We start from the raw sequence: 72,089 nt of genomic DNA, 5'->3' as shown, positions 1-72,089 counted from the left end.
CGCACGCTAGGCCGACGCTCTACCGCTGAGCCAACCGGCCAGGGCCTAAATAAAACTTTTAAAAGAAGATTTTTGTCTTTTTTGTAGGTTTTCTGAAAATAAGTTAATATCTGTTGTAAATGTAGTCTACATATTGATGATATCTAAAACAATACAATATATACAATACAATAAATATATACAGTGAATTATACGCATATATAATAATATTGATATACAATATATCTAAGAACAATTTGATGATTTTTACAAGAAAGTTTCAATTCTTTTGTGTTACATGTTGATATACATGAAAAAATGATGCTAAATAATTGATTAAATATACTGTTTGAGAGCCATACAACGACCCATGTATGTTATGCATTATCCAGTAAAAATTTGGTGTTGTCCTGGAGGACAGCTGTGATTGGCTCTAGCCACCCACAACCATGAAAAGGAGCGGTAGGAAATGAATAGATTGCAATACACGAGAATGTTTTATATTTTTAATGTTATTATTTTTTTATTAAAGATTTGTCTGCAAGCCAAATGCAGCCATCAAAAGAGCCACATCTGGCTTGCAAGCCATCGGTTCCCGACCCCTGCCTTAGTTGTTCATTGATTACTTTCTCATCTGTGCCTTGACCGTGAGCCTTCAGCAGAGCGAGTAACCCCTTGCTCAAGCCAACAACCTTGGGTTCAAGCTGGTGAGCTTTGTTCACACCAGATGAGCCCACGCTCAAGCTGCTGACCTCAGGGTCTCGAACCTGGGTCTTCCACATCCCAGTCCGACACTTGATCCACTGAGGCACTGTCTGGTCAGGCTCCCAGTAAGTTTTAATATCAAGCAAAGTGTTTTTTTTTTCCTTTGCTTATTCTTGGGATTAAAATATTACAAGAAACAACAAAACTTAGAGAGTTTGTTATAACTACTGTTCGGACACCACATTTCAGCTATCACAAGCCACACTTTATGACTCTCAGAATCAGCCCCAAAATGTTCTTGGTGTTTAAAACTGTGTGAGATCCCTCAGGTGTCTGCTCCTTCTCTTATTTAAGTCATTTTCAAACTGGATCACAGTGATTTCAATTTTTAGTTAAGGAGAACAGACGGAGAAGAAGTGCTCAGACTTTATAAAACCAGAATGAAGATGAATAAAAGCTCAAGTAGACGCTCACTTGACGTAAAGGGTTGATCAGGGAATCTCTTCAGGATATTTCTCTACTAGCCTTGGCACTCAAGAGACTGATTTGGAGTCTATTAAAAAGAACCCTCGAGAAAGCCTAGAATTTACCTAGAAAATAACTAAATGAAACTCAAATGCCCTTAAGCCATACTATTCTGTAATTGCGAGTAAGTTCACATTAACTGTAATGAACAAAATTCTTGGAGTTAGGACTTTTTTTTTAGAACAATATTATACCCAGAAACTTTAGTGGGAAGAATACAAAATTAATCTATTTTATAAATTTTTAAAATTTCTGTATAACCAAAGGCAATAGTAACAGGGTTGAGAGAAAGATGACAAAATGCTTAAATATAATTTGAATTTATAACAAAAGCTACCACCTTAATATAAAAGGCTACTATCTTAATATATAAAATTTCAAAGCAATGCAAAATGAAATAATTAATTAATGTGCTTTGCCTTTCATAAAAACAAATTGTTAGTAATCTGAACTGAGCAAGACATGTGGGGAATGATGAACCCTCTTAGATGAGAAATGAGATTATAAAATGGAATGTTTTTGGAGGAAACTTAGTAAGATAAATAAGAAATTGAAATGTTTACATTTTGCCTTACCAATTTTACTCCTGGGAATATATTCCAATGAAATAATGGGACAAGTACACAAAGATTGTATATAAAATTTCTACATATAAATAATAAATAAAATAGTACAGAAATACAGAGTGGGGCGAATGTGGTTTTACAGTTGTTCATGTGGAAAATAAAATAGTAATTAATAAATAATAATACAAGAATAAACTCTGTTTCATGTACTTACAACTGTAAACATACTGTTGCCCCACCCTGTATTGAAAATAAATGTAATGTTGATTAGTGATGGTTGGTTAAATAAAGTATGGTAAACTTATAAGATGTATTATAAAGACTTTAAAAGGATAAAATAATTATTATGTAGAGATTTTCCTGAATAAAAAAAATGATTGAACATTAGGAAATTGAACCTCAAAGAGGCCATGTAAATTTCTCAAGGTCATATAGCTAATAAGTGACAGAACTTGGATTACAATCAGGTGAATTACAATTACATTCTGACTTCAGAATGTCATTGTTCATTGTTCAGCTGTAGGATACTATGAGTTCAAGGTTCAACTGATTGTGTTACACACCAAGCAAGGCCTTCCCTTGAAAGAGACCAAAATTTCTTGAATGTACCCTATTTTTCGCTCCATAAGACGCACTTTTTTCCCCCTAAAAGTGGAGGGGGAAATGCTCGTGTGTCTTATGGAGCAAAAAAATATAGTATTTTATTAAATATTTTAACACACCATTTGGTTCAGAATATTTTTTTTCTTAATTTCCTCCTTAAAACTTTAGGTGTGTCTTATGGTCAGGTGTATCTTATGTAGTGAAAAATACAGTATGTACTTGGTAAATATTTTAAAAATATATTTAAAAAGGAAATAGCTTTCCTTTTTGTTTACTCCATAAGCATTTACTGAGGACTTACTTGTGCCAGATGTTATGTTAGATGCTGGGATGTGGCAATGAACAAGACATGGGAAACCTCAGTGCTCCTGGAGTTCAGAGGAAGAGACATAGTGAATCCCTAAGTATCACAACTGTAATTAGTTGTGTGCATGCTTCCAAGGAGAATGGCAGGGCTCTCTGGGAACAAGTAATGGAGATCTATCCTAGCATGGGGTTAGGGGAGTGAGTTGAGGAAAAGAGTCTCTGAGGAACAAACATCTGAACTGAGACCTGAGAGATGAGTTGACCTCAGCTGAGCAAAGCGATGGGACAAGAAGCTGTCAGGTAGCAGTAACAGCATGACGTTAGGCAGGAAATATGTACATTTACCCAGCAGATCCCTGCAGATCACACAGTTCCCTCCTTAAAGAGGAAACAAATAGAGAAATCATTGAGTCCCCACAGGATTTGACAAAAATGCCACAAGTTATATCCCATTTTAGTGATTAGCTTCATGAGGTCAATCTCTTAAATCAGATGACTCTAACTATTGTATATATAAACTGTTCCTTTGTCATAACACTATAGTTTGTCATCATGGGATTATTTTAATTAAAGTACTTGATTAAAAATTTAATTGTTGAGTGTTTAATTAAAGTATTTGATGCAATCAAATCAGAGAAATCAGGTTTCTCTAATGTTCTTCAAATACACAAATATATACACACTCACACTGATGCCTTCTCATACACATACAGGCCATACCACATTCTCACTCATATACATATTCACAGACTCATACAGATGTCTATACACACTCTCATGCATATCATATGAGTTAGGGGCCTCACAATCACATATACACACATGCTCACCCACTTTGACATACCCTTATGTGCACACACACTCACATTCTAAGGGGTAGAGTGTATACATATGGACTTCACTCCTAGAAGCACAACTCATTTACTTATTCAATATTTAAATACTTATTGATAATCTATCAAGTGCTATACCCAAGAGATACAATAAAAAAACAACAAGAGTCATCTCTGCCCTCGTGAGGCTGACATTCTAGTGGGAGATACAATGACTTAATAAAATAACAAAAGTGCAGATTATTATTCAGGGTTGTGATGGATTGAATGCCATGGAGAAAATATGCTAGGTGATGAGATAACAATTCCTGGGAGTGGCCATTTTGCGTAGAACAAATCAAGAAGGACTCTCTGTAAGGCAACATTTGAGTTGAGGCCTGATGATTATAGTGAGCCAGCCATTCAGGGAAAGGGAAAAAGAGCAATGCAGGCTAATAGAGGAGCAAATGCCTGGGAAAAGGGCTTGATGTAAACAATGAACCAAAATGTGATAATATGGCTGCACTTCAGTGAGCAAAGAGGATAGTGGAACAGGATGAAGGTAGGAAGAGAGACAGGTGTCTAGTGAAGCCAGACCTTGTAGGACATGGGGCTGAGTTCGAATTTATTCTAAGAAAAGAAAGAAATAGCAATTAGTTTATAAGGACCCCCACTTGATCGGACTTGTAATTCCAAAGCCCACTTTGGCTTCAGTTTGGGGAATGGGCCAGAAAGGACAAGGGCAGAAACAGGAAGCAAGGGACCTCAGTAGAGGCAGATGCATTGGGCCAGATAGGAGATGATGGTGGTTTGGGCACCATGAGTCCTGGTGCGAGGAGGGAGAAAAGCACAGATTGGGGACTTTTATTGTAAGTAAGAATGACAGGACATTGTCAAAGATAGCACAGGGTTAAGGATTCATCCAGGTCTTTGGCTTTGGCATCTATGAATATTATGGTAGCTAGCCTTTATTTAATCACCATCTCTGTCATAATAACAATGACTTCTGTTTACCTAGTGCTTACTGTGTACGTGTGTTTCATGTGTCCTCTCATTTACTCCTTACAACGTCGCTATGAGGCAAGTCCTATTCTTACCTCTGTCTCATAGATGAGGAAAGTAAGGCTCAAAGAGGCTAACATCCTTCCTTCCAAGGACTTGTGTGTAAGTTGTGGAACCAGAATTTAAATGCAAGAACCCAGAGCCCCCTCACTGAGACACTGAATAATCATACTTCAGGAAACTATCACTCTGCATTTGAATTGCTAAGATCCTTATTATCAGCTTGTCTTTTGTCCTCAAGGTGACTCAAATAGTGATCAGATTACTGAATTTTATATCTTCACCCAAGGCATGGAGGAACAAGAGAAGTACTGACTATTTTTTGTTGTTGTTTATTTGTGCTATGAAAAAAACAACAACATAGTGCAGGTGGATTGAAATTATAAACGCAAATGAAGTTGAAGGATTATACTTGGATTTTATACATCTCTGTCTCCACCTAATAAAAATAAGAGCCTGTGTCATTTATAAGTTGTATTTATATCAAATGAATAATTTCAGAGTTGAGTGCCTTGAGTGCAGTCTTTCCCCCATTACTAATAAGGGTTGGGAGCACACTGTTGGCATATATTGGAGAGTATTGCTAAATATGACATTACTCCTATTTAATTAGATTGCTCCTTTTCTGATAGTTCTAGGATTTTCTCCCTCCCAATTCAACAATGCACACATCCCTGACTCATAACCTTCTTTTCTTCACACTTATTGCTGATATCACTACTTCTGTAACTTTAATTCTCACCACCTGGCCAGTCCTGACACCCTTTCTGCCCTTGACCTTTCTCAGAACTCAGCTTGGCATTTCTTGTCCACTGACTCTGGGAAGGAGGGAGAGAGTAGGAAGGGTAAGCTCTAGGAAAGCAGGAGAACCGAGTAGGGAGAGATGAGGAGGACAACAATGATGGTAATGAGCATTGAGGGGAGGCAAGTCAGGTCCAAAGTCCTATATAAGACATTTAAGGAAAATATTATCTGCACTATCCATGAGTTTGGAGACAAATCAACACTCAGATTCTGAACATCAAACTGTTAATGTTTGCAGATAGAGAGCATTCACTGTTCTGCGCTCAGTGTAATTGAACACACATTACATAGGGACCATAATCCCTGTACCTAAAACTCTAAATATAAGTGCCATCCCTTGTCTATAAAGAAGACAAATATAATCTAAGCAGGGACAGTCCTGGGAGGCCAGTGGAAGCCACAGAGGGATGCTTGGCTGGAAGGTTTATAAGACAAATAGTGAGGGGGTGAGAAGTCTTAATCCATTCCACATTGTTCAGAAGATTTCTAAACAATATACAGCTGAGATTAGTGCCTAAAGGAAAAGATGAATCCATTCTTTACACTGTGTCCAACACTCCCAACTCCCACCCTCCATGCCATGATGTCTCTCTTAGAGAATAAAATGTGCAGTAGAAACATAAGACAAGAATACAAAGGGAATTAAAAGCAGAGGGGAGGGAGGAGGTGAAAGACACTGATCAATTAATCCTCCCGCTTTTCAAATTGGAGGAAACCTTGGCATTCAGTGATGATGAAGCAATGCTGCTGACAGACACATCATGTTAGGATCTCCGCGATCTAATTCTTCTATCAACAGAAAAGGCAGGTAATTACCACATCCTCAGAAGTCTTAAAAAACCCAGGAGGAAGGCCACACAAGTGCTGGTGCTGCATTATCTGACTCATCCTCTTCAAGACTTAGGGCTATGCTGCATAGTCCTACACTGATCCGCACTCCTGGAGAGGGTGGGGCTGGAGGCATTGGGTTAAAATCCAGCAGTGCAATTCTTAGGAGAGACATGTCTTTTGATTAAAAACAGAGAAATGTGAAAGGTCATTTCAGTTGTGGAAAGACAGGCCTTAGACGTGGCCAGTTGTGAGATAAGGGCAAATAAAGAGAGCATTGACTTACTCTGTATAATGAAGTGGGAAGGATTTTTAATTTTCAGAAACAGACATGTGAGAGGGACATCTCATCCTTGGAGAGTCTAGAGATGAAAGGAGAAGAAGGAAGACAGTGTTCAAAAAAAAAGTCACAAAATGAGAAATTATCAAGAGCACAAATATCCAAAAAACTTTTAAGAACATGACTGTCTAATATTAATGTTATTTGTTGTGCTATAACTCAGTGTCACTGTCTTCAAATTCTTTTCCTTCAAAGATTGGAGATAGTGAAGGGTGATAAAAGAAATTATTCTGGGAAGTTATGATCAGTGTTGTATCATTATTCAAATTAGCTAATTTAGGAAGTTTATCAAAGTAATTTAAATATGATGAATGAAGTCGCATAAATGACAGTGTTTAGTGGGAATAACAAAACATGAAGCAAAGGTGCTTTTGAAATTTTTAAGATCGTGATATAATCAAATGTTATTTCAAATACATGCTTCAACTTCTGACTCTAAAATACAGGAGACAAAGCCTTTTTGAATAAATACTGGGTTGACTCGAAAAAAAAACAAGAAAAGTCTATTATACATAACCATGTCTGATGACCGCCAGGTTTGAATTGTGTTTTGAAGAATTTAAAAGGGAGTTCTGATCTCTGGTGAGTCAACAAAAGAAAGAAAAGGGAGCTTGCACAAAAGGTTAGCTATAAAGGAGACCAGATTTTAGCAGAAACTTGTGTTTACCTGAAACCTCTGTATTCTTATTGACCAGTGTCACCCCATTAAATTTAATTTCTAAATAAATAATGAAAATAATTTAACAGAAGCCAAAAATCCAAACTAGATGTAGCTAGAAGAGGACCCCAGACAATTCTCAAAGATACACCCTGGAGTATACACTACATTTCCACTATGGTGAGATGGAGATTCAAATGATTAGAATTTAAGTGTTAAACCCTTAAATTCTGGAAGACTGAGGCTCACATCTGCCTTATATTGCATACATCAAAAAAAAAAGTTTGATGTTTAATCTGTTTCCCATTTTTAGAATAGCTTGAAATAGAAATAAATTAAATACTCAACAATAGAAAGATGTAGAAAAAATAATGCAGCTGCTAGATGTAAAATATGCAGTCAATAAAATAATATTTACAAAGGGTTTAAAATAAAATTATAAAAGATTTTACGTGGTTTAAGATGAAAACAAATGCTACAAATTGTATACACAGTAAAATTAAAACTTCGTTACTTAAATTTATCCTGTGTATATAGAAATGACTTGATTCTAAGAAATTTATTAATATACTTCCACCAATTAATAGATTAAAGGAGAGAATGCATTTATTTCCATAGATACTGTACATACAACATTCATTCTTGATTTTTATCTCATTAACATAATTATAGATGTATACTTCCTTAATGTTATTTTCTATCTAAAGCCAAAAGCCAGGATCTTGCTTAATGTTGGATAACTAGTTATATCATATTAAAGACAGGAACAATTTAACATTGTTTAAGCTATACTAACTAGCTGATGCAATAGGCTTGAGAATTAGCAGCAGTCATAATAACCTAAATAAATGTCAATAGAGACTGATTAAGTAAATGCTAGAACAATACAATAATATCAAGAGACATTCACAGGTAAAGGATTAATTTAATATTGCTGACATAAAAATGAAAAACAAGGTGCAATAAGTCCTTACTTAATGTCATTTGTATGTAATGTGTTGGAAACTGTAACTTTACAAGAAACTACATATAAAAAATTCATTTTGCCTGACCAGGCAGTGGCGCAGTGGACAGAGTGTCGGACTGGAATCTGGAGGACCCAGGTTTGAGACCCCGGGGTCGCCAGCTTGAGTGCGGGCTCATCGGTTTTGAGCAAGGCTCACCAGCTTGAGCCCAAGGTCACTGGCTCGGGCAAGGGGTCACTCAGTCTGCTGTAGCCCTCCAACCCCCTGGTCAAGGTACATATGAGAAACTAATCAATGAACAACTAAGGACCCGCAATGAAGAATTGATGTTTCTCATCTCTCTCCCTTTCTGTCTGTCTGTCACTCTCTCTGACTCTTTCTGTCTCTGACACACACACACAAGAAAGAAAAATTCAATTTCACCATAAGCTAATTAACATAAATAAGAGTTAAGTTCCTACTGCATATTTCTAGTCACAAGAGTTTCACCAAACTTCTAAATAAAGACTCAAAACACTTCTAATAAATATTGAAATAAATGTGAGCTATAGAACACTTGAGAAAGATGAATAAAAACAAGTAAGAGAATGATTTTCTGACCTGCTTATTCAAGGTGATGGGTGGCAGGAGCCTATCCGGGCAGCTCAGGGCACCAGGCAGGGCACCCAACCTGAACAGGACGCCCTTCCATCACAAGGTGCACCCACACCCGCGCTCACTCAGCGGGGATAATCAAAAATGGCAGTTCACCTCACGTGCACGTCTTTGGGATGTGGAGGAAAACTGAGTCCCCAGAGAAAACCCACACAGACATGGGACAATGTGCAAACTGCACAGACAGTGTCCCCAGCTCAGAATCAACTTCCTTTTTCTCATCAACGTTATAACAGAACTATATCAATCGTGGATGGACGACATAGAGCATTGAAAACATTGTATTATTGTATATGTATATAGCAGGGGTCCCCAAACTTTTTGCACAGGGGGCCAGTTCACTGTCCCTCAGACCATTGGAGGGCCGGACTATAAAAAAAAAACTATGAACAAATCCCTATGCACACTGCACATATCTTATTTTAAAGTAAAAAAACAAAATGGGAACAAATTCAATATTTAAAATAAAGAACAAGTAAATTTAAATCAACAAACTGACCAGTATTTCAATGGGAACTATGCTTCTCTCACTGACCACCAATGAAAGAGGTGCTCCTTCCGGAAGTGCGTCGGGGCCGGATAAATGGCCTCGGGACCACACGCAGCCCGCGGGCCATTGTTTACTTCTATTTGTACAGGAAAAAAAGGGAGTTTGTACGCACACAGATTTTCAAAAGGATATCTAAAACAGATGATAAGGGGAAGACTAGAATTTGGAAATTTGGGATGTGAGGGAAATTTTACATTTAAATTCCATTTTACTGTTTGGATTTATGATGTGTATGTATTACCTTTCCAAATGAAAAGAAACTAAGATTTAAAAGAAAAAAAAACTTCACAGATCAAAAGGTAATAGGAAACCAAATATCCAATAATAGAAAATTGGTTAAATAAACTATGGTAAATGTACTTTATGAGACTTTATGCCGCCATTAAAAATTATATGCATAAAATTAAAATAAAATAAGAATGTATGCTATATAGTGCTCAGTGAGTGTTGAATTTATGAAATGGTGAGTCTCAAGTGGGAGGAGAAACAGGATAAAAATTGTGGATATTGAATAATCATGACTTTATACCACCATGCAAATATATATACAAAGAACAAAATGTCAGAAGGAAAGAAAGGAAAATGTAATAATTATGTTCTGCTTGGTGATCATACAATGTATAGTTAAAAACAATTCTTTCTATTTTTCTGATATTCAAAAATTTATATAATACACATACATTATTTTAAAATACAAGAATTATTTTCATATAAGGATGCAAGATGCTTTATTTGGTTTTCTGGAGTAATGTAGAAAATAGCAAATAAATTGCTCCCCAAAGGAGCTTCATTGCAGACCCAGCAGGGTGGGCACAATTCCTTAATGTTCATCCTAAACCCAACTGTTGATTTTGAGTTTTACTTGCAAAATAAACAGCAGGCCGAAAGTAAAACACTGATAAAATTGAACTTGATCTGATTTACTCTAAAAGCAGAAACTTGCCTAAGGCACAATTCTTTAGGAAAACATTCCAGCAGCTAAAAGAAGGCTGTGAGCTTGTACTTAAACCAGGTGAATTTTCATTCATAAAATTCTTTCCAGCTCTTATTACAACATCATGAAAAATTAAAAACTGCTGCCCTTTGACTTTCAATTTAATATTTATATGCTTTGTAGAAAACAAGTGGCTACATGAAAAATGTATAAGGCGCTCAATGTTTGCTAATGAGGTAAGTTTTCGTAAATATATTTGAGGTCAACTGGAAGAATTTGGAAATCAAATCTTTGTAAAGAAAGAGATTTTGTTGTCTTTCCAACCTGTGTTTAGATGTCTACAGTATATGAATTGGTTGTTAGTTTCAGTGTTTACTAGTGACTGATGAATTTCACCTCAAAGACTAAAGATCCTATTCTACTGAAACCCTTGGTCCATTTAAAAATTTTTTTTCATAAGAGTGGTGCTCATCTTTATGCAAAACAGTGATCTGATTTTTCTCTTGCTAATTTATAAACAACAAAATATTTTCCCCTCTAAATTTGAATTATGTGTTTTAAAAAATAAGTGTCTAAAATTTTGAGAGAAATAAAACAAAAGCCCCATGGTTTCTTATCCTTCTCACATTAAGTATTTAGTAAATCTTTAGATGTTCTTAATCATCTATTTTTCCCCCAACGCACACATACACTCACATCCTAGGCAACACACCTGTGTGTCCAGCCAGAATACCAAACATACCATCTCAGTCCCACTCCATTCCTTTTTGCTCATTATGTTTTCCCCAGTACCTTGTCTTCTATGCTTGGCCTGAATTGTTCTGTCTCAAGGTCTGTCATGAGGGTACAGCCAAACCATCAGCGGATGCTGCAGTCACCTGCAGACTTGACTGGTATTAAAGAAACCACTCATAAGCTCACTCACGTGGTTGTTGTCTGCTAGCCAACTCCTCCATTCCTCCCCAGAGTCTCTGAGATGCCTGTGTGTCTTCACACCTGGCTTCCTCCAGAGTTATTAATGAGGGTCTGGGGGGAGGAACAAGACAAAAGCCACACGGGTGTGACTACTCAAGGTGGAGAGTCCACTTGGAGGCTGGCTATAGAGCACCAGACTTAAGCCCAGACTGAGTCCCAGAGTCCCTTAGAAACGTTCTTTAATCTCATGCTTCCATGACTTTTTGCTTCTCAGAACACCTTTAGAACAATTTCTTTACCTTTCACTCTTAATATTGCCATTTAAAATTTTTTTCTTTTTAATTAATCCTTTCCAGTGCAACATAAGTTCCTTAAGTGCAGTAATTAAGACTCATTACATTTCATAATTCCTGTATCAATCTTAGCAATAATGGGCTTAGTAATATTTGAGATGCATGTATTTGAGTATGGCCTAGGTCAGAGGTTTTCGAAACTGAATGCCAATTAAAATAATATGAGAAGCTTTTAAAAAATAACAAAGTCCATGTGATAGCCCCAGATGGACCCTGGCATCCATATAAATGTTTTCCAAGTGATTCCACCAGGCAGTCAGTGGCTAGAACACTTCTTGTTTCAATCATAAGATTAAGAAGAACCCATTTAAAATTATGGTTTTAATTCATTATTTTACAATTCCACCAAACAAAGCACATGATATTTTTTCCATTTTTTATTCAGTGAGAGGTAGAGGAGGCAGAGAGACAGACTGCCACATGTGCCCCAACCAGGATCTACCTGACAAGCCCACTAGGGGATGATGCTCTGCCCATCTGGGGCATTGCTCCATTGCTCAGCAACCGAGCTCTTAGCTCCTGAGGTGGGGGCCATGAAGCCATCCTCAGCGCCTGGTGAAAACCCACTCCAATTGAGCCATGGCTGCAGCAGGAAAAGAGGAAGAGAGAGAAGAGGGAGTGGGAGGGTTGGAGAAGCCAATGGGCATTTCTCCTGTGTGCCCTGACTGAGAATAGAGCCCGGGACATCCACACACTGGACTGAGGCTCTACCACTGAGCAACTGTCCAGGACCACATTTGCTATTTTTGACACAGTTCTTTTAATGAAAAGGATTGGGACACTGATTAAAGCTCCATCACCCTAATAGTGACTCTAGTTTTATTCCCATATATAGTTTTTACTTCATACTTCATCAGAAATAAAAATGTGCATAATTACATTTTCAAAATGTATAATTATCATGTCATCTAATAGGAAAATTAAATCATTAAATATAATATAAAAATTGCCAAAGAGTCATGACAATCAGCTGAAAATGGTTACAACTGAAGGTCATAAAATTATGTCCAATAAGAAAATTAAAATGTATAGTTTGAAGATTGCTTTTAATCCAGCTCTTGAAGATCTGTCAGGAGAGGAAGAGTCTATTTCACTTGTAGTCCTGAAATCTTTGTCTCTTTTACATTTTCATGAGTTTTTTTAAATTCTCTTATCAATTCTCTTTCCAAAGCTTCCCATCATCCTCCCCAACCTGCCCTAACCACAATCCACAATCCTGAAAAGAATGGAGTCGAAAGGGAACCTTCTGATACAAAAGGCTTTTTTCAAAGACATGGCTTCTGTGGCTTGAGATGTCACAAGGAAGAGATTCTCCCCCCACACACAATGTACCAATTTATTGTCATATATTCTCTGCTGATGCTACATGTGCTTTTTAAAAATTATTTTAATTAAATGTATTGACATGACAGTGATTAATAAAATTATTTATATATAGGTTTCAGGTGTACAATTTTATAATACATTATCTATACATTGTATTGTGTGTTCACCACCCAAGTCCAGTCTCCTTCCATCACCATTTATCCCCCCTCTACCCGCTTCTACCCACCCTTCACCTTCCTTCTGGTAGTGACCATACTGTTGTCAGTGTCTATGGGTTTTTTGTGTGTTTTTGTTTGTTTTTGCTTATTCTTTTCACCTTTTCACCCAGCCCTGCAACCTCCTCCCCTCTGACAGCTGTCAGTCTGTTCTCTATAAGTCCGTTTTTATTTTGTTTGTTTATTTTGTTCATTCAATTCCACACATGAGTGAAACCATAAGGTACTTGTTCTCTGACTGGCTTATTTCACTGAGCATAATACTCTCCCGGTCCATCTATTGCAAAGGGTAAGATTTTTCCTTTTTTATGGCCAAGTAGTATTCCACTGTGTAAATGTACCATAGCTTTTTTATCCAGTCATCTACTGATGGGCACTTGGGCTGCTTCCAAATCTTGGCTATTGTAAATAACACTGCAATGATCATAGGGGTATACATATTGTTTAGAATTAGTGTTTCAAGTTTAAGATAAATTCCCAGAAGTGGAATCACTGGCTCATAAGGCAGTTTCTTTTTCTTTTTTAAGATTTTATTTATTCAGTTTAGAAAGGAAAGAGAGAGATAGAGAAAGGAGAGAGAAGGGGAAGGAGCAGGAAACATTAACTCCTATATGTGCCTTGACCAGGCAAGCCCAGGGTTTCAAATTGGTGACCTCAGCATTCACAGGTCAAGGCTTTATCCACTGTGCCACCACAGGCCAGACGGCAATTCCATTTTTAATTTTTTGAGGTAACTTCATGCTGCTTTCCATAGTGGCTGTATCAATCTTCATTTTAACCAACAGTGCACAAGGGTTCCCTTTTCTCTCTATTCTTACCAACACTTATTTGTGAATTCATTGATGGTAACTATTCTGATAGGTGTGAGGTGATAACTCATTGTGGTTTTAATTTGCATCTCTGTGATGATTAGTGACAGCAAGCATCTTTTCATATGTTTATTGACCACCTTTGAAGAAGTGTCTGTTCAGTTCCTTTGCCTATTTCTTAATTGATTTGTTTGGTTTTCTTGGTGCTGAGTTTTATAAGTGCCTCATAAATTTTGGATATTAACCCCTTATCATATGTACTGGCAAATATGTTCTCCCATCCAATGACTTGTCTTTTCATTTTATTGATGGTTTCTTTTGCTGTGCAAAGAAAGAGATTCTTTACTGTATGGTTTAAAAAGTCAGCTATTTTCAGTCTCATATTTAATGGTGTTAGCCTTAGTTCTTTTTCCACTCCAATTTCCATCATCTAATTTGAAAAAGTAAGTACTGAGCTCATTTACCTCTTTAGAATAAGATGCTTCTATGGTAGCAGAGGCTGTTTGAAAATGTTAACTAATTCAAGTCAGAGGCTAAAGTCTAGGACAATGATTCTCAAATGCTAGGAACAGCCTTTACATTTTTCTGTAGAGTGCTTATCTGGGATCTACACCAGACTTAATCAGCAAATTGCAGTATAAAATCTGCATCTAGGGACACCTAAAGAGATCAAGATGGAACTAAATTCTGCTCAACATCTTGGCATTACAGGATATTTCTGGAGTCCTTCTCCCTGTCCAGCAAAAATGAGTAAGACTAACACATAGAAGGTATGTGACCACTAAAAGTGAACTGGGGAAAGGTAAAGTTGAAACACTTGAAGACAAAACAGAAATCCTGGCTATCATTGGTGTCCTTGATTAATAGGTGAAATGATGCAGAATTATACAGGGCTTAAAATAATGCTTAATAGTATACCAACACAGAACTGACCCAGGTCCTTTTCTCCTACCACCTCTACTAAAGACATCCAGACTAGCTCTGTTTCCCTCCATGCTAAAAAGCTTAAGAGCTAAACTTTACTTCATGGCTAAAAATGAACACAATCACGTCAGATTGTGTCTCCATTTTTTCTCATACCAGGCCAAATTATTTTGACTGAAAGTTATGGAGAGCTTATTTTTTAAAAGGGACTTCATTTCCAGCCCTGGCCAGTTGGCTCAGTGGTAGAGCATCAGCTCAGTGTGTGGAAATCCTGGGTTCGATTCCCAGCCAGGGCACACAAGTGAAGTGCCCATCTGCTTCTCCACCCCTCCCCCTCTCCTTTTTCTCTGTCTCTCTCTTCCCCTCCTGCAGCCAAGGCTCAATTGGAGCAAAGTTGGCCATTTTCACTATGAATGGCTTCATAGTCTCTGCCTCAGACGCTAGAATGGCTCCGGTTGCAATGGAGCAACGGCCCAGATGGGCAAAGCATCGCCCCCTGGTGGGCTCATGCAGAGGTCTGTCTCTCTGTCTCCCTGTTTTTAACTTCAGAAAAATACAAAAAAAAAGGGGACTTTATTTCCTCTAAAAATCATAGTTTAGAAATGTTATTCTTTCTTTTCCCACTGAATTTTATAAAATAGAACAAAATGCAATAAATTGTTTACATAACTGTCCAAACATTGCTGTACAACCTATCAATGCAGTCAAAACAGAATGATAGCCTGCAAACAGGTCCAGAAAGCAAATGCTTTAATTGTTCATTCAACTGATGAGTGAAAATCTTAGGCAATAGAGCTCTAAGAGTATTGACGTAATATATATGAATGTATCGATTTTAAACCTGCACACTGCTGAGAGGTTCTTCCTCTAATAGTTGAAATATAATCGGCTACAATTAAACATAGCTATCATGTTACCCAAATTCATTTTTTTTCCAAATTCATTTATTACATATTTTAGCTCTAATCATTTGGTTAAGAAAACTAAGAAGAAACAATTGTGACTTAAAGAATGATAAGTTCAAGATGTGAGAGCTTCTTAAATAGGCAAAACACACAGACTGAGACTCACATAGAGCTGTATTTGGAAACTGTTTTTCCTGAAATAGGCTTTAATAATCTATGCAAATTGGAACAAGCCAAGCCAAGTGGAGACAACCTCTATCGTGTTTAATGCAATGTCTCAAATGAACTGGCACCACAAGTGAAGGTGATGCTGTGAAGCCAATATTTCCCCATTTTTCCCGCTGGAAATCACTCAGAGCAACACAGAGGAGGAGATATAATATTACAAACTGAAACTTCTGTTTATTTTTATTTCTTTATTTATTGCAAAGCAAGTACTAAATGAACTTTAAAAAAAAAAGTGTAAGGTCTCACAAGGATGTGTGCACAGGCCCAGGAGAAAGAATATTGTAGCTTCAGAATTCAGAAAGAATCAGCAAAATACACTTTGTGCTAAAATAAATAAATAAGTGAATAAATAAATAAGGGGCGCTCTCTGAGATGCAAACCCCAAAGGCCTTGGGCGTAACGATGGAAGAAGGATGCGTGTGCTGGGGCAGAAACTGCTTCGGATCTGGTTTACTGCCGAGAATCAAAACAATGGCACTAACAAGGCATCATGAAGATTGGCAGTATTTTCAGAAAGAAGTCTTTCTTGCAGAAAGTGAGGGCAGGATTTAGCACTTTATTATTATTTTTTTTTAAATTTTTTATTTTTTTATTTATTCATTTTAGAGAGGAGACAGAGAGGGACAGAGAGAGACAGAGAGAGAGGAGCTGGAAGCATCAACTCCCATATGTGCCTTGACCAGGCAAGCCCAGGGTTTCAAACCAGCGACCTCAGCATTTCCAGGTCGATGCTTTATCCACTGTGCTACCACAGGTCAGGCCAGGATTTAGCACTTTAAAAAACTCCCATAGTCCCTATCTTCATTGACTTATAAAACTGATGACTAGACACACTCATATACAAAATTGTGGCTTTCATACTTCATATAACTGTTGAACTATATTTTAATTCTACACATTTGATAATCCTCACAATACCTTGTTACTATTTTGCTTGAGACAGTCAGATATTTTTAAATAATTTTTTCTAAAATTACCAGGGATAGAAACTGTGAATGGTCAAAAACCATAAGATAAATAAAATTCTCAAATAGTTTTTTTCTCCAATAGTAGAAGATTATGAGGGTTTCAAAAATCAATTTTGTAAGAAAAAGGTAATCCCATATTACTTAAATTATTCTAATGCAGGCCTGATCTATGGTGGTGCAGAGGATAAAGCATCGCCCTGGAATGCTGAGGTCCCCTTTTCAAATCCTTGGGCTTGCCAGGTCAAGGCACATACACGAAGCAACTACTACAAGTTCTCCCCCTTCTTTCTCACTCTCCCTCTCTTTCTCTCTCTCTTTCTTTCTCTTCCCCCTCCAAAATAAAAAATCAATAAATTATTCTAGTGTATACTAAAAGAAAAGAACCTTCTAAATCTTTTTTATAAAGTAGCCATGCCATTGATATCAATATATAGAATAGATTTCACACAAAATTGAGAACTAGTGATCAATTTCACTAAAAAAAAAATCCAAACAAAATATAACAAACAGAATCCATCAGCACATTCCAAGAATAAGACAAGAATATGACTGAATGGCTTTGAAATATTCTAGTACTACGAAGATGGTTTAATATTAAGAAACCTAATATAGATGTAAAATTGCGAGCAGAAAAACAAGAGAAAACTCACATAGTCATTCTGTTAATTACACAAAATATTCCCTGGCTGTAAGAAATACTCCAAATAATAGTGGCTTAAGCAAAATAAAAGTTGACTTCTCTCTCCTCCTTAAATAGATTGAGCATAAGCAGTTCAGAAATGACATAGTGACACCCCAGTGTTGAGGAGCTAATAGACCCAATTAAAATTAGAGAATTATATTATCAAATGAAGTTAGGGTAAATAGATATTGGGGATATCAAATAGTGTCTGTCATAGTTTTCTGCATTAATGATGAAAATAAGACTTTTTTTAAATAGCAATTTTTTGCACATGTGAGAGAGAGAGAGAGAAAGAGAAAGAAAGAGAAAGGGGGCAGACAGAAACAGACAGACAAGAAGGGAGAGAGATGAGAAATCAATTTTTTGTTGTGGCACCTTAGTTGTTCATTGACTGCTTTCTCATATGTGCCTTGACCAGGGGGCTCATCTGAGCCAGTGACCTCTTGCTTAAGCCAGCGACCTTGGGCTCAAGCCAGCGACCATGGAGTCATGTCTATGAGCTCACATTCAAGCCAGCAACCCTGTGCTCAAGCTGGTGAGCCCTCATTCAAGCCTGCGCCTCCAGGTTTTGAACTTGAGTAGTCTGTGACCCAGGCTGATGCTCTACCCACTGTGCCACCACTTGGTCAGGCAAATAATAGCAATTCTTGATCTTTTTTTAATATGAAGTAAGTAATAAGATAAATGTAATAAAATCTATTAGTAGAGCATGTATCTCATTCTAAAAGTCTGAAGTGTAGTTAATAAAAATAATACTAGAAACATCCTTATTAAAACCAGAAATAATCTGACCAGGTGGTGGTGCAGTGGATAGAGCATCGAACTGGGATGCGGAGGACCCAGGTTTGAGACCCTGAGGTCGCCAGCTTGAGCGCAGGCTCATCTGGTTTGAGCAAAGCTCACCAGCTTGGACCCAAGGTCACTGGCTTGAGCAAGGGGTTACTCGGTCTGCTGTAGCCCCACGGTCAAGGTACATATAAGAAAGCAATCAATGAACAACTAAGGTGTCACAATGAAAAACTAATGATTGATGCTTCTCATCTCTCTTCGTTCCTGTCTGTCTGTCCGTCCCTATCTATCCCTCTCTCTGACTCTCTGTCTCTTTAAAAAAGAAAAAAAGAGAAATAAGTAGAATATCCATGATGGTTACAATTTTTTTTAACAATTTTTTTTGTAGGTATTAGCCATTACAAATAAAAATATGTGATTTAGAGAAATAAAATTTGTAAGGATAAAAAGAATGTACATATCACTTGTTTTGGTTATCTGTTGATGCATGCAGCCCACACTTACGGACTTAAAGTAACAACACTTATCTTTTATGATTCCTGGGTTAATTAGGCACTTCTTTTACTCTCTAGAGTAATTAAATATTTATATTTTAAATCACTTAATTAGTAAACATTTCTGATATAAGATTCTAATACTAGATGCTGTTTAACTATTTAGAGAAATATTTTCAATACTGGGTAAATTTTATCTTTGGAGTCTTTTGGCCATATATTCCCTCTTTAACATGGTTACCTGAAGAAGAAAATTAGGTCAATATTTATTTTGTCCTTTTTTAACCAAATGAGGGATATGATTCAAACCCAAGATTTTTGTGGTTAAGTATTTAGGCTGACTTTTCAACTTGGTTCACAAAGTAGTATTGTGACTCATACATTTATAGTTTCAGACTCCGAACAGAAGCAGAGGCTTGATCAAGAGCCCAGTATCAGTCAAAAGAAAATATAGATGGATAACCAAGGTTAACATGGCAGGAAAAATGGTGATGTTCTATATGCGAGCCTTCATTGGGAAATTTCTGGGCACATTTATATATTCTCTGGCTGTCACATGACATCATTTAAATTGATTATTTGTAGTTATTTTAAACTTAATTCATCAATTTTAGAGCTTTTTTTCCCCCCAGACACATAAAACTGTTTCTATGTTTTATCCCATAACTTGCTTAAAGTATTTGGCTTACTTTGATGTGGAATATATTCAACTTAGAACCAAAAATATGAGTTATGTGAGATTTCAAACATGCTTTCCTAAGGTAATCTACTCTTTTCATCAGCAGTATTCTGTCTTCTCCCAAATATTAAGACTATTAAGATCCAACAGTTTAAAAAGAGGCAAATTGTTCAGTTGTCTGATGTTGAAAGGAACTATATTTATTTCTTGCTATCTCAGAAAACAAAGGACAGTAAATCTAGAATAATGATAAACTTTTGACATTATTTTTGTGAGGATAAGGTCCAACTCAAAAAAATAAATGTTACTTTGTTGTGTGCCTTTCATTTTCTCCTTTTGTAAATGGCCCCTTTTGTGTGTCACATGATTCTAGTAGGGGTGTCAATAAAGGAGCCACTTCCCGGCCCCAAAGTTTGCAGGTGCGTCAGCAGGAGTAATCAGAGCTCTTGTTCAGTGTCTGAGATGGGAACTGGGGGTTGGGGGAGTGGCCGCCTCCTTGTACAGGTTGAGGCTAAAAACCATGTAGAATTGGGAATGTTAGGATACATTGTTTTTCATTTTTTGGAGGGAGTGTGGCTGAAGGTGAAGCCGACAGAGGGACACAGAGGTGAGTGAGAGTGTGACAGGTAATTAGACTCAAAGCATCATTCGAGCACTTGGATCAAACTATACCTAAATCATGGATTATAACTTAAAAATTTAAATAATAAGAAGAAATTTTAATTTTAGTAAACTATTTTTAACTATTTTGAAAACAAACTTATTTTAAGGATATAATATTAAACCTAAAAATGTAAATATTACTCATCAATAGTCCTTATATTTCTTTTTGCATGCCACACTTAAAATCACATACAATTCACAAAAGTCTACAGTTCTGTATTGTTAGCATTATCATTCTTGTACATGATGTTTGTGTAGTTATTAGAATATCTTAATATATTTTACCCATATTTTACAAAAATTGAGTGGAAAACTAAAGAAATCTGCTATTATTAGTGCATTTACATAATTTTAAAATTTAAACAAAATCTTTTTTAAAGGTAACTGTTAAATTTTGAGTACTTTCACTTTACATGTATGTCCTGGATACTTTATGAGAAAAATTAAGTGACTAATTCTACGTAGTGGCCTGACCAGGCGGTGGCACAGTGGATAGAGCATTGGACTGGGACACGGAGGACTCAGGTTCGAAATCCTGAGGTTGCCGGCTTGAGCACAGGCTCATCTGATTTGAGCAAGGCTCACCAGCTTGAGCCCAAGGTCACTGGAGTGAGCAAGGGGTCACTCAGTCTGCTGCAGCCCCCAGTCAAGGCACATATAAGAAAGCAGTCAATGAACAACTAAGGTGCCACAACAAAGAATTGATGCTTCTCATCTCTCTCCCTTCTTGTTGTCTGTCCCTATCTGTCCCTCTCTCTGTCTCTCTGTCTCTGTCACACACACACACACACACACACATACACACACACAAAATTGTACATGGTGTGAAGACAATGAATACAACCAAAACAAAGTATATATAAAAAATCAATTATAATCAACAAAGACATAGTGGCCTTAAACAAAACACTAGAGCACCTGGATATGATAGACATCTACAGGACATTTCATTCCAAAGTGACTGAGTATACATTTTTCTCCAGTGTACATGGATCATTCTTAAGAATTGACCATATGTTGGGCCACAAAAACAACATCAGCAAATTCAGAAAAATCGAAGTTGTACCAAGCATATTTTCTGATCATAAAGCCTTGAAACTAGAATTCAACTGCAAAAAAGAGGAAAAAAGTCCCACAAAAATGTGGAAACTAAACTACATACTTTTAAAAAATGAATGGGTCAAAGAAGAAATAAGTGCAGAGATCAAAAGATATATACAGACTAATGAAAATGACAATACGACATATCAGAATCTATGGGATGCAGCAAAAGCAGTGATAAGAGGGAAGTTCATATCACTTCAGGCCTATATGAACAAACAAGAGAGAGCCCAAGTGAACCACTTAACTTCACACCTTAAGGAACTAGAAAAAGAAGAACAAAGACAACCCAAAACCAGCCAAAGAAAGGAGATAATAAAAATCAGAGCAGAAATAAATGAATTAGAGAACAGAAAAACTATAGAAAAAATTAATAGAACAAGGAGCTGGTTCTTTGAAAAGATCAACAAAATTGACAAACCCTTGGCAAGACTTACCAAGGAAAAAAGAGAAAGAACTCATATAAACAAAATCCAAAATGAAAGAGGAGAAATCACCATGGACACCATGGATATACAAAGAATTATTGTAGAATACTATGAAAAACTTTATGCCACTAAATTCAACAACCTAGAAGAAATGGATAAATTCCTAGAACAATACAACCTTCCTAGACTGAGTCAAGAAGAAGCAGAAAGACTAAACAGACCTATTAGTAGAGAAGAAATAGAAAAAACCATTAAAAACCTCCCCAAAATAAAAGTCCAGGCCCTGATGGCTATACCAGCGAATTTTATCAAACATTCAAAGAAGACTTGGTTCCTATTCTACTCAAAGTCTTCCAAAAAATTGAAGAAGAAGCAATACTTCCAAACACATTTTATGAGGCCAACATAACCCTCATACCAAAACCAGGCAAGGATGGCACAAAAAAAGAAAACTACAGACCAATATCTCTAATGAATACAGATGCTAAAATACTAAACAAAATACTAGCAAATCGAATACAACAACATATTAAAAAAATAATACATCATGATCAAGTGGGATTCATCCCAGAATCTCAAGGATGGTTCAACATACGTAAAACAGTTAACGTAATACACCATATCAACAAAACAAAGAACAAAAACCACATGATCTTATCAATAGATGCAGAAAAGGCTTTTGATAAAATACAACACAATTTTATGTTTAAGACTCAACAAAATGGGTATAGAAGGAAAATATCTCAACATGATAAAGGCCATATATGATAAACCATCAGCTAACATCATATTAAATGTCACTAAACTGAAGGCTTTCCCCCTTAAATCAGGAACAAGACAGGGTTGTCCACTCTCTCCACTCTTATTTAATGTGGTACTAGAGGTTCTAGCCAGAGCAATCAGACAAGACAAAGAAATAAAAGGCATCCATATCGGAAAAGAAGAAGTAAAGGTATCACTTTTTGCAGATGATATGATCCTATACATCAAAAACCCCAAAGAATCCACCAAAAGACTACTAGAAACAATAAGCCAATACAGTAAGGTCGCAGGATACAAAATTAACATACAGAAGTCAATAGCCTTTCTATATGCCAACAATGAAACAATTGAGAACAAACTCAAAAGAATAATCCCCTTCATGATTGCAACAAAAAAAATAAAATACTTAGGAAAAAACATAACAAAGAATGTAAAGGACTTATATAATGAAAACTATAAACCATTGTTAAGGGAAATCGAAAAAGATATAATGAGATGGAAGAATATACCTTGTTCTTGGTTAGGAAGAATAAATATAATCAAGATGGCTATATTACCCAAAGCAATATACAAATTTAATGCTATTCCCATCAAACTTCCAATGACATTTTTTTAAGAAATAGAGCAAAAAATCATCAGATTTATATAAAACTATAAAAAACCCCGAATAGCCAAAGCAATCCTAAAGAAAAAGAATGAAGCTGGGGGCATTACAATACCTGACTTCAAACTCTATTATAGGGCCACGACAATCAAAACAGCATGGTATTGGCAGAAAAATAGACACTCAGACCAATGGAACAGAATAGAAAGTCCAGAAATAAAACCACATATATATAGTCAAATAAATTTTGCCAACAACACACAACGGAGAAAAGAAAGCCTCTTCAATAAATGGTGCTGGGAAAACTGGAAAGCCACATGCAAAAGAATGAATCTGGACTACAGTTTGTCCCCCTGTACTAAAATTAACTCAAAATGGATCAAAGATCTAAACATAAGACCCGAAACAATTAAGTACATAGAAGAAGACATAGGTACTCAACTCATGGACCTGGGTTTTAAAGAGCATTTTATGAATTTGACTCCACAGGCAAGAGAAGTGAAGGCAAAAATTAATGAATGGGACTACATCAGACTAAGAAGTTTTTGCTCAGCAAGAGAAACTGATAACAAAATAAACAGAAAGCCAACTAAATGGGAAATGATATTTTCAAACAACAGCTCAGATAAGGGTCTAATATCCAAAATATACAAAGAACTCATAAAACTCAACAACAAACAAACAAACAATCCAATAAAAAAATGGGAAGAGGATATGAACAGACACTTCTCCCAGGAAGAAATACAAATGGCCAATAGATATATGAAAAGATGCTCATCTTCTTTAGCTATTAGAGAAATGCAAATCAAAACTGCAATGAGATACCACCTCACACCTGTTTGATTAGCTATTATTAGCAAGACCGGTAATAGCAAATGTTGGAGAGGCTGTGGAGAAAAAGGAACCCTCATCCACTGTTGGTGGGAATGTAAAGTAGTACAACCATTATGGAAGAAAGTATGCTGGTTCCTCAAAAAACTGAAAATAGAACTACCTTATGACCCAGCAATCCCTCTACTGGGTATATACCCACAAAACTCAGAAACATTGATACGTAAAGACACATGCAGCTCCATGTTTATTGCAGCATTGTTCACAGTGGCCAGGACATGGAAACAACTAAAAAGCCCGTCAATAGATGACTGGATAAAGAAGATGTGGCACATATACACTATGGAATACTACTCAGCCATAGAAATGAAGACATCGGATCATTTACAGCAAAATGGTGGGATCTTGATAACATGATACGAAGCGAAATAAGTAAATCAGAAAAAACCAAGAACTGCATTATTCCATACATAGGTGGGACATAAAAGTGAAACTAAGAGACATTGATAAGAGTGTGGTGGTTACAGGGGGGAGGGGGGAGAGGGAGAGGGAAAGGGGGAGGGGGAGGGGCACAAAGAAAACTAGATAGAAGAAGGACAATCTGACTTTGGGTGATGGGTATGCAACATAAGTGAACGACAAAATAACCTGGACTTGTTACCTTTGAATATATGTATCCTGATTTATTGATGTCGCCCCATTGAAAAATAAAATTATTTAAAAAAGTAAAAAAAAATCAATTACAAAAACAGACAGATAAAATAATTTTAACAGCTAGCATACCCTGCTAAAAGTATCTTGATAGCAAAAGGATTTTTTATTTACTCATTTTTTTAAAAAAAGCTAAATTTGATAACATATTGGAGTAGCTGAGAGTTACAAGAATAAAGTCAAAAGCCTCCATTGCAAGATAATTCAAAAATCTACATATTGAAATGGACTGAATTTGTATAAAGAAGGAATCACATTACATTGAAGTAAATCGGTTACTATTCTCCTCACATCAGGAATTGTAGCACCAGCATAGAATTGAAAATGAAAGCATAAGCAAATAGTAATAAATTAAGCAATAATGAAACAAGTCATAATTTAATTTAGAATGTGTTTTAAATGATTAGCAATGTCTGTATAACTTCTTTTTAGCTGAGCAAACAACTGAAAATGTTAAGCCTTGAAATTCTTAAGTTCTTTTACATATATTAATTTAAATCATACAGGTACTGTATTCAACAAAAATTATCTACTGGAAAAACCCAATAACCTTATACAACAAAGCTTATTAGGTATTGCTACTTTAAATCATGACAATAAGTTATAAAATTTATTAGTTATCATCTATTTTTGCTTTAAAAATACTTGAAAGTATTCAAATAACTGTCTTCACTTGATAATTTTTTTCTCTATAAACATTTTGCTATAAATGAAAGTAAGCTATACTTTCTTAACTTCCCCCTTTCAAAATTATGCCTCTTTTTGTGTGTATCCCTGATAACATTTTTGACATCATAAAAAGCATACAGGCACAACTAACGAAAGAACTAACTTTATTAACATAAATCTCTGAGTCTCTACTTGCACTAGTACACATTGTGGAAAAACGTTGTCAATTGACATCTAAAGCAGAAGATTAACATTTTTGTGCACAGTGTATTTGAACAAGCTTATCAGTAAAGGGCATATTCACAAGAGCTGAGACTGTCTAGAGAGCCTAGAACTATGGATCCCTTTCTGACTGCGCCATTGCCAAGTTCGGGAAATGAGATTTCAATAGTGTGGGAAATAGTTACAGTTTAGGGATGTGGAGTTTTCCTTCCCGGTATTTAAAGCACTAGTGCCCCCACGGCTTAAATTTTCTTCTCTGTGTATAATGCTGTAGAGGCAATGATTTGCATATCTCATATATTCAAACTATAAAATGCACATTAAAATATTTTTTTTTTTCCTCTAAGCTTAGTATACTATACTCAAGTATTTCACCAGTTTTACTAGGTCCTTTGTTTCCCTTTCCTGCGTTTATTTTAAACACTGACTGATAAAAACAATTACAATGCTAGGCAGCCAGGTTAGAAATTAGTTGGTGTCTTTAAAACTAACTTTAAAAAGAAAATTTGTAAATGTCTCCTCAGAAAAAAACACCCCTTACTTCAAAGCTCATTTTCATTATTCCTCCCTTAGCATTTTCTTTTTCTTGCATGTTTTTCTGGAAACTTCACAGATGAAATTGTGTGAAACCACAAAGAAATCTGAGGTTACTAAAGAGTGTCGAAAGTTTTCTGTATCTGATATGCTCTGCTTTACAGAGAGTACTTCCCGACTTGAAAATATAATAATTGGCCCAAGATAGCTTTGGCACTTAAACAATGTTGTTTGTATTTGCAGTTATAAGACACTACTAAAATTTTCATGTCAAAGAAGCAAATGTTTTCTACAAACATTTAAAATTCTCATCCTTTTAATACAACAGTCCATTCATACTAAAAAAAATTTTAATTAAGAAACAGAAGCCCTGCACAACACCATAAACCAGTTATAGCAAAATAATGAATTTTAAAAGTGTCATCACAGTGACTGGAATATATGATGTAGAAAATAATTACCGTGGAAAGAGCATGAGATTGGAGTCAGCCTGCACTGGTCTTAAACATTGAGTATAGCTCAGGACAGTAATGCTGAGCCCACTCTCTTCATCTCTGACCTGGGAATAATGTCACTGGGCAGTTGTGACAATTAAGTGTCACTAAACTTGCAAAGCACATAGCAAAATATCTGACAAATAGTAGATAGGGAAATGTTGCCCACTCCTGCCAACATAAAGAGTCTGCCTTCTGTACTTGGTGCGCTTTTATGACTAACGGGATTTCCACCTGGGATGTGCATCTGGAAGGACATAACATTGCAAGAGGGTTTGGGAAAGTAAAAAGATGTAAATATAATAGAACAGGGAATCACCTATTGGTAAAAAATTATGGCATAAGACTTCTTCCTAAAGAAAAAATTAGAAGCATGGGTTTACTCAGTCGTTAGACAGTTATAAACTGCGTATTCTTTGAAAGCTTTGCATTAGCTGTTAGGAACCACCAGAATCTCCGAGTGCTCTCTTACTGTAAATGCAACTTGAGGACAGTAATGCGAAAAAGAACTAACCTTGCACTCACCATCAAGCAGAACTCTTGGTCCAAATATAAACCATGGCATCGAGTAAAAAAAGATGTTCTGAAGTTCTCCCACTTAAACTCCCATTATGTAAGAAACAATGACTGTTTGCCTAAGCTAGCACTACACAAAGCTCTGCCCAGAAAGGAAGTTCGAGTAGATGCTATAGGAGCAATACCCACCAGGGCAGCAATTTCCAACCTTTTCAGCTCATGACACATGTACATTCATTACTAAAATTCTGCAGCACCCCCCAAAAATATTTCATCTTTTTTGCCAATTTGACAAAAAAAAAAAAAAAAACAAAAAAAAAAACAGGTATAATTTTGATGCACTCACGCCAGATAGCTAGTCTTGTGTTGGCTGCTGTTCATTTTTTTTTTATTTGACAGTTTCAGAAAAAAGAGGTCAGCACCCCTGACTAAGTTTTAAAATTCTCGTGGCACACCAGTTGAAAATCGCTGCTCTTGGACTGTACTCAAACAAGAATGACTAAGCATAAAGGTCTCTCACATTTGAAAACAATAACAAGAACAAACAACAAGAATAAAAATCATTAGATTTCACTTCTGGTACTCAAGACAAGTGTAAGAAAGTAAGTATGGAGTAAGGATTTTTCATTTTGACTCATATTCCCAGGGCTTATTTTTTTATCTCTTCTTGACTTCTTCGTTTTTGTTTTCCTTAAGTGTTCCTTTCCATTGACAGGCTTTTGTCATTACTTAGGAACTACTAGAACTATTTCAATAATCCTTAGTAATGCAAAAACCTAGAATTGGACTGCAGTACTTAACAACAAAAAGAAGTAATAAAAAAAAAATCTCGTAAAAATTGACCTAGCCACTGACTTGGTTGAAGAGAAGCAATTTTCTCAATCCCATAAAATTATTTTAGTGTGTTTGACATGCATTCTTTGTTCTTCTAAAAATGTATTATGAATGATTTTACTTATATGTAAAGTGTAAAGAACAAAAAAGTGAAACAAATTTATAGATATAGAGAATAGACTGACAGCTGTCAGAGGAGAAGGGTGTTGGGAGGCTGGGTGAAAAAGATAAAGGGATGAAGCAAAACAACAACAGCAACAAACCCTCATAGCCTGACCAGGCAGTTGGGCAGTGGATAGATCGTTGGCCTGGGACACTGAGGACCCAGGTTCAAAACCTTGAGGTCACCAGCTTGAGCGCAGGGTCATTGGCTTGAGTGTGGGATCATAGACATGATCCATGGTCACTGGCCTGAGCCCTAAGGTTGCTGGCTTGAAGCCCAAGGTCGCTGGTTCTAGCCCAAGGTCACTGGCTTGAGCAAGGGTCACTGGCTCTGTTGGAACCCCCCCAGTCAAGGCACATTTGAGAAAGCAATCAATGAACAACTAAAGCAATGCAACAAATTGATGCTTCTCATCTTTCTCCCTTCCTGTCATCTGTCTCTCTCTCACTAAAAACAAACAAAAACCACCACCACCACCACCACCAACAAACAAACCTCAAAGACACAGACAACAGTAAGGTGATTACCAGAGGGAATGGGAGTAGGGAATAGTAGAAGAGTGTAAAGAGGAGATAAATCATGACAGGAGACTTGACTTTGAATGGTGAAAACAGAAAACAATATAGAGATAATATATAGAATTGTACACTTGAAACCTATATAATTTTGTTAATATCACCCCAATAAATTCAATAGAAAATTTTAAAAAGGCATTTCACTTAATGACTATGATAAAGCAATAATTATTCATTTTTATCAAATTTCAATTCCTAAATATTGTATATGCCTTTCTAATATTATATGAGATCAAATGGGAAGTACACACACACAAAAGAACACTTTTACTGCATATCAATGTGTAAAGTTGCCTCAACCAATGGTACAAGTTTAATTAGTTGCTTTTTTACGTGGAATCCCATTTTCTTTTTTTTTATAAAATTTTTATTAATTTTAATGGGGTGACATCAATAAATCAGGGTACATATATTTTTTTTTTTTTTTTTTTTTTTTTCCTGAAGCTGGAAACAGGGAGAGACAGTCAGACAGACTCCCGCATGCGCCCGACTGGGATCCACCCGGCATGCCTACCAGGGGCGATGCTCTGCCCACCAGGGGGCGATGCTCTGCCCCTCCGGGGCGTCGCCATGTTGCGACCAGAGCCACTCTAGCGCCTGTATAATGTATAATGATGTGTCAGCATTTGGAAGATCTGTGTAACTCAGTAAACTTGCATGTTCCACATTATATGATGATGTTATATTATCACATATATTATATTATCATATATATTATGATGATATTTTGCACATGAGGCCCTGGCTGGTGGCTCAGTAGATAGACCATCGGCCTGGCGAATGGATGTCCCAGGTTTGATTTCTGGTCAGGGCACACAGGAGAAGCGATTATCTGCTTCATCCCCTTAGTCTCTCTCCTTTCTTTCCCTCTTCCTCTCCTCCAGCCAGTGGCTCGATTTGAGCATGGCCCTGGGTGCTGAGGGTAGTTCCCATGGTGCGATAGCCTCAGGTGCTGAAAACAGCTAGGTACTGGAGCATCTGCCCCAGACAGGGATTGCAGGTGGATCCCAGTCAGGATACATGTGGGAGTCTGCTCCACTATCTCCCGTCTTCTAAAAATAATAATAATAAAAAGATATTTTACACATGAGTAAAAGATGGATTCAAAGTACAGAATAGACCAATTGATTGCCATATACCAGAACATAAAAAATTTCATTTGATTTCAGATTCTACACTTATTTATTTCAAATTTTTATTGTGGTAAATTACACATAATATAAAATTTATCATCTTAACCACTTTATGGGGTGAGTTCAGTGGTATTACATTCATAATGCTATGCAACATCACCACTGTGAGGGGCTTCCCAGCTGATATATTAAATCAATAATATGAGATTGTGACCTGCTGAATGAAGAGGCATGTGCCACCCACAAGAGGTTGACAGGTAGCTTCCGCAGCATCAGAGCTCCCACTCTGGGGACATGAAAACCCCAGAGGTCATTTTATTTAAAGGCTGTCTCAATACCCTCACTTAAAGAAAGTTAAGTCACAGGATTTATCACTTACAGATCCTAGGAATGAGGGAGGTGGAGGGGAACCATGAGCCAGGGAGGGGCAGTTCTCCATCCCAGGTCAGGAGCCAGTGGAATAGAGGGCGTGATAGCAAGTACCTATCAGTTACTACTGTAAGGTGGTTGGGGCAGAGGTCACTAACTTTTCGTGGGCTCAGCTCTTTCAGTGATTATTTTAAAAGCTACTCCAGTAAAAACAAAGGACTTTGAGGTAGGAACCCTGAGCTCTGGTCCTGTTCAACTGTCTCAATTCTGGGTGTGACCAATGTTGTCATACTGTAAAATACCTAGGAAGCAATTCAAATAGTGCTTATCACAGCAAGTCTTCTCATCTTTCTAGAAGTCTATCTTGTAAAAATGTACATTAAACTATAACTCCCCATTCCCTCCTAACCCTAACCCTTGGAAAACATTATTCTAATTTCTGTCTCTATGATTTTGACAACTCTGAGGAATACATATAAGTGGATTCATACAGTGTGTCTTTTTGAGACTGGCTCATTCCACTTAGCCTAATATCCTCAGGGTTCATCCATGTTGTAGCATGTCAGAATTTCCATCTTTCGAAGGCTGAGGAATATTCCACTGTACGTACATAGCACATTTTATTTATCCACTTACCATCTGATGGACACCCAGGCAGCTTCCGTGTTTTAGCAATTGTGAATAAAGCTGCTTTGAACATGACTGTACAAATACAACTAATTTTATTTTTAATAAACAATTTTGAGGTACATTTGACATAAAGTAAATTGCACATACTTCAAGAGTACAACTGTAGGCCCTGGCCGGCTGGCTCAGCGGTAGAGCGTCGGCCTGGCGTGCAGGAGTCCCGGGTTCGATTCCCGGCCAGGGCACACAGGAGAAGCGCCCATCTGCTTCTCCACCCCTCCCCCTCTCCTTCCTCTCTGTCTCTCTCTTCCCCTCCCGCAGCCAAGGCTCCGTTGGAGCAAAGTTGGCCCGGGCGCTGAGGATGGCTCTGGTTGCAACAGAGCGACACCCCAGATGGGCAGAGCATCGCCCCCTAGTGGGCATGCCGGGTAGATCCTGGTCGGGCGCATGCGGGGGAGTCTGTCTGACTGCCTCCCCATTTCCAGCTTCGGAAAAATGAAAAAAAAGAGAAAAAGAGTACAACTGTATACATTTTGATGTATACGTAGTAAGCATATCTATCACTCCAAAAGTTCTCTTTGTAACCCCTCGCATTCATCCTTCCCTGCTCCTCCAATCCCCAAGCAGTCACTGATCTTTCTGCCACAATACGTTAGTTTGCATTTTCTAGTTTTAGATAAATCATAAAACTGTTTTTACCATTTTATATTGCCATCAACATGGAAGTTCCAGTTCCTTTAGATGTTACCAATACTTGGCATAGTTAGTCTTTTTTATTTCAATCATATGTAGTGATAGCTCATTGTAGTTTTTTCATTTTCCTAGTGACTGATGATGATGAACTTTCTAATGTGCTTATATGCCATCTATATTTCTTGATGAACTGGCTGATCATATCTTTTGCTCTCCCTCCCTTTCATTGGGTTCTTACAATTGAATTTTAAGAGTAGTTTGTTTTCTGACACAAGTCCTGAATCAGTACGTGATTTGCAAGATTCTTCTCCTTGTTTGTGGATTGTCTTTTTTATTTTTTGATGGTATCCTTTGAAGCACAAGTATTTAATTTCAGTTAAATTCAAGTTAACTATTTTCTTTTTCATGTGATTTTTGTCATATCTAAGAAATTGTTGCCTACTTCTATGTTTTCTTCTAAGTTTTATAATTTAAGATTACATTTCTGATGATCCATTCTGAGTAATCTTTTATATCGTGTGAGGTAGAAATTGAATTCTTTTGCATGTCAATATCCAGTTGTCCTGGCACCATTTGGAAAAGACTGTTCTTTCCCCTTCAATAGTTTTTGCATCCTTGCTGAACATCTTAGAAGTCTTTTGAAGAGCAGAAGCATCTTAATTTTGATGAATTCCTACCCATCAATTTATTTTATAAATTGGGATTTTGGTGTCATATTTAAAACAACTTTGGGTAAAGTCAGTTTTCTTATGTTTATAAAGTTTTGTATTTAGATCTATGATTTTATTTATTTATTTTTGTATAGCATAAGGTATAAAGTGGAGTTTTTTGCATATGGTATTCAACTGTTACAGCACAATTTACTGGAAGATTTACTGTGTTGCCTTTGTTACTTTGTCAAAATTTACTTGTCTATGTATATGTAAATCTACTTATAAACTGTTTCACTGATCTTTTGTCTAACTGGATGTCACTACTAGTCACAATTTCTGTAGCTTTATTTACAGGTCTTGATAGCAGGTAATGTTATTGTTTCAAGTTTATTCTTTCAAAATCATGTTTGGCAATTCTAGGGCCTCTGCACTTTCACATTAATTTTAAAAATCTTTTACCAGTTTCTACAAAAATTGGCTATTGACATTATGATTGGCATTGTGTCAAGTCTATAGAATTGGGGAAAACTGATATCTTAATATTATCTTCTGAACCATGAACATGGTATATCTTTTCCTTTAGTTAGGTCTTTCTGCATTTAGATCTCCCAGCATACAAGTCTTCCACATCTTCTGTTAGATTTTTCTCTAAGTATTCCATATTTTTAAGAGCATTTGTAATTTTACAATTGTATTTTACAATTTAATTTGTTACTAGTATGTAGAAATGTAATTTACTTTTGCATTTCAATATTGTATCCTGTAACTTTGGTAAATGTAGTATTTCCAGTAGCATTTTTTTATAGATTATACTTTGTTAATAGGTGATCATCTTATCTGCAAATATAGTTACATATCTTCTTTTCAATCTAGATGATTTTCACCTTTTTCTTGCCTTATTGACTCTACAGTACAATACTGAAAACAAATAGAGCAAACATCACTGTCTTGTTTCTAATTTCAGAAAGGAGACAGGTTTTCACCATTATCATTACCTGTTATTATTATTTTTTTTTGTAGATACCCTTAATCAGGTTGAGGAAGTTTCCTTCCAATCTATTAATTATGTAATTTCTTCTTTTATAGTTGTTGATATAGTGAACTTCATTGACTTTAAAAACCAACCCTGCATTCTTAGTATAAATGCCATTTGGTCATGATGCATCTTTCTTTGTATATAATGTGGTGTTTGCTTTATTAAAATTTTGTTTCAATTTTTGCACTTATATTCATGAGGGATATTGAGTTTTAGTTTTCTTTTAATGTCTTTTTCAGGTTTTAGTATCTGGATAATGCTCACCCCTTTGAATGAGTTGGGAGATAGTCCACCTCTTCAATTCTCTGGAATTGTTTGTGTAGAATTGCACTGAACAGGCTAAAGGCACTCTAGAGAAAGCAAATGGTAGGCAGGGAAGAACTGAAGCAAAGGTAGAGCTATCCAAAGCATATAGTAAGAATATAGTGCAGTTACTTTAAAAAAAATTCTAAGTTCTTCATTTCTTACACAGGAGACTTAACTAACAGTTATGTGCTGCACAACATTTCAGGCAACGATGGACCAGATATATGGTGGTGGTTTCATACAATTGTAAAGGAGCCGAAAAATTCCTATTGCTTAATGACTTCATAACTATCTTAATGTGGTAGCACAACACTAACCCAAATAGTTAACATTGCATTATAATTGTCTATAGTATCCAGTATAGTAACATGCTATACCAGTTTGTAGCCTAGGAACTGTAGAGGAACAGAATTTGTAGCTCCAAAATATATCTCTTTGGTATAAGGATTATTTTAGGCTGGGTAATTTTAATAAATAGTAGATATGGGAGAAGTGCTGAAAACAGAGTATAAGTTACCCTTTGTAAAAGACATTTGTAAGGAAAATCTCTAATTGTAAGGGCATCTCCCTTCCTGTACAAGAGGCGGATAACATGGTATCTAGAAACTCTTACCAATGCAGAAGGCAACCACTTAAATCTGCGTAACAACTTTAGCCTTGTCTACAGTGCTCTTCCTGATACCCTCCCATAACTGACTCTCCCACCTCAACATCTTTTGTCTTCAGCTGAAAATGGTATTGAAGATGGTAGTTTCAGCCATTTTGGCAAGTTACTCAATTTTCCTGGGTTTCTCCCATGATTACAGGAAATATACAAGCTCTTCAATTTTTTAATTTTCCCTATTATTCTGAATTTATTTATAAGGATGTTTCAGGCAAGATCCCAGAAGGTTAGGAGATAAATTACTTTTCCTCCCTACAGAGAAATAGCCTATATCACATACCCTAGGTGTGTAATAGGCTATACCATCTATGTTTAAATAATATTCTGTGATGGTCACACAATGACAGACACTTCCTTTTTTTTTGAAAAAATCACTTAATGATGCATTTCTCAGAATGTATCTTCAACAAGTGGTGCATGACTGTATTTATTTAGGTTATTATATTTTCTTAGACAAATAATAAAGGTTACCTAGAATGTTTTAGTCTACTATATAGGGGTGAGAAAAAGTAGGTTTACAGTAGTGAGAAGCATGTCAAAATATTAATGACAATAAAGAACTCCATGCTAAAGTGTGCTTGAGAATAGCAAGTAGATTACATGAGTGTGTTAATGAAGGCCAGCAATTTGAGTACTTTCGAGATTGTACCTAAGTGCACTGAGCCATTGTGACATTCTTTTGAGTTAATAAAACTATTATAATAATCATAACCTGTATGTCTTTTTCCATATGAACTGGAAACCTGCTTTTGCCCACTCTGGTTTATATGAAAACATAGTTTCCAAAATAATATGCCTCTATCTAGAACTACCTTAAAAATGCACTTAATTATTTCCATATTGAGACAGACTCCTGCATGTGCCCTACCGGGATCCACCCGGCACGCCCACCAGAGGTGATGCTCCGCCCACCAGGGGCGCGATGCTCCGCCCACCAGGGGGGCGATGCTCCGCCCTCCAGGGGGGCGATGCTCTGGCCCTCCAGGGCGTCGCTTTGCCGCTACCAGAGCCACTCTAGCGCCTGGGGCAGAGGCCAAGGAGCCATCCCCAGAGCCTGGGCCATCCCCGCTCCAATGGAGCCTTGGCTGCAGGAGGGGAAGAGAGAGACAGAGAGGAAGGAGGGGGCGGGGTGGAGAAGCAAATGGGAGCTTCTCCCATGTGCCCTGGCCGGGAATCAAACCCGGGTCCCCCGCACGCCAGGCCGATGCTCTACCGCTGAGCCAACCGGCCAGGGCCTCATTCTTTAATATAAGAAACAATTAGCATCATATTCAAACAATCCTTGATGCACTTTTACTTTTAGTTTTATACTATAAAATATTTGATGCCACAGCAAACATGTTATGTACTGACTAATACTCTGAAGGAAATGGTACAATTGTCTAGGTACCCATTAGAATGAAAGAAATGGTTCTAATCCCACTATAGCTTTAACATGCCTTGTGACTTTCAGAATAACAGTATTCTCTCCTCACCTATATGAGAAAGCAGCTGGATCAAATGAGAGCTAAAGCTGCTGACAGTTCTAAATGTCAATGATGCCACAGTACTTATATAGCCAATCCACTTTTTTTTAAATGAAAATTCTTAAATTAGCACTTTCCCTAAATTTGTTGGCAAATTTCTATAATGTATCACATTTTAGAAAATTCAAATCTATTTCAGACCAGAAATTGAAAACAGTAATTTCCTTACAAATAATTTGAGTCCTTTATTTCCTGCCATCCATGTTCCTAAGAATATGTAAGTATTAATTACACTTCAGAAATGTATAAAAACCTTAAGGAACAGTTACTGAAAGTAAAACTGTGAAAAAAATAATAGTCTCCTTTAACCTAGTAAGTTGAAGTTTTGTAAGAGAAAGAGATAATCACAGTATTTAAAAAATATAACTACTTTTCTCTGTATAATTTTACTACATAATTGTTAACTTTCCTGAACTTCCAAAACACGCGCAAGTACTTTCACATACATCTATCCCCAAGGAAAGGTTTCACTGACCAATGCAAACACTGATTTATTAAATAAAGTAGAAGTCCATGCTTTGTAACTCAGCATTAAATTTCTCACAGAGAAATCAAGAAACAATATTTCCTATCAGCGATAGTCAGCAATTGTCTTTGTTAAGTCTTCTGACTAATATTTCCCCAAAGGAGTCAAGTGGGAGCTGCCTTTACAGATGACGCCTGTGCTTTGGCCATTCTTCGAATCAGTGCTTCTTGTCTTTTTTTCTGAATTTCTTCAGGAGAATACTTTCTATTTTTCTCTTCTTCTTCTAAAAATTAAACAAAATACAGATACTAGTTTTATATGCTACAAAGCCATTCTTAATATTAATTTTTACTTTTTTATTACCCAGATCTGCCACACTGGTTTGGCTGTTTAATCACACTAAACTACAGATACAATGCACGAAGCCAAAAGAAAACCAATCATCATTCAACCTGCCCCTACGTGATTACTCTTTTCACAGTATGATAAAATTCATTGGATTAAAAATGGAACATTTTGACTACCGAGCAAATAATTCTTGTAATTAATGACATCTAATTTATATAACAAGTAAGTACATTTTAAAAACAAACTGGGATTTTAAATGTAAAGTAGTTAAAATATAATGAATTAAATTAGATACCAATACCTCAATTAGTATATTATATATGATAAAGTATATTCATATTCACCTCTATGGAACTCCAAGATTTTCATTTTGGCCATTCAGGAAAAACATTTTAGTGTGTCAATAAACATGTAACTCACTGTCAGATATTATCTTTTTATTTGGAGGGTACATTCTATATAAACATTAGAAATTTATTTTAAAAAGCAGAATATATGAATAAAACAAATTTAAATGTCTTCTTAACATATAAAAATGTAAACCATTCTGATATATTCTTATGCAGTATACTTTAGATAAACACATTATAAAATAAACAATGTTTTAAATTAAATAAAAATAAGAAAGTTCTATTATAACAAAACATCTAGTTCTACCTCTGCCAAAATACTGAGTGCTAATATAATGAATTTAATTCTATAGTTAAATCACTTTGAGCTAAAATATTATATTATTAAAAAAAATCAAAATTTAAATAGTAAACTATTCCTCATTTAAATATTTTAAAATTAAGGCCATCACCTTAAAATATATTTAAGTGGCCTTGTACTGTCGTAGCAAAACTGTTTATGTTGTAAAATTTGCCTTTCAGGGAGGTAAACAAGAATCTTAATACTGTCAGCAGAGAAGTATTTACACTGACATCTAAACAAAGGTTCAGAATTTGTTTAAAAAGACACCTCTCTTGTTAACTAAGGGAAATATATGTCCAAAATATATCACCTGTCTTCCCTTTCTTTCTTGGTATAATCTGAAAGGGTGTTCAGGGTAAGACATATTTGGAATAAACTCCCTAATAATCCTGATGCTTTTTATTTTCTAAACTAATTACCTCAGAGGGTAGCTCTTTCCCCTTACAGAAAGATACTACAAGATACTTTAAAATTAGCTAGACTAATTATTTAATATTTTAGTCTCAAAGCTGAGAATCATATCATAAGAAATTGAGAATACATATACAGAGTTTACATTCAATTGACCATAAATTTAGAAGGAACGTCAGTTACTAATCCATGATAACAGAAAAGAACATAGCTCCCTAAAATTGTCCTTACAGTTGGCTTGGTGATATTCTGGAAAACAATTTCAAAGGATATAATAAAGTCACACCATGAAAATTTGATTTAGAGAGAGTCATCCATTTCTCCCATCAGCCCTTCCTTTAACTCAATCTGCAATAAAAATACATAGCAAACTATTGCAAGGTACAAAGCAAGAGTTACTCTTACTTAAACTTTAACCTAAAGCAAGGGTCAGCAAATTTTTTTTTTGTAATGGGCCACAAAGTAAATGCTAACCTTCGAGGGTCATGTGGTATCTTATTCTATTGATAACTGCTCAACTCTGTCACAGTAGCATGAAAGCAGCCACTGACAATACATAAACAAATTATGTGACTCCGTTCAAACACAAAATCGTACAGGGACAATAAAATTAGAATTAATTATAATTTTCAAAAGTCATGAAATAATTTTTCTTTTGATTTTCAACCTTTTATAATATGAAAACTGTCTTAGCATCCTGGTTGTACAGAAACAACAGGCCATGGTTTGCCAAACCCTGTTTTAAAGGAATGAGGTCCTTAAATGGGTTTTGTTTCAAAGAGAGTCACTGGAGAGCAGTTTGCCACATTGTAAAGTAAAAAGAAGTGGAAACAATAAAAAATATCAACAAGGTTAACATTCATTAGAATATCAGATGCTATTATGCCCACTCAGAGGAAAAACTGATAGGTAAACTAAAAGGCAGATTATTCATCCATAAAAAATGCACACAGGTTAGTAGATAGAAGTTTTGGGAAAACTCAAATATGCTAGAGAGATTTAGTCTTTTTTTTTTTTTTTTTTTCTGAAGCTGGAAACGGGGAGAGACAGTCAGACAGACTCCCGCAAGCACCCGACCGGATCCACCCGGCACGCCCACCAGGGGGCGACGCTCTGCCTACCAGGGGGCGATGCTCTGCCCCTCCGGGGCATCCTCTGCTGGAGCCACTCTAGCGCCTGGGACAGAGACCAAGGAGCCATCCCCAGCGCCCCGGCCATCTTTGCTCCAATGGAGCCTTGGCTGCGGGAGGGGAAGAGAGAGACAGAGAGGAAGGAGAGGGGGAGGGGTGGAGAAGCAAATGGGCGCTTCTCCTGTATGCCCTGGCCGGGAATCAAACCCGAGACTTCTGCACGCCAGGCCAACACTCTACCACTGAGCCAACCGGCCAGGGCCGAGAGATTTAGTCTTTAACGGAATTATAAGTATATGTAGATACAGTCACTTTGGGAGTATGGGTCAATTAATTACACTTACTTGAATATAAATATTTCACATTATAGATGAACAATTCTTAAAGTTTCAAAATATCTAATTTGGGCCATAATGTAGAGATATATTCATTGTCAGTACCGATCAGACTATAAATTAATGTATCTTTTTGGAAGATTTGGTAATAGCTATCAAAATTCAAAACATCTACATCAATTTTTCAATAATTAACAGGTATAATCACAAGAGCATGCAGAAATTTATGTAGAAGAATATCCACTGAAGGATTGTTTGTAATGTAAAAAACAGCAACAATGAAACTTCCATCAACAGATATACAGTTAAATAAATTGTTACATCCCTGTGATGATATACTACATAGTCATTAAAAGGACTGAAGCAAATCTCTACATACTAATTGGAAAAGATAGTTATAATATAGTAAGTAAAGGCAAAACCAAGTTGCCAAGTAGTGGGTATATAGTATATAAAAAAAATGGGAAGAGGCCTGACCAGGTGGTAGCGCAGCGGATAGAGCATCATACTGGGACATTGAATACCCAGGTTAGAGACCCTGAGGTCGCCAGCTTGAGCGCAGGCTCATCTATCTGGTTTGAGCAAGGCTCACCAGCTTGAGCCCAAGGTCACTGGCTCGAGCAAGGGGTCACTCTGTCTGCTGTAGCCCTCCAACCCCTGGTCAAGGTACATATGAGAAAACAATCAATGAATAACTAAGGAGCCACAACGAAGAATTGATGCTTCTCATCTCTCTCCTTTCCTGTCTGTCTGTCCCTATCTGTCCCTCTGTCTGACTCTGTCACAAAAAAAAGGGGGGAAGAGGACATGAACAGACACTTCTCCCAAGAAGAAATACAAATGGCCAACAGATATATGAAAAAAATGCTCATCTTCATTAGTTATTACAGAAATGCAAATCAAAATTACAATGAGATATCACTTCACACCTGTTAGATTAGCTATTATCAACAATACAGTTTTGGAGAGACTGTGGAGAAAAAGGAACGCTCATTCACTGTTGGTGGGAATGTAAATTAGTACAACCATTATGGAAGAAAGTATGGTGGTTCCTCAAAAAATTAATAGAACTAACATATGACCCAACAATCTCTCTAGTGGGCATATACCCCCAAAACTAGAAAACATGGGTACGTAAAGACACATGCAGCCCCATGTTCATTGCAGCATTGTTTACAGTGGCCAAGACATGAAAACAGCTGAAATGCCCTTCAACAGAGGATTGGATAAAGAAGATGTGGTACATATATACTATGGAATACTACTCAGCCATAAGAAATGATGATATCAGATCATTTACAACATGGATAGACCTTGATTACATTACATTGTGTGAAATAAGTAAATCAGAAAAAGCTAAGAATTGTATGATTCCATACATAGGTGGGACACAAAATTGAGACTCATGGACATAGATAAAAGTGCAGAGGTTACCAGGGGGAAAGGAAGGGAGGAGAGGGAAGGTTGAGGGGAAGGGGAGGAGCTTAAAGAGAAACAAAATACTGGATGACAGAAGATGATTTGACTTTGGGTGATATAGCATAATTGACTGTCCAAATGATGTGTTGATGTTTTCTCTAAATCGATGTACTCTGGTTGACCAATGACACCCTGTTAAACTTAATTGTCTAGATAAAAAAAAATCCATCTATTTAAATAAATCCATATTTATACAGACACACACACACACATATATTCTTATACGCACAAAAAAAGGCTACATGATGTAGTCCAAACTGTTAGCAGTGGTTTTTCCTGGGAAACAGTTGTGGAAAAGAAGAAATAAAGGACTTCTATAATTATGTTTTTAAAAGTAGGAGGAAATCACTTAAATAGGAAAGTTTCAATAGTAATACTTACAAAAAAGCATTTTCTAGAATCTAAACAGAAAATAGTGATCTAATGGTAAAGAAAAAATTTTTTTTCTCATATTAGCACTGATCTACATAACAAATAAGAAGTCTAATGTCAGCTCCAAGTGAGGGAGACTAAGAAAACCTCTATATATAGTTAGCACTGGGTATTGGAGTAGGACAGAGAAAGTGGATAGAAATCATTTTGGAGGTGGTTAAGAACACACTGTATTTTAAAAGGACAACGGACAATGGCCTGACAGATGTGGTATATGCATGTGCCTTCCTGGTGAAGAAAACAGCATCTGAAGCCATGAGGCTATGAGAAAGCACTGGGCATTAAGAAGCACTAGTAGTTACATCAGACATACTCCCTTTTAAAAAATATTATATTAGAGAATAACAGACCTTTCACATTATACTGCACAGTGTTCATTCAAATAATTGTTAAACATCTTCCAAGTAGCAGATGCTGTGTTTTGGCCTCGGTACTCACTGATAAGACAGTAATTATTATTTAATTGTGATTTTAAAAGGTGAAAGAAATAAGATGATAGAAAATAACAAGGAAAAGATTCACTTATAGCTTGTAAAAGGAAGGCCTCTGTGAGAGGGTAGGTAATACTTAAAGTGAGACCTAAGGATAAAAAATCACCAACTGAATGGTGGGAGTGGAGGGTGGAGTCAAATGTTGGGAAGTCATTTTAATTGGGAATAGCAAAGCCAAAGTTGCTGACCTAGGAAAGAACCTATTTCTTTTTTTTCTTTTCTTTATTCATTTTTAGAGAGGAGAGAGAGAGGGAGAGAGAGAGAGACAGAGAGAGAGAAGGGGGGAGGAGCTGGAAAGCATCAACTCCCATATGTGCCTTGACCAGGCAAACCCAGGGTTTTGAACCAGCGACCTCAGCATTTCCAGGTCGACGCTTTATCCACTGCGCCACCACAGGTCAGGCAAGAACCTATTTCTTTTGAAAACTGAAAGATGGCTGGTATAGTTGAAGCTTAGTAGGTAAGAGACAAAGAGGGCAGGCAAGTTAAGGAGAGATAATCAAAGGTCTTGTAGATCACAATGCAGTTTGATCTTTATTTGAAATATGATGGGCAGCCATTGAAGGCTGTGGTTAAGCATAGGAATGCCATGTTTGCCTATTTGTAAAAGATTATTCTGCTCTTTGGAGATTAGAATTTAAAGAGGACAGGTAAAAGAACTACAGTAGTCTAGCCAATAAATGTTGGTTTGGAAAGAGTGGTAGAGAGAAAAATGAGCAATTTTGATATATTTTTTTTGTGGCAGAAACAACAGAACTTGTTGATGGAAAGCAGAATTTGGGAAAAGAGGAATTAGAAGAATGAAAGATGACAGACTGAATAAATAAATTAGACTTCTTAGCACAACTAACAGAGTTTTATGTCTGAAAAGGTGTTTAATTATAATGCTCTAAATTTTCAAATATTATTTACCTTAATGTTCTGCTAAACATAGGAGTAAGATTATTCTAGTTCCACAACGAGATAACACAATTTCACACAGTAATCTATAAACACCTCGCAATTTTCCAGAAAATAATTCAGAAACAAAATTTATTGAGTGCCTACTATATGCTAGTCACTGTATTAAATGTTGGTAAAGAATTTGATGCAGTCTTTTGAAGACAAAGATCTTCTACTCTTTGTATATATATTACAGCATAACTATTACAAAAATCACTTTATGATGTTAGTTAAACATCAGTTTTTACATTACACGGTATCCAACAAAAAATTAGTTTGGCTACTTTCCAAAATACCTTTCAAAGAAAATGATTTTATACATACCTTTTGCAGGGTCTTTCAAAGATTCAGTCTTCATCATAGATTGCGGTTGAATAGCCTTCCCACACAATGAGTTAACATGAGTTTTGTCTTTCTCCAAATTCTGTGTAATTTTGGTATCAGAGATATTTCTTGTTATGCAATTTTGATTAATCTGGGAAAGATTCTGAGGATTTTTGATCTTTGTAAATTTACACTTAGAAAATCTATCTGTCCCAGTAAGGTCACCCTGACATCCATCTGTTATGGTCCTATGGGACATAGGCCCAGTATTCAACTTATTCTTATAAGTAGCTATTTCTTTATTCATATGATCTGAATTCACATTCAAACTTGAACTTCTTGTAAGAACCAATTTGGAACTACTCACTTGTATTGGAATATCAGTACTACTCCAAGAGACAGGCAGATTATTGATTTGACAATTTGAGTTCTTGGGATATATAGTCAAATTTGTTGTAGCACCTAAAAAACTTGGAGAATTTCCACAAATTTCCCCTTTCTGCATCTTCATTGATTTATTTATTTGTGAGCTATCTGTCAATGAAGATGAATGTGATGAAACATTGCTCAGATTCAAAGGTTTTGAATGTACCAACTCACTTCCTTGTTTACATGTACTAAATATGTTTTTGGCTCTATGTTTGGAACTACTATTAATCTCAAGAATACTTTTTGATGACATGCTGTCCTTTCTCACGTCTTGCTGCTGAGTTAGTCTTTCAATATCATCACATGCTTGGTATAGTAAGTCATCCTCTACATCATCAGCTTCCCAGGTATTCTCTAATTGATGACATGCTTTAACAATTTCATTGGCAAATGATGGATCATTCCAATCATCAGAAAAAGGACTGAACTTTGATGCATTAGTCTGATTTGCATTGCCCCAAGCAGCAGAGTCGAAAGGAACTACATTAGCAGGCATTTTAAAAGACTGATTAAAAATGGACTTATTTTTTTGTTCATTAGAATATCCTGTGTTCAAAGTAAACATTTTTCCAGAAGCATTTACATTAGAAATAAATTTAGTATGAATATCGTTTTTTACTTTTGTCAGATCAGATGAAACTGCACAATCTTGAGTGATTTTATTGAAAGATTTCTCAAATTTCACTTTATTTCCAATGGAGAGTGATTTGTTTGATTTATCATTTGAATCTGTTGAAAATCTGTATTTTCCAGCATCTATTAACTCATTGGTATGTTTCTTTGAAGAAACACCTAGCAAAGTTTTTGAATCTCTAAACCCAGCATCTAGACTTATATTCATTTCTGAGTTACTTTTATCATTTTTATGGTTAAAGGTACAAATTTCCTTTTGATGAATCATCTGGGTTGTTTTAGGAGCAGAAAAAGGTTCAAACATTTCTATATTTTGCCTAACAAAAGGTTCATTTCTTAGGAAGTTTTCCCACTCATTCTCAAAATCACCAGTAGTACATGCATCCATGTGCTTATTAAAAGCTTCTGGCTCTTTAGCATTGGAAGTCATATAAGATTTTGTTATTTCAGGATTGTCTACTTGATGAGAGAGTAATGTTGGAGGTTCATCTGGCAGTTTTTCAGTAACCCAAGTTTCATGAGTAATGATTTTCACCTCCTTCAAAGCACTTTTCTTTTCTAAGGTAGTATTAATGGTGTTCCAAAAAGCATCTGACAGATCCTGGCTTAACTGTCCACTACATTTCTGAGTAGAACCATCAAAAATGGCATTAAAGGCTGCTTCAGCATTTTGGTCAAATGGCTTCTGACTGCTATATTGATCATTTACCATGGATACCTTGATGTTTTCTTTCATTGGCTTCTTTGTTATAGTATTATCCATTTCGGAAACTATATCAAATAACTGTGTCTGTACATTATTTTTATAATTATTTAAAGTCTCTGCTTCTGAAATCATCTGGGTAAAATCATGATTTCCCTTGTTATGCTCTTGTATCACATCAAGTTCTTCCATATTTTTATCAAATTGCTTAGCCAATTTCATAAGTTCTTCCTCCTGATTTTGTGTTTTTAACCTATTAAACAAATATTGAAAAAATTATAAAACAAGTTCTAAGTCATTATAAATTTTCAATTGTTATTTAATATATTTTAATAAGTAAAGACTTGAAATTTTTAACATATTACTGTTATTTTAAGTCCAAAATTTTATGTTAAAACTAAGGAAAAGTTTTTGACATATTCACAAAATTAAAACAGAATATTATTGAAAATATTTACTTCACTGAATGTCAGAAAAGCTAAAAAGTTTGAACTTACTTTGTGCAGCTGGTTTTTGCTTTTGATTTTCCTCTCGCTACATTAGGAGTACAAGGAATAGCAGTTTCACCAATCCACACACCCAGCATGGAGTCGGTTGTTGGTTTTTCATCCTTTGGCAGAAGGGAAAAAAAGAGGTGTGAAGTACAAAGAAAGAGAGAGAGAGGGAAGTACAGAGAGAGAGAGAGAGAAAAGAAGAAAACTTTACATTGAATTATTTTCCTCAAGTGATAAATTCTGGTAAGGTGATGGTTACTAAACAATCTCCAAAACAATAAGAAGCTGGAGGGTGGTAATAGCAAGTTGCAAAAAATAATAACATTTATGTTTCAGAGAACAAAAACATTCAGAATTGCTAAGTCCTTGTTTTCAAAAATGTTAAGTTTTAGTGATTTGATTATTTAACTAATGTGTATTTAATAATAAAAGCACATTTTTATCAAAGGAAAGCTGATCAACTAACCGCAATTTTCACTCAGTAAGACGCACTTTTTTTCCCCAAAAGTGGAGAGGAAAATGACCGTGCGTCTTATGGAGTGAATGTTCATTTTGTTTTAGCTGCAGCGTGTTCCCGGACAACTAGAAGAGTATTTAAACATTAAAGTCTCTTCTCATTTGTTAATAACAGTGGTAAGGGTTGTTAATACTGCCGTTGAGTTTACACAGTTGAAATATAATTGTGGTATATTTTATTAAATATTTTAACACACCATTTGGTTCAGAATATTATTTTTTCTTAATTTTCTTCCTTAAAATCCTAGGTGCATCTTATGGTCAGGTGCGTCTTATGGAGCGAAAAATACAGTCTTTTTGCTATGCCTTTCAGTTACTTGATCATATAAAACACTGTAGAATGAGTTTACGCATTAGTTTCAAATCAAAGAGTTTAACTGTTTTTCTACTCTATTTTTATAATATCTAGAATGAACATAAATATCATACAAGGTAAAAATAATCTTATCACTAGATTATAGGTTACTTGAAGGCAAGAATTATTCTTATGATAGTTCAGCATCTAGCAAAATGCTTGACATAAAGATGTCAGTTTATGTTTATTTACTAAAATACTTTATTGATCAACAAGCAGTTTTCTTAGATGTTTAGTTGATCCTAGTATATTTAGCTTTGCAAAATACTAAAAAAAAATCAATAATTTTACTTTCAGTGATTTTTTCCCTTTTTAGGAAAAAACAACATTCCTAATGATTTAATTAAGAAATTTCTTTTTTTGTCCACTTACCAAAGAATTTTATATTCATTCAATTTTTAGAGAATAAAAGTATGATAACTTTATATATCCAATTTTATATAAACACGAATCCTTTGTATATTTTTATACTACTTGTTAATTTTTAAAATTTAACTGTTCATTAATAATTATACAATTTAACTGTTCATTAATAATTATACAATCTAATCCAGATTCTGTATAAGATAGCTAAACACATTACTTCATTTAATCCTTAATAGTACACACTGTGTGGAGTTATAAAAATGATGGAAAAATATACCCCATCTTCAAACAGACAACATTGCATGAAAAGTATCCTTGAAGAAAGTGAAATGAATGTCCAATTAAAATGGAAGTGCATATTTTTTTAAAATGTCATCTCTGAAGATAGTAAGGTGACTTCAATAATTGTTTGAGGATAACTCACCTACAAATAAACAACATGAATATGTCGTTTTCAGAATACTTTTTAAAGCTTTTAAAGACATTGATACTACCAAAGATTTATCTTTTAGAAGTGTTCAGTTGAAGCCCTGGCCGGTTGGCTCAGTGGTAGAGCATTGGTCTGGCGTGCAGGAGTCCCGGGTTTGATTCCGGGCCAGGGCACACAGGAGAAGCGCCCATCTGCTTCTCTACCCCTCCCCTTCTCCTTCCTCTCTGTCTCTCTCTTCCCCTCCTGCAGCCAGGGCTCCATTGGAACAAAGTTGGTCGAGGTGCTGAGGATGGCTCTGTGGCCTCTGCCTCAGGCGCTAGAATGGCTCCGGATGCAACAGAGTGACGCCCCGGATGAGCAGAGCATCGCCACCTGGTGGGCATGCCGGGTGGGGCACATGCGGGAGTCTGTCTGACCTCCTCCCCATTTCCAACTTCAGAAAAATACAAAAAAAAAAAAAAAAGAAGTGTTCAGTTGAATAGGGCAACTTTTAAAAGCAACTAATATCACTGTACACGTTACCACTTGCAAACTGTTGCCACTTTTTTATGTATTATTTCCAGCCCACTTAGGTAAAGAGTCCAATAATTTACTGGACTTTTTATCACTATTTAGGCTGGCCAGCCCAAACGTATTTTATTATGCTTCTTTCATGTGAAACCCACAATTAATGAAGATCTATTGTTAACTCATGGAGTAAGTAGTATTATGACGTAAATGCTATTTAATTAATGAACCATATGGAAAATGAATTTCTATGACAGGCCAAACATGGAATTTAGAGCTAGTAGCAACAGAGTTGTTTTGATTATCATAGTTGTAATTTCAAATATTTTATAGCCATTAAGAAACATTTTATTTCCTGTCTCCTCCACCTGGATTATGGTGATTCCCTGTAACCACAGTTTGGGTCAGTGCCACCTATTGTTTTTGGTCAACATATAGTCATTATCCATGGGCGTGTCAAGGAAAAATACCATACTTCCTAGAGAACACAGTAAGCAAAAACTGGATATATTCTGGATTTAAATTTGTTTAATAAGAAAAAAAGAAAGTAAAGAGGTTCAGAACAGACGTTGACTTAAACTCATAGTTCTATTTCACTCTAGCCGTACAAAAAATTAAATAAAGCAAAGAAACTTTTACAGGTGATTTTATTACAGCAAATAATTTAACTATCATAATTAACTTTACCACAACCTTGCATTTATAGTGCTCCATAGTTCACAAAGAGTTATCTCATATAATCCTTATAATAATTCAATAAAGGAAGCAAGACAAGTATTTCTAGTTTATATCCAAGTGAACTGAAGTTCTGAGAGCTTAAGTGGCTTGCTTAGGGTGACTTAGTATAGGAGGTTGTCTGAGAACTAACGTCAAATCTAGTGTTTTTCCACTTTTACCATGTTTCTCAATGAATTTTAAGTCAATCATATCAAGAACACTTTCAATGGAGAAAAGTTGCAATATAGACAGTAAACAATTACCAATCACAAAAAACTTGTTTATTTTTACTGACTGATTCTATTACTTTAGTAACTTTTAAAATAATATTAAAAACAAAATAAACACAAAGCTCTAGTCAATAATCACCATTTTAAAAAATGAAAGGTGTTATGTTTAAGAAAGTGTATATTATCAATTTTATATTGTTTCTTTTTTCAAAATATGCATTTCAGTAGTAGGAAAGGTAGAAGCGATACCTGCTGCTCTGTTTTCAGAAAAAAGAATTGTACAAGACAAAACATTTTTCATATAAATGAACTATACAAGGGTGTAGTGGCATAAATTAGAAAACTAGTGATATTTACCTGAGGAGCAATACAATTAACAATATGTGAGATCTCATCACTATCTGTGGTATAAATCTTTTTTCTTCTTCCTTTACCTACAGAAACAAACGCATTTCTATAAATGTAAATTTAAAAAAATTTTTTAAATAGTGGTCACTTCTTGGAAAACAATTTTAATTAGCATGGCTTAGACCATTATGCAATGATGTCACATGCATATCATAGTAATACAATCAGATAAGATTCAAAAAACAACTGTAAAAAGTTTTTGATGTTGTTCCCCCAATAAAATTCGATAGTTAAATCCTAATCATTTCTCAGTCACCCAGATAAAAATGTTAATAACAAATTACCTAACTGTTTGGTCATTGGAGAGTTTTGATCCCAAAAGATATCATTCTGTCCATCTGGATCATTAGGAGAACTTAAGGTAGATGACAAAAAATCCATTTTCAGCACTCTCTTTGGTGTTTCATACTTTTCTATATGTAAAATAAGATTAAAATAGCAATTGTTGCATTTTAAAGCACTGCTTCATAATACCCCAATGTCAAATAATAGCTTTTTTTTTTTTTTTTACAGAGACAGAGAGAGTCAGAGAGAGGGATAGACAGACAGAAACGAAGAGATGAGAAGCATCAATCATTAGTTTTTCATTGCGCAATACGACACCTTAGTTGTTCATTGATTGCTTTCTCATATGTGCCTTGACTGCGGGCCTTTAGTAGACCGAGTAAACCCTTGCTCGAGCCAGCAACCTTGGGTCCAAGCTGGTGAGCTTTGCTCAAACCAGATAAGCCCGCACTTAAGCTGGTCTCGAACCCGGGTCCTCCGCATCCCAGTCCAACGCTCTATCCACTGCACCACCGCCTGGTCAGGCAAATAATAGTTTTTAACAAGATGACTTTTTATAGCTCAATTATATAATTTTCTCTTAGACATGATTTAATAAAATTTTCATAATTGACATCTTTGTTTCGCATAAAAATCCTTCTAATACTTCCCAAATTCAACATTGTAATAGCAAGTATTTTAGATAATCTAAGTATGTCTGTGAATGCTGTATACCCTGGCCACTCCATTCTTTACCACTGGAACTTGGAGGCCTTTGGGAACCACATTTTTCTCCCCTGAAGTTGGAAAGGGGGAGGCAGTCAGACAGACTCCTGCATGCTCACCAGGGGGTGATACTCTGCCCATCTGGGGCATTGCTCTGTTACAACCAGGGCCATTCTAGCACCTGAGGTGGAGGCCATGGAGCCATCCTCAGCACCCAGGCCAACTTTGCTCCAATGGAGCCTTGGCTGCAGAAGGGGAAGAGAGAGACAGAGAGGAAGGAGAGGGGGAGGAGTGGAGAAGCAGATGGGTGCTTCTCCTGTGTGCTCTGGCCGGGAATCCAACCTGGGACTCCTGTACGCCAGGCCGACGCTCTACCATTGAGCCAACCGGCCACATTTTATAGATAAATTTCAACAAACAAAAGCATTCCGAACAGAAACTTCAGTAAAAGTCTGTTTAGCCCGCTTTCACCAATTCTAATCCAGTTTACACCAATTACTTCAAAAAGCTTTAGCCATCCAATTCTTGGAAAATTTTGTCCAGGATCACTTTTAAAATATATCTAGTGATTTTTGTTCATCTGGTGTTGCTTTAGGGGAGTAAACTAAAAACAAGATAACAAAAGACGTATTTGAAGAACATGCTCTACGAAACAGCAAGCTTCGGCATGGGTTTCAATACTACCAGGATTTATTAGAAACCTCTCAAAGATGGAACACCAAAACTGAACAGAAGGAAACAGGCAGGGCCTGACTCTGAGGGGCGTGGCACCTAGGAACTTCCGGTTTATCCGGAACCGGCGAGACTAGAGCGAGGCTTTGAGGGTAGAGAGCTGAAGCTTTTTGCACGTGGTCCTTTCTGTAACGCACGCCTGGGCAGCACGTCTACGGAGTAATCCCGCTAGGAATAAACTGAAGGCAACGGGTCTACCGGGTATTTGTCCTCGCCCCGCCACTGCGGACGACTCGGAGGAGCAGCCTGGAAATGAGCCGCCCTCGGTCCACCGGGGAAACCGCACACGACCTATTCCCGCAGGGGGTGGGGGGATCAAACCTAACGGGGCAGTGCTCAACTTCGGACACTAAAGCCGTGAGAAGCGTGTCGGATTCGATCTGGACTCAAGAGGGGAGAAGCCCGGAGAGAGGAAACACCCTGCAGACTCCACCCCCACTCCCACCCCGTTTCCCAGCTGCAGGCTGGGCTGTGGCTGCAGGGCCGAAGCCCAGAGAGGCCGCGCTGCCCAGGTCTCACCCTCGGGGTTACTTTTACTGCACGAAGCGGCTACTGGAGGCTGGTCTTGCTGCGGCTGGGGTTGCGGAGGTCCCTCTCCGGCCCCGCGGAGCCCCGATCTGCGGACCGACCTCAGCCGCCTCTTCCCCGACTCGACCACCGAGCTGCAGTCCTCAGCCGCCGCCGCTTGGTGCGGCGTGTTCCTCAGTTCAGGGCTGTCCCCAAATTTTCTTCGCCGACTCATTGCCTAGGACCCCCCTCTACTAGCCTTTTCTCCTTTCACATGTTGCACGGGAGGAGCAGGTTAACGGAACTACAACAGGGAACCGACACTAACAGCCGCCGCCATTTTTGCCGGTGGCGCGCCAGTCAGAGGCGGCCGCTGATTGGCTGCGTGGGGAGGCGGTGCGGTCAGCGTCGGGGTGGCGCGCGCTTTGGCCGCCCACCTCGGAACCTGCGGGGTTCTGGCCACTCGTCCTCATTGGAGAGGAGTGTGAAGGTCTGTGGTGTGGGTACAGTAAACTGACAGTGGGAACATGCAGGGTGAGAAAAAGGTCTAATCCACTCTGTTGAATCTTTTTATTGAATTTGCGACTAGACTTACACATTACTCATTCAAATTAGTGTGGGATTTAATATGTTCAAGGAATAGAAGTTATATACACTGCTCACAAAAATTAGCGGATCAGGGAAGTGCAGATACTCCAGTACTGTCAGCTTTTTGTATAGTGCATTTTCACCAATGAAATAAAAGTTGTTTTGCATTCATTTACAATAACTTTCAATAACTTTCTTTGACTTGTTTTATTTTCTGATGTTCCTGTTTAATAAAAAAAAAATGCTTCCTTTTTTTAAATCATTTCATTTTGAAATATCCCCTAATTTTTGGAAGTGGTAAAACTTTCTCTTAGATGATAACCTGCATAGAAACATAGCTGATACTAAGTCAATATTAAAAAATGAACTGTTTCCACAATAAATTTAAAAATTTAATTAAAATATTTTTAAAAATCAACTGTGTTTCAAAGATTGGTAACAGCTAACCTTTTAAAGAAATACAATTTATTTTAACATACAAGGTATCAAATACCTAGGAATAAACTTAACCACTAAAATTAACAAGACTGATAATAGTGGTATGGAGGAAATAAACCAGACAGGAAACCACAGACCCAGCCTTGATTACAGCCTGTGAGAGTCCCAGAGCCAGAGGACCCAACCAGTGGGAATTGTCACCTGCTGCTGGGTAGAGTATAACTTGGTACAAGCACTTTGGAAAACAGTTTTCATATAGCAATCCTACTGCTAGGAATATAACTAATTGAAAATGCATGGAATTCTGCATCGAGATGCATTTTATAAAAATATTTTTAGCAGTAAAATTTGAAATTACTCCAAACTGGAAGCCAGCCAACAGCCCTTCAACAGTAAAGTAGGTGAGTATATTGACTTGTATTTTCTCAACAAAATGCTGCATAGTGATGAAATGGAAAAAAAACAATAAACTACTTGCAACAATGTGGAAAAATCTCATAAATATAAAGTTGAGTGAAAGAGACCAGACTCTGGTACCTCTTCCTTACACAGAGAACTATAAGGCAGTGATTTTCAAACTTTTTCATCTCATGGCACACATAAGCTAATGACTAAAATTTTCAATACACCAAAACATAATATTTTGCCCATCTGACAAAAATTAGGTGTTAATTTTGATTCATTCACACTGGACAGTGATTGTTGTGTTGGCTGTTGTCATTTTTTATTTGACAGTCTAAAGGCAAAGAGGTCAGTGCTCCTGACTAAAGTCAGGTAGTACATGATTTAAAAATTCTTACAACACCCTGGTTGAAAATCACTATTATAATGTTTACTTCGGAGAGGGAAAAAGGAGAATGGTTAAAAGGGAACAGAGGGAGGGGAAAATACCTGATGTGTTGATTTTGCCCATTATCTTGTTCTAGTTGTTGATTTTGTGGTAATTCATTGAGCTGAACATACTCAATATGTTATATTCTGTATGCATGTTATATATATGCATGTTATATATTCTATATGCATGATATATATATATATATATAATATATATATTAACAAAAACATTTTAAGCCTGACCTGTGGTGGTGCAGTTGATAAAGCATTGACCTAGAACACTGAGGTTGCCAGTTTGAAACCCTGGGCTTGCCTGGTCAAGGCACATATGGGAATTGATTGCTTCCTGCTCCTCCCTCCTTCTCTGTCTCCCTCTCTCTCATCTCTCTAAAATTAAAAAAAAAAAAATTTTAATGTAAGGCAAAAGTCTTTGTTTCCATTAAGGAACTGATATGTATTTCTTCTTTGTAATTTACCCTTTCATTGTTCAGTTTGGCTCACAGGAATCCCAGAACTAAATTTGAGGTTCAGGTCTATCAATTATATAATCACTGTGACCAAATAATTCCATTCTTCTTCCTCAGTTCTTGGCTTTCAACTATTTCCCTTGCCATGACTGTTTTTAATCTACATATTTTTAAACCATTATTTAGTTTTATATATTTATAACTGGGTATGACTGCTTGGGAGGTGACATCTCTTAAAATTCAAATTAACTACTTAAACCTCCAGTTTTCTAAATTAATAGGTATTCTGTTATTTCTCTTGGGCATTTCTCCTACCTCTCAACAGACCAAGAATCCCAGTAGAAAAAAAAAAAAGTCAAATGTCCACTTTCTTAAATATATGGATCATAACTGTTTAAAAGACTTAAATCAGCCCTGACCGGTTGGCTCAGCGGTAGAGCGTCGGCCTGGTGTGCGGGGGACCCTGGTTCGATTCCCGGCCAGGGCACATAGGAGAAGCGCCCATTTGCTTCTCCACCCCCTCCCCCTCTCCTTCCTCTCTGTCTCTCTCTTCCCCTCCCGCAGCCAAGGCTCCATTGGAGCAAAGATGGCCCGGGCGCTGGGGATGGCGCCTTGGCCTCTGCCCCAGGCGCTAGAGTGGCTCTGGTCGTAGCAGAGCGACGCCCCAGAGGGGCAGAGCATCGCCCCCTGGTGGACAGAGCGTCGCCCCCTGGTGGGCGTGCCGGGTGGATTCCGGTCGGGCGCATGCGGGAGTCTGACTATCTCTCCCCGTTTCCAGCTTCAGAAAAAAAAAAAAAAAAGACTTAAATCACCCTGAAAAACACTCAACTCACACTTAGAAAATAGTCAAAGAAGTTTGAAGAATTTTATAATGCCTACAGGAGTAATAACCATGTGGTAATCCTTTAAAGCATATTAATACTGCAAATAAAATAACAGTGATTAATTTCCCATAACTGTTTAAATTCTCTAGTACCCAAGTAACCATTGTAAAAAGGAACAACTTGAGTCCAAAGAACTGACAAGTGTTTTTACCTTAGCACACCCATGGTGGCTATAATTGTGATCATTATATGGTAGGAAACTATCATAAGTTTTAGCTTGAAAATTACTTAATTCACACAATCTGTTACAGTTCTAATGTAGTTCAAATTAAATGTATTTCCTGAATGTAACTCCTGAATAAGTACAGTACAATTTACTCCTTGATCAAATATTCTTAATAAACAAAAGTTGTCTTGTAGAAATTTGAATGCAATGTGATTAAAAATGCCAAAACTTAACATTTCTAGGCCTTTGAATAATATATACATGTATATATTATTATAATATATATGTATATAATATATATACATGTAAGGTTTTAATACATATAATATATATGTATATACTATATATACATGTAAGGTTTTAATACAATGAAAAACATTTTAATATCAAAGTTAAACTCTTATTTGTTTACCTGCAGAAATTATTCATAAACTTGACTGTTTATTAAGCAAAAAATTGAGACATTGAGACTGTTGTTAAAGAGTTTTTTTTTGTGGAGTGATTGCCTATCACTTATATTATAATGATACTATCTGTTGGATGGATGGCTAATTGTGAGAAATCTTTATTTCAAGAAAAAAATAATAAAAATCATAATGTGTTGTTATGTAGCACAGTGTATATACAGAGCCCTGCTTTAGCTCTGAACCAATCAGTATACAATGGGTAGGAAGGGTCTGAACCGGCCACCAAATGAGTAGAGCATTTCTTTTTACAGCGGTGTTACTATGTTTCTTTTTTCTTCTTCTTCTTTTCCAAGTGAGAGGTGGGGAAATAAAGAGACTCCTGCATGTGCTCTGACTAGGATCCACCCTGCAGCCCCTGTCTGCCACAGGCTGCCGCTCTGCCCATCTGGGGCCATGCTCGCAACTGAGTTATTTGTAGCTCCTTAGGTGGAGGCTCCCTTAAGCTCCTGAAATCTCGGCTGATGCTCTCGAACCATTAGAGCCATGTTTGTAGGAGAGGAAGAGATAGAGAGAGAGAGAGAGAGAAGGGGGGAGAGGAACAGCGTAAAAGCAGATGGTCGATTGTCCTGTGTGCCCTGACTAGGAATCAAACCCGGGACATCCACACACGCACACTGGGCCAATGTTCTACCACTTGGCCGACCAGCCAGAGCACTATGTTTCTAAAATGTACCCCAAAATGCCCCTGGGCAAGTACTGGGACCATATTTGTTCAGTCCTGACCTATGAGCAATTATAATTAAAATCACCTACCATGCTATCCCTCTTCTGAAAGAACCATTCCATCAAGAGCTTCTGCCTTCATTGTGACCTAGGTCCCACCAGATGGCCTCAAGCCAGTAAAACTGAATGGACTAGAAGTAGACACCTGACTTTGGAAGCCTATCTATTAGCTGCTTTTCTACCTGACTTTCACAAAAGATTCATGGAGACAATCATATTTTTTCTTAGAGATCTGAAGTAAGAATTTGCTAGAGGGCCTTGTGAATAGCCATGGGGGGTTGGCGGGAAAAAACGGGGAGGAAGTCTACTGACAGTAGAACAGAAAGAAGCAGCAGTGCTACAATGCCAGAGAGCCATTGAAGTGACTATCTATAGACTCCACATGCCTGGCTGCTAAGTGACCCTTCAGTTCTTCAGTTCCAGTGTCCTAAAGCCAAGTTCTACTGTCATCCAGTCATTTTTTTTACTCTTTCAATGCAAGCTCTTTTCAATAAATTTTCTTTACTTGAGCTGATGCCAGTTAGTCTATATGCCTTACATTCCTCACAAAAGCTGAACTAAAACCAAGCTTGGTATCACGGGTTATAGTGTAATTATTTCTCAGTTTTTATTGGAGTCACCAATTGGGAACAGAGAAATGCCAGCTGCAAAAATTTTTTTATTTTAAATGCTGTTTGCAAAACATGATGCCAAAGCCATTCTTAAGGGAAAGATGATTATTATAGAACTTTGGCAAAATCACACTTAGTTATAATGATTTGAGCAGTTATTATAAGTTAAAGGAATATTATTTTGAAAAGTTCAAAATAAAATGTAACAGAATCGCTTTGAAAGATGGAGTTGGGAGCTAAATATTTTAGTGAACTGAAGCAATTTATAGTGGGCACTGGCTGTCATCTGAAATCAACTTTATTATTATTATTATTATAATTATTATTTTCATTTCTTGGCTCACTGTTTTTATAAAGACCTAGAATTTTAGAAAACATGGACTGTGTTTGTTAGCCTTTCCAGCCCCTACTGCAGGATGACATTTCAACTGTTTTACAACTTTCTACAATTTCTTCACCTTCTCAACCTACTAATATGTTTCCTGCTAGCCTCAAATGTTGGTTCAGTCATGGTATTTGCTGCTTCAGCTCCTACACCTGAGCTATTGAGTATGTTGAATAGGTTCCCAACTGTACCACTATGAACTGATAGTCACCAAGTGAGCTTTTAATGACTCATGACAAAGTGTCACTGATGAGCAGAGCTTCTGCTTCCATCCTCTAAAATAGAGAATTGAAATTTCTACCACTTTCTATATAAGAATAAAGACCATAAGAACAATGAAGTCTTTAATTACTAAGAATAGGCTTATGTTAAATTTTACATGTAATTTCATAATGGAATAAATAATATTTGCAATGTTTTAGAAGTCACTGCACAGCACCAAATATGCTTCTTGAAGCCATCACCACAATCAAAATAATGAACATATTACCCCCAAAAGTTTCCTTGTGTCCCTTTGTACTAATTTTGTTTGTAATATGTAAGTGTAGTGCCCTGGCTGGTTGACTCAGTGGTAGAGCATTGGCCCAGGATGTGGATGTCCTGGGTTTGATTCCAGGTGAGGGCACACAGGAAAAGCAACCATCTGCTTCTCTACCTTTCTCCCGTCTCCCATCTCTCATTCTATCTCTCCTTTTTCCCTCCTGCAGCCATGGTTCCACTGGAGCAAGTTGGCCCCAGGTGCTGAGGATGGCTCCATGTCCTTGCCTCAGGTGCTAAAGTAGCTTAATTGCTGAGCAATGGAGCAGCGGCCCCAGACAAGCAGAGCATCATCCCCTAGTGGGCTTGCCAGGTGGATCCCAGTCAGGTGCATGTAGGAGTCTGTCTCTCTGCCTCCCTGCTTCTCACTTAAGAAAAAAATATATATATAAGTGTATATAACTTACTCTTGATTAATGGTTGTATTTGACAATCAGCTCTTGGCCTGGCCAGGTAACTCAGTTGGCTACGCTAGAGCATTGTCCCAATATACCAAGGTTGCAGGTTTAATCTCAGGTCAGGGCACATACAAAAATCAACCAATAAATGCTTAAATAAGTAGAACAACAAATCAATGTTTCTCTCTTTCCCTTACTTTCTCTAAAATCAATTAATAAATTTAAAAAATCTAATAAAACCAGCTCTTAAGAGCTATAGCTACAGCACACCACCAAGCTGACCTCTCATTCTCCTTCCAGTTTAAGTAAATTCAGTCCCTTCAACAGCTCCTTGTCTTACCTATATTTTAAACTTTTCATTAATTTGAAGCCTCTTAATTTGGTGATTGAGCTCAAAATGACCTAGAGAGTCCTACACTATAAGTTAAAGGCTTAAAAATGAAGCCAGGCTATAAATGTTAAAAGAAAAGAAAGCCTGGGGCAATTTACTAGGGCTGAGAAATTAGATGGTTGCTGGGAAAGGGAGCTCTACAGTAGAAAAGGACCCTTTTAAACTAAATAACTCTTGAGAGATCAGTCTGTGGATGTTGGTAGGAAGAAGGAATAGAAGTGGGTTACTCAGTTCTGAAGTGGGCATATTTTTTTGCATACTTGGCTTTCTAAGCAGTACCACTAATTGAATTCAACCCCACTGATCATCATATCAGGTACCAACCCCCACCGGGCCTGTATCGGTGCAGGATTAATGGCTGTAGGTGTCATGGAGATAATTTGCAAAGACATTTTTCTTTACTGCTTTAAGCGAAACCTTGGGGAAAAATGTGAGCAGCCCCAAAATGTCTTATTCATGGTTAATAACTTTTTCCTGGCTGTAATGGAATCTAGTCATTATCTATGTGTTTTTGCTTTCATGAACACCAGGGAGATGGCCTGATTTTAAAGATTGTCTTTGACTCTTCTTTAAGCAGCAGTATTTATATCATTTACTCTGTCACCACAATTGTAACTTAAGACACTGCTATACTGTACCTGACACTATTACAGATTTTTTTCTTTGGCAGGAAAAATTAAGTCTTAAAAATTTTACAACTCTTGCCTGACCAGGTGGTGGCCCAGTGGATAGAGCATCAGACTGGGATGCGGAAGACCCAGGTTCGAGACCCGAGGTCGCCAGCTTGAGTGTGGCCTCATCTGGTTTGAGCAAAGCTCACCAGCTTGGACCCAAGGTTGCTGGCTTGAGCAAGGGGTTACTCAGTCTGCTGAAGGCCCACAGTCAAGGCACATATGAGAAAGCAATCAATTAACAACTAAGGTGTTGCAACATGAAACGAAAAACTGATAATTTATGCTTCTCATCTCTCCGTTCCTATTTGTCTGTCCCTGTCTATCCTTCTCTCTGACTCTCTCTCTGTCTCTGGAAAAAAAAAATTACAACTCTTAATAGTGTTTAGGCTAACTTAGCCAAATACCTGCTAAGGGATGCTTGAATTGTTCTAGATGCAGATGGCTCTTTGGGTGTGTGGTTATTCATACATAATACTACGGCCAGAGATGAAAATGGCTTTTGATTGTTGAGGAATGAAATTACATCATTTAAAGCATATTAAGGTTTTAAATAACATCTTATATCAATTTTATGTAAAAATATATATAGGAAAGAAGTTAGTTTAATTGCAAAATACATATTACAAAACTAACTTTGCTCATATTAATTCAATTTGTAACATAAGAACATTTTCCTTTCAATAGGGCTTTTCATGTCTTTCAGGCTATTGGAAAAAAATGATTGATGTACTTTATATGAAGCTAAACTCTTTTGGCTTTGGTCTAGTATCAGTAATCTGTGTAACAGGGTTACCAGTAATCTGGAAAACTGGGTCCTGGGAATTGGCACCTCATGGGCATGATTTGTTTGGGATACAAGTACTTTTATTCGGCTGTTGAACTATTTTTCTAAGCCTGTTACCGTGGCTTCTAAGTGCATCAATAGACAGCTCCTTTACTACTCTATATTTCCTGTCCTCCAAGTCCTTACTATTCAAAATGTAGTGTGGGGAAGAGCAATCTGGGTATCATCTGGTAGCTTGTTAGAAACACAGAGCCTTGAGCCTGTCCCAGACCTGCTGCATCAGTATCTGCATAGTTACAAGATCCCCAACTTATTCGTGATTACGGGAAAGTTCCAGAGGCAATCTTCCATAGGGTCTTTCCCTAATAATCTGGTACACAACGATTAGTGCCTCTTTTCTCTGAAGTCTCTCCATACCTGTAGTCCATTCTGTACAATTTAGCACTTAATTATATAATCCTATGTTTCTCACCAATTTTTAGACATAGGCAAATCTCATTTTTATTGCAATATTGTGACCTAGACAGGAGTTGGCAGAATTCTGTAAAAGGCCGCATGAGAAATACTTTGGCTTTGCACAGTACATGCTCCCTCTGTCGCATATTCTTTTATGACTTGTTTACTCTATAAAAATATAAAAACAATTTTAGCTAGAAAGCTGTACAGAATTAGACTCCAAGCTACATTTGGTCTGTGGGCAGTACTTTGACTCTGCCCCTGCCCTAGAGGGCAGTGCCAGTGTGATATGCTGGGCTCTTGGTAGAGTGCTGTTATGGAGGCTTGTAATCAATGGTTATTATTCAATGTTTTGTTAAAGTCATTAATATTCCTTTCTGCCTTATGTCCCAAAACATTTTGAGCTAAGATTTAAGAAAAGTTTTTTAAAAATTGTCTTAATGTTAATAAAAAGAAATATTTACATATTTTAGAAAGAAACTACTAATAAGAATGGAAGATTTCAAATAACCTCATGTATAATTTTTCTTTACTTATATCATAGATACCAAGGCTTAAAAGTAAACCTGAGTCCCCACTTGGCAAAAGTATAATTATAATCCTTAATTTTTCATTAAGAGCATATTTTTAAAGAAATTTGATATTTATTGCAACACAATATGAGTACATAAATAGCAAAAAAGAGTAAAGTTAATATACCACAGTAGTAAATTAAAATTTTTTATTACAATATCTATTTTATGGCTTGACCATAGTACAATATTATTCTTTTTCTTTTTAATTTAAAAGAAATTTAAATTTAATTTAAAATTTAAAATAATTAAATTTTAATTCTCAGCTATAATTCTTCAGGGACCTTGTTAGTAGGTCACCATCTATGTATAATTAAACTAGATATTACTGGATTTGCTGCCTTCACCTTTACCTCTGTGTTTTAGGAACTTTTTTCAATTTATATCAAACAACCATTATCTCTTTAGTATCTACTAAGTGAAAGCAGAGGATGCAGGCACTGTGAAGGGGAAAGTGATGAAATCAGCACATAGTATTATTCTTTATTCTCTAATTGGTTGTTAGATTGCAACTTAATATCATTATGTGCTACTGCTTGGGCTTAAGGTATATGTCCAACAGGATTAGTTCCCCAATTTCATTAATATTTCGAGAATTAAAACAGTATAACTAAAGAGAGATGAAAAAATCTTCTAAAAAAAGCAGAAGTATAATACATCACACACACACACACACACACACACATTGACCCATGTTACTGCTCCAGGCAGTGTCAGGAGAGAATTGGGTTTTCTGTTTAGGCTGATATTTGTGGATTTTTTTTTTGACCCTTATAAGAAAACCAGTAATAAGCTTATTTTAAGATTAAAAAAAAGGTAGTTTCTCTAGTAGAAAAAGCCCAAATCCTTACTGTTATTTATATATCCATCTTATAGATTGTTTCTTTCATTGGTATCAAAAGAACTGGACTGTGTTTGAAGAATTAAATTTAACTAAGGCTACACAGTACATATTTAAAGTTGTGTAAACATTTGCTGTTGATATGAGAAATAATTTTTCTTAAGTCACTGTTCATCTAACAGAGAAAGAGATTATACAATGTCTAAGATTTAAAAGTAGCTTAGTTGTATTTACATCTTTTCAACCTTAGGTTTTGCTGGAAACCTTAACAAGAAGAGGACCTTTCACTTACAAAATGGCTAATCTACAAATAATCAATTAAAATAGCATTATTTTTGTTTGTTTTCTCGTGATATTTTTTCTGTGTTTCCACTAAAGCCTTTCTAAATTTTATTTTGTTTTGGTGTATTTCTTCCTTCTCTGGGTTATTTTTTACAATCTCAGAATGCCATGTACTGGCTTGTGAAATTTACTGTAAACTCAGCATAGTCACTGTCACCTCCCAGGAACAGGAACTAATCTTGATCATTTTCAGGGGCTTCCCCCTTTTCAGACACCTGCTGGGATTCCTGGGAGTGAAAACATATGCTTTTCCTGCTTGGCTTGGAGGTGCTCTGAAATATGTACAGGGCTGTCAGAATTAAGTCTTCACAGGAAGTCAGACCTGGGGAATCATTCATTCAATATGATGATGTTTAGGTAGTAGAATTCAATGAGGTCATTTCAGAGATCAAAGGTCACAGCCCCACAGTCTAGTTATTGGAATTGTGTTTGAAAATTTCAGTTTCCCCCTTTATATAAATACATGCACATGAATGTAGGTCCCCTGGAGATGTGGTTGTACAGACTCCCATCTAACAAGGTGGAGAATATCAGAGAAGACCCTGGTTTTAATACTGTTGCTATCTTGGCAACCAGACCTATGGTAGAGACACAGCTTGTGCCAATTCCTACTAACACACAGAACACATCCATCCTTCTATGTGTAGAGGGAGCATACCTTTTAACACCCAAACTAGAACACTTCTAGTAGTGAAAAGAAATGTCATTAACAATTTCAGCAGGAAACAGGTGTATACCAGGGACATTTGGTTAATGGACTAATGGGGAATGTTGAAAAGAGAATTAACACCATCCAAGTTTTTATTAATGGGCTCTCAAAGGCCCTGGATCTCCAGACTTGAGAGGGAGTTGATACAGCAGAACCCTGGCTTTGGCAGGACACACCTGGTTCACATCATAGTTGAGCACTTGTTATTTCTGTGCTCTTAGACAAATTTCCTAATTTCTCTGTCTTTCAGTTTTCTGGTTATAAGTGGGAACAATAATCCTTACTACTCAAGGTTGTTTTGAGGATTAAAGAGATAATTTGGCTATAACATTTAGCATGTTGTCTGGCACCGAACATTACTGGATAAATAACTGTATTTTTAGTTATTGTCCCTACTTAACCAATATAAAATAATGATATAACCACAGTTGAGGTAGACAGGAGTCCTTTGGCTTCTTGTTTCATACTTCCATTAGGTTTCCAAAAAAGTCCTATTTAGGGGTTATTTTTTGGGTAAAAATACAAAAATTTATAGATCTTTAGTTATTCATTCAGCAAGATTATTATTATTATTATTATTATTATTATTATAAATGAGGCACTAGATACTCCATGGAATACCATCATTGACAAATAAATAAATATGTAAATAAAAATGGTACAATTTCTGCCTTCATGGCCGGTTGGCTCAGTGGTAGAGCATTGGCCTGGCGTGTAGGAATCCTGGGTTCGATTCCCGGCCAGGGCACACAGGAGAAGCGCCCATCTGTTTCTCCACCCCTCCCCTCTCCTTCCTCTCTGTCTCTCTCTCTCTTTCCCTCCTGCAGCCAAGGCTCCATTGGAGCAAAGTTGGCCCCGGGTGCTGAGGATGGCTCCATGGCCTCTGCCTCAGGCACTAGAATGGCTCTGGTTGCAACAGATGGGCAGAGCATCACCCCCTGGTGGACATGCCAGGTGGATCCCGATCGGGCGCATGTGGGAGTCTGTCTGACTGCCTCCCCATTTCCAACTTCAGAAAAATACAAAAAAAAAAAAAAAAAAAGTAGGCCTGACCTGTGGTGGTGCAGTGGATAAAGCGTCGACCTGGAAATGCTGAGGTTGCTGATTCAAAACCCTGGGCTTGCCTGGTCAAGGCACATATGGGAGTTGATGCTTCCAGCTCCTCCCCCCTTCTCTCTCTCTGTCTCTCTCCCCTCTCCTCTCTAAAAATGAATACATAAAAAAATAAATAAACTTAAAAAAAAAGTATAGTTCAGAGAGTAAAAAATACTTACTCAAAAATCACACAAAAGTGTTTTATGAAAGTCAGGGTTCAGCCAAAGAAGTAAAACCAACAAAATATATATATTAAGAAATTTGTTGCAAGGACGTGGGTTCCTCAACTGGGTTGACTAGCTAGGCAAGTCTAAAACTACTAAGCAAGCTGTCAGAAGACACAAGCCGGAATCTCTCCCATATGGATTGAAACTGATGTCCACATACAAATTTCCTCAGCTTGATTTTTAAAACATTTTAATTGAGTGAATCAGGTTCAACCCAGATTTTCTAAAATAATCTCTTTTACTTAAATTTAACTGGTAATAGATTTAAATAATTACTACAAAAAAACCTTCACAGCAACACCTAGGTTAGTGTTTGAATGAAAAATGGGGATTGTAGTCAAGTGAACACATCAAAATGACCATTAAAATGTAAAAGTACAATCATGGAAATTATTATGAAGAAGAAGTGCATGCTATTATAAGATTGAATAAGAAGAAAAAGTTGACTTAAACATGGAGGTAAGGCAAACCTTGACTTCTTCATTATCCATTTGTTGCTTTGCAGGTTGGCTAAGACATCATGGTTACACACACTGACTATTGTCTTTAAAAAAATAATTTTTTTTTTTTAATTTTAGTGAGAGGAAGGGAAGCAGAGAGACAAACTCCCACATGCGCCCCCATTGGGATTCACCCAGCAAGCCCGCTAGGGGGCGATGCTCTGTTCCTCTGGGGTCATTACTCTGTTGCTCAGCAACTGAGATATTTTTTTAGTGCCTGAGGCAGAAGCCTCAGAGTCATCCTCAGTGCCTGAGACCAACTCACTCAAACCAACTGAGCCATGGTTGAGGAAGGGAAAGAGAGAGAGAGAAGGGGAGGGAGGAGGGATGGTCACCTCTCCTGTGTGCCCTGACCAGGAATTGAACACGAGACATCCACACACTGGGCCAATACTCTACCACTGAGCCAACTGGCCAGGGCCTTAAAGGGAATAATTTACTTCATTTATATGGACCCAAGTTATCTTCCAAGTGAGCCAGGCCAAAATAAATCTTCTTTTTAAAATGGTTCTAAGAATGTTCTTTGTCTTAATGTAAACGTAGACACATATTTTATCATCAACACCAAAAAAAATTGTCTAGCTTTCAAAAAAATATTTTAAGATTTTCTGAAATATAATGAACATTAGTGTAATTAAGAACTTAATATATTACCTTCAGTTCTTGACAAAAACCTCTTGAAAAGGTAGTACAGTACATTTATCCCTTGCACTGATAAAGTAACTTTCACTGGAAAAGACAATCTTCATATAGGACATAGACAACCCTTGGTGACGGCGTAGTCCAGTGGAGAGCAGAATAAGCCTCAGTACTGCGTGTACAGCTTCCATCTTTATGGTAGAAGCAAAAGTAAATGTGTAGCTAATCATTGCAGGCACTCCATCTGCACTTTCAGAACCCAGATGTTTTGTACAATTGAAGTTTTGCACAGCAAATAAACTTTTTATTCTCTCGCTATTTTAAAGGTGCTGGTAGCCTTTAGAGTTTCAAAAAGTGTTCATAAACTAGCAAATTTTCATGGGTGACCTCAGTGTGGATAGACTGGATAAAAACCAGGAGCTGGATGAAGAGAGAAGTCAGGATCGAATTACATCCTGACACTAAAGAGAATAACTGTCAGTTCATCCATATCATGCTTCAAAACATTAAGTTAGAAATTTTGGAGTGGATAAAATCATTTCTCAAGGGCACTGTCCCACTTATTTCCTCTTGTCCAAAGCACAACCAGTCCTATCATTTCCAGGACACATGGCTCTACCACACTCTTTCATAACTGTGAGAGTCTTCTTTTCTTATGATTAGATTTGAGATAAGCACATTTGAAAGATGCTTTTGACAAAGGTTGTGTGTTAACACTAACCCACGTTTTGTTACAGTCCTAGTCTTTGCACATTGAACGTCCGCTTTAGACAACGATCTGTACTGATGAGTTGTTAGGATAGAGAATTGTTAACTTTGCATCAGCCTTATAATTCACATGTTTCCGTAAAAGGAAAATGATGCGCTTCCTTGGGTACCCTTTGCTTTGGTCTTGAAACTACAGTGAGGCCAGAATCAGCAATCTGTCCTATTCAAAAAAATATAATTCTAATTTTAAAATCATTGACCAAAAAGACTTTATTTCTGCATCTTATTCTTTTCTTTCCTCACTCTATTTTCCTTAGCAATTAGACTATTTATTTCAAATTGCATCATCCACCTCACAGAGCAACAACAAAGTTCCACCCAGCCAATGACACTTTGAAGGAAGTGTAGGTCAGAGCAGTGTGACTACAGAAGCAGGCGTGTTGGGGATTACCATTGCCATTCTCTCCTAATGAGCACTATCTTTAACGCCAAAGTAAGGGAGCAAACCAAAAAAGAGAAAATCTTGAAATTCAGAACACAGATAATCTAAATCAGTAGATAGGTGAAGGGAATTCCTAGGATAATTAGGAAGTGATGACCTAAGGTGCAATTAATGTCTGCTCTTGATAAAAGCAGAATAAAAGCTCTCAAGAGGGAAGCCTTCAAAAGTAAAACATTGAAGAGAGATTTCTTTCTGGTGAAAAATTATACTGACTATTGGCATGTGTGTGGACACTTAGCAATAAATATAAGGAAGAAATAAAATAAATAAGTGACAACAGACAGGTACCTAAGATGCCAGGTGGCTAAAACAAAGATTTCCAATTATAGCCAAAGGGAAAAGGCTGGAAAATCCTTTAACCCGCAAAATAAGTATAAAACTTGACTTATTTTTTAAAAATATTTCAGGATGCTGGAAATTAAACAAAGGCAAACAACAAATCGAGAAGCATTTATTACTTAAAAATCTTTGCTGAACTTCAAATAAGAAAGTAGAAATCTGGCCATTCTTGCCTGGGGGCGTTCCCATCTAGTCTTTCAGTGCAGTAGGTTTGGTATTTGTAGAAGGGTGAGGCTAGCCTCAAAGCTATCAGTTTTGCTAATGAAGGGGCTGACTTGACTTAGAATAGAGGCCAATCACCCCACTACCCACACACATACCAGCATTATTGCCAGTAAGAGTAGCAATCTTTATTTGTTTGTTTGTTTGTTTATCTTTGTTGCTTTAGTGAGAGAGAGAGAGAGAAAAAAACATCTGTTCTGGTATGTGCCATGACTGGGGATCAAACTGGCAACCTTAGTATAAGATGATGATGCTCTAACCTTCTGAACTATCTGGCCAGGGCAATAGTAGCAATCTTAGCTGGAAAAGAATACGGAAAGCTCTGCAATGCAAACCTGAGATTGTAATCCTGGTTGGTATGAGTGGCAGACCTGTGACCTAACCAGAAATTTAGCAGGTAGATTCCAAAAAAATTAACCAAAGAAGAGCTTGCTATCCCTGGCCGGGTGGTTCAGTAGATAGAGTGTTGTCCTGGTGTGCCAATGTAGGGGATTCAATTTTGACACTTACAAGAAGCAATAGATGAGTGGACAACTACTTGGAATAATTAAGTGGAGCACCTTATGCCTCTCTCACTCTCCCACATCAATGGGGGAATAAAAGAGTTAGCTAACATTTTTTTTACATGATTGGTTGGTTGGGAGGCCACAGGTATGTACTGATATAAACCAAAATTAATTTTATCAGGTCAGACAGAGAAGACCTGAAAGAGAGTGACAGAGTGTAAAGTAGGGTCAAAGAGTCAAATTTAGATGTGCCCCAACCAACAAACAGATTGTATGGGCAAGATGTACACCTTACTAACTTTCGGTATTTGAGTACAACAGTTGGCCTATTATGGGCTGACTAGTAAGCTATATTTACTATGTTGACCTTTAATCTAGTATGATTAAGAAAAAGACACAAATTAGTAAATTCAAGAATAAAAACGGGGACATCACTGCTAACTCTAATATCAGCAACAATATTATGTCAAAAAAATTAGAACACTTAGATGAAGCAATTTCCTCAAAAGACACCAACTACTCAAACTGACTCAAGAAGAAATAGAAAATTTGACTAGATGACTAAGTAAAAGAATTAAATTAGTAATTAAAAATCCACAAAGAAAAGCCCAGGCCCTGGTCACTTCATTAGTGAATTCTATCAAATATTTAAATAAGAAATAATAGTAAGTTTTTACAAATGCTGCCAGAAAATAGAGAACAAGAATATACTTCCCAATGCTAAGAGGTAGTAGTATCCTGATACTAAAGCCAAATAAAGTTATCTCAAGAAAACTATAAACAAAACAAAACAGGAAAAAATCCATTGATACAGAGAATAATGTTGCCAAAGATGGTTACCAAAGATAAGTGAAAAAAAATTCACGATTAAAAATGGTGTGTGGGAGGTGGCAAGATGGCAATAGAGTAGGCAGACGTACCAACTTTCACCTCCCAGAACCAAAGTGAATTACAACCTAATTTTAAGAACTGTCATCTAGAAAAACCAACTTTGAACTAAACTAAGAGGACTCTTTAACCAAGGAACACCGAAGAAGCCACACTGAGACTGGTAGGAAAAGCAGAAATGCAGAGAGGGCTGCCCAGATCCCGGAGCAAACAGCAGCCCAGAGATACTCGTGTGGCAGGAAGTGAGTTTAGCGGAAAAGGGAGGGTCCTGAGCCCCAGGAACAAAGCCCCAGCCTGCAGCCCCAGAGCCTAGAAGAGGCATAAAGACAGTATTTAGTTGCAAAACAAGTCAGGATACTGTTTGTGAGAAAGAGACCAATTTCTCAGACCCAGGATTCTTCTTAAAGGGACTGCACAGAAAACTTTTCTAACAACCACCCACCCGGGGCTCTGGGGGATGGGAGAGAGGAGAGGACTGGAGCAGCGGGAAGAGAGTGTAATCTAGAAGGCACAGGGAGAAACACTTTGAGGGATAGCCACCTTAACCCCTGGGCTGAGTCACTCCCCAAATCGAAAGCGAATATTTCCCCTGGAACTGGCAATACCAGCAAAGGGAAGAAGGACACCAGTCAAACAAGCTCTCTCGTAGCACTTAGAGCAAAGTTGCTAAGAAGGAGGGAGCTTTTGGGAATACAGTATGGAGTGTTAGGATCTGAGCTGCAGCGCCCCACCCACACGGTTGAGGGCTCGCCTGAGGGCAAGCAATGGTAGGATGCAGAAATGCGGTTCCGCAGCAAGGGCAAAAACTTGCTGGCCACGACTAAGGCCCAGGTGTGAGCTCAGTCTTGCCTAGCAAAGGCGGAGGGGACGCGCAAAAGTGGTCAGGCCCAGCTGCGGGCCTACCGGCAATCCCACCTGTGGGGGAAGGGTGGGAGCCCCGGAAGGGGCGAAGACCTGCTGCTGAGCAAGGGCACATGGGTGCTCAGCCTCGCCCAGCCTGCAGAACCTAGGCTTGTGGCCCAACATGCGAGCTGGCTTCTCCCACAGTGGTGGGGCAAAAGCCTAGAAGAAGAGGAGTCCCTCGACTGAGTGTGGGCACGCAGCCCCATCTGGCCAGTGGAGCCAAGGCTTGCAGCTGAACCGCAAGAAGGCTTGTCTCATGGGGGCAGGATGAAAGCCCAGAAACAGGTGGAGACCCATAGCTGAGCAAAGGTGCTCACCCATGCCTGTGGTGCTAAGGCCTGTGGCCTGGGGGTGTGGCACATAACCCCACCTGTGGGGGCGGGGTGAAGGCCGAGTCCACCCAGGCTTGTAGATCCTAGCACGTGATCACAACCCCTCATGTGGAAGAGAGGCAGAAACCGCAGTGACAGCCCCGGTGGGCTGGAATGGGCAACGCCCATACCTGAACATCTTAGGCAGCAGGGGCAGAGGGGGTGGTGGGCCTGCAGAAAGACCACACCTAGGGAGCACAGAGGCCACACTCATTGGACTCCAGTGGCCAAAACCTTCTTATACACAGACAAAATAGGAAGGCAGAGAAATGCAACACAAATGAGTCAAGAGAAATCCCCAGAAAAGGACCTGAATGAGTCAGATATAACCAAATTACTGAATGCAGAGTTTCAAATAACGATTGTTAGGATGCTCAGAGATCTTAGAACAGAGGTCCCCAAACTACGTCCTGTGGGCTGCATGCGGCCCCCTGAGGCCATTTACCTGACCCGCCGCACTTCTGGAAGGGGCACTTCTATCATTGGTGGTCAGTGAGAGGAGCATAGTTCCCATTGAAATACTAGTCAGTTTGTTGATTTAAATTTACTTGTTCTTTATTTTAAATATTGTATTTGTTCCCGTTTTGTTTTGTTTTTTTACTTTAAAATAAGGTATGTGCAGTGTGCATAGGGATTTGTTCATAGTTTATTTTATAGTCCGGCCCTCCAAAGGTCTGAGGGACAGTGAACTGGCCCCCTGTGTAAAAATTTTGGGGACCCTGTCTTAGAACAACAATAGATGGTCATTACCAACACCTAAATAAAGATATAGCAAATATAAAAAAGGACATTGAAATAATAAAAAAGAATCAGTCAGAAATGACAAATACAATATCAGAAATGAAGAACACAATGGAAGGAATTAAAAGCAGGAGGGAAGACTTCCAAGCTCCTTTTATGAGGCAAGCATATTTCTGATTCCAAAACCAGGCACAAACAACACAAAGAAAGAAAATTATAGGCCAATATCTCTGATGAATTTAGATGCTAAAATCCTCAACAAAATATTAGCAAACCGGATCCAGCAATACATGAAAAAAATCATACATCATGATGAAGTGGGATTTATTCTGGGGAGGCAAGGCTGGTACAATATTCGCAAATCAATCAATGTGATTCATCACATAAACAAAAGAAAGGAGAAAAACCAGATGATAATTTCAATAAATGCAGAAAAAGCATTTGATAAAATCTAGCACCTGTTCATGATCAAAACTCTCAGCAAAGTGGAAATACAGGGAACATACCTCAACACGATAAAGGCCATCTATGACAAACCCACAGCCAACATCATACTCAATGGGCAAAAATTAAAAGCAATCCCCTTAAGATCAGGAACAAGGCAGGGGTGCCCCCCTTTTACCACTCTTATTCAACATAGTTCTGGAAGTCCTAGCCACAGCAATCAGACAAGAAAAAGAAATAAAAGGCATTCAAGTTGGAATAGAAGAAGTAAAACTATCATTATTTGCAGATGATATGATATTGTATATAGAAAACCCTAAAGCAGGGGTCAGAAACCTTTTTGGCTGAGAGAGCCATGAACGCCACATATTTTAAAATGTAATTCCTTTAGAGACATGCAATATGTTTAACACTAAATACAAGTAAATGTATGCATTTTATGTAAGACCAACACTCTTTTTTTTTTTTTTTTTTTTTTTTTTTTATTTTTCTGAAGCTGGAAACGGGGAGAGACAGTCAGACAGACTCCCGCATGCGCCCGACCGGGATCCACCCGGCACGCCCACCAGGGGGTGATGCTCTGTCCCTCCGGGCCTTCGCTCTGCCACGACCAGAGCCACTCTAGCGCCTGGGGCAGAGGCCAAGGAGCCATCCCCAGTGCCCCGGGCCATCTTTGCTCCAATGGAGCCTCAGCTGCGGGAGGGGAAGAGAGAGACAGAGAGGAAGGAGAGGGGGAGGGGTGGAGAAGCAGATGGGCGCCTCTCCTGTGTGCCCTGGCCGGGAATTGAACCCGGGACTTCTGCATGCCAGGCTGATGCTCTACCACTGAGCCAACCGGCCAGGGCCAAGACCAACACTTTTGAAGTACAATAAATCTCTGAATTCTTTTTAATAACGTTGTTATGCTGTTGCTAACCAATGATAAATAAAGTACTTCTTACCATTAATGCAACTTCTGGTGCTGCATGGTTTTGCTGATCGCTTTGTAGTCTGGTTGATATGTGGTGAGGTTAAGCTTCATGCAGGCATTGAGACTTCCATCTGTTAAATGTGATCGTAGGGTAGTCTTAACGTTCTTTAAATGTGAGAAAGACTGCTCACATGCATACGTAGAGCCAAACATTGTCAGTATAGCAATACTCACATGCTGCATTGTGTGATATGTGATGGGAAGCACTTTCCAAGTTTTGACAATCAGCTGGTCCGCGGGTTGAAGTTTTTTCATTTCTCCCCACTTGTGTTTGCTTGCCAACTCTGCTTGCTGTCATGCAAGTCTTTCAAAATCTTTATTCAGTGACTTGAACTTATTCACCCACATGTCTGAGGCCTTCAGGTCAGCAGCTTGTAGCTCAAAATCTTTGATGGAGACACTGGGGATGTAACTCAGGTCGGCTCTGTCCACTGCACACTCGTGTGGATGAGTGATGAATTTAAAAGAAATGAGTGAGCTCACTAAATTCTACAAAACGTGCCTTGAATAACTGCAGGAGATTAGATGTGAAGCCTGCTAGCTGCTGTAAATCAAGATGTTGAGCAGGGTTACTTGCTGTGCATACATCTTTAAACTCTCCCAGTTTTTTAAAGTATAGTAAATGACCTGTTTCAATGTCGGCGATGAAGAGTTCCAGCTTGTTTTCAAATGCAAACACTGCTTGTTGAAGGGATAAGATTGTATTTCCAACGCCTTGCATTTTCCCATTGAGCTGGTTCAGATGTTCAGTCATGTCCACAAGATAGTAGAACTTCAGGAGCCACTCAGTGTTAGCTAACTCAGGATGCTCGACGTTTTTCATTTCAAGAAAAGTCTGGATTTTGCTCAGATAAGTCTTGAAATGGCTGAGCACCTTCCCTCTTGACAACCAACACACATTGCTATGCAGAAGCAGACCAGGATAATTATTCCCAACTTCATCCAGCAGTGTTTTAAACTGGCGATCATTTAAAACTCGGGCAGCAATAAAGTTGATCACCTGAATG

At 37.3% G+C, this 72,089-nt stretch overlaps 1 protein-coding gene across 3 annotated transcripts; it reads right to left on the bottom strand.

The window, feature by feature from the left end:
- Positions 1-36,163: 36,163 nt before the first annotated feature.
- Positions 36,164-51,442, bottom strand: ETAA1 (ETAA1 activator of ATR kinase). Of its 3 annotated transcripts, XR_010730293.1 has the most exons (7): positions 50,773-51,442; positions 48,816-48,944; positions 48,481-48,557; positions 45,006-45,118; positions 42,744-44,761; positions 37,842-37,958; positions 36,333-36,441 (listed from the first exon to the last, which is right to left on the bottom strand). XR_010730293.1 is itself a non-coding variant. In XM_066267264.1 (6 exons), exons 1-6 carry the CDS (start codon positions 50,993-50,995, stop codon positions 36,323-36,325), a joined length of 2,679 nt encoding a protein of 892 aa, XP_066123361.1. In that variant the 5' UTR covers positions 50,996-51,442; the 3' UTR covers positions 36,164-36,322. The 3 variants fall into 3 exon arrangements, 2 of the variants coding, with proteins under 2 accessions (XP_066123361.1, XP_066123362.1); XM_066267264.1 differs by lacking the exon at positions 37,842-37,958 and having other exon boundaries at positions 36,164-36,441; XM_066267265.1 differs by lacking the exons at positions 37,842-37,958; positions 50,773-51,442 and having other exon boundaries at positions 36,164-36,441; positions 48,821-48,945.
- Positions 51,443-72,089: the final 20,647 nt, after the last annotated feature.

The sequence above is a fragment of the Saccopteryx bilineata genome, chromosome 3 (assembly GCF_036850765.1).
Source record: "Saccopteryx bilineata isolate mSacBil1 chromosome 3, mSacBil1_pri_phased_curated, whole genome shotgun sequence".
NCBI lineage: Eukaryota > Metazoa > Chordata > Mammalia > Chiroptera > Emballonuridae > Saccopteryx > Saccopteryx bilineata.
This window is presented reverse-complemented; position numbering and strand designations above follow the sequence as displayed.

What these genes read in the sequence shown, in the direction of transcription:
- ETAA1 (XM_066267264.1), bottom strand. Translation starts at nt 50,995, where the DNA reads ATGAGTCGGCGAAGAAAATTTGGGGACAGCCCTGAACTGAGGAACACG. An exon ending in TCCAATGACCAAACAGTTAG is followed by an intron (nt 48,558 to 48,815) that starts GTAATTTGTTAT and finishes TTGTTTCTGTAG; the next exon opens with GTAAAGGAAGAAGAAAAAAG. An exon ending in TTAATTGTATTGCTCCTCAG is followed by an intron (nt 45,119 to 48,480) that starts GTAAATATCACT and finishes CTTCTGCCAAAG; the next exon opens with GATGAAAAACCAACAACCGA.